This window comes from Stomoxys calcitrans, chromosome 3, assembly GCF_963082655.1.
Source record: "Stomoxys calcitrans chromosome 3, idStoCalc2.1, whole genome shotgun sequence".
NCBI lineage: Eukaryota > Metazoa > Arthropoda > Insecta > Diptera > Muscidae > Stomoxys > Stomoxys calcitrans.
In genome coordinates, this window is record NC_081554.1 from 104,509,873 (window position 1) to 104,581,961 (window position 72,089).

The window sequence follows — 72,089 nt, forward strand, 5'->3', positions numbered from 1 at the left end:
ATACTCTCTCTCGCACTCTGTTAACAAAGCGGTTTGTGTCTCTGCTAGTTAAATTCGGAATCTATCTTCACGCACATTGTCCTTAGCCGCCTGACCAAATAGAAAGTTCCCTAAGCCTCACATCAGTGGTCGCAGCAATTTGTATAGCCACAATATCCAGAAGCATTAGGTGGTTAGTCCAAGATGTATTTGTCAGTACACCAAGTGCTGCTGACAAGGGAGTTGAGAACGTTGTTTCTACTTTTGTGTACGGTCATGGCATGTAGTCCTATGCAGCCATGGAAATGCATGCTCGGCGAATAGAAAATTGTCCAACGGGAGGAGTAGTCCCTCATGCGTCGTAGCAAATGATGAGAGAAGGGAGATCGGCCTGTACGACTCGACCTTGTTCGCGTCCTTTCCAGGTTTCAGGCGATGTTCAGACTTGCTGACGACAGTTGTAAGGTACTCCACTTCAGGCTGATCCAGATTCTTCAGCATCAGTGTAGAGATTCCCTTTGGGAGCAGCGCCTTGCGCGACTTGGATCCACGGATGACATTCGTAGCTTCGTGCACGGTAAATTGAGATTCGTGCACGGAGATCGAGGATACGACAAATGGCTCCCCTTCTAGCCTTGCATTTTTTGTTTTTTTTTTTTGAACAATTGTTTTCCTAAGCAAGCAAATAAAAACCAACCAAAGCAAAAATCAGCTGTTGTTTTGCAAATTTTCAATGGAAGTCGTTCATGTACAATTGCTTGCAATTTTTTTAAAGAGACTAAAATGGCTCTTACTTTCCTGGAAATTTTTACTGGAAAAGTACGCGAAGTGATCTAATTTCATTGTCAGTTCAATGCAATGCACATCTACTAATATGATAATGACTCCATATTATAGCAGCGATCTTTATATAGTAAGAACTCTTGAATCAGGGTTTTTACCTCTTGGAGCCTTCTTATGTCTAGATAAGAATGGCTATACCCAAGATAAGAATGGTATCCCTACTCTATATCACCTTTATATACGTGCCAACACTAAAAGTATAAATAGAAATCTAGTTTCATAAACGAAATTTGATTCGATACAACCGTGCCAAATAGAGATTGCCTAGAAGGCAACAACATCAATAAGGATAAGTTTTGTTGGTTTTCAACCTAACGTTTTTTTACACATCCTAACCTTTTTTAACTACTCTATGTTTTAAAAATAATGTTTTTGTAATTTTTTCCTTATAAATCACATCATCAATTCATGTATTGTATATATTGTAATATACTTTAATATGTAGAATATTAATGATTGTTTGAGTAGAATTAAACTACAAATATTTAAAATTATTGAGATCCCGTTATTGGGCGTTATATTTTTATACCCTTCACCATAGGATAGGGGGTATACTAATTTCGTCATTCTGTTTGTAACTACTCGAAATATTCGTCTGAGACCCCATAAAGTATATATATTCTTGGTCGTCGCGACATTTTATGTCGATCTAGCTATGTCCGTCCGTCTGTCTGTCGAAAGTACGCTAACTTCCGAAGGAGTAAAGCTAGCCGAGTGAAATTTTGTACAAATACTGATTATTAGTGTAGGTCGGTTGGTCATGGTCATGGTAAATGGGCCATATCGGTCAATGTTTTGATATAGCTGCCATATAAACCGATCTTGGGTCTTGACTTCTTGAGCCTCTAGGCTGCGCAATTCTTATCCAATTGGAATGAAATTTTGCAAGGTGTGTTTTGTTATGATGTCCAACAACTGTGGTAAGTATGGTTCAAATCGGTCCATAACCTGATATAGCTGCCATATAAACCGATCATGGGTCTTGACTTCTTGAGCTTATAGAGGGCGCAATTCTTATCAGATTTGAATGAATTTGTGCACGAAGTATTTTGTTATGATATCCAACAACTGCGCCAAGTATGGTTGAAATCGGTTCATAACCTGATATAGCTGCCATATAAACCGATCTGGGATCTTGACTTCATGAGCCTCTAGAGGTCGCAATTATTATCCGATTTGACTAAAATTTTGTACGACGGATCCTCTCATGACCATCAACATACGTGTTGATCTGAATCGGTTTATAGCCCGATACAGCTCCCATATAAATCGATCTCTCTATTTTACTTCTTGAGCCCCCAAAGGGCGCAATTCTTATTCAAATTGGCTGACATTTTACACAGGTCTCCAACATATAATTTAATTGTGGTACAAACCGGACCATATCTTGATATCGCTCTAATACCAGAGCAAATCTTTATATCCTTTTTTGCCTAAGAAGAGATGCCGGGAAAAGAACTCGACAAATGCGATCCATGGTGGAGGGTATATAAGATTCGGCCCGGCCGAACTTAGCACGCTTTTACTTGTTTCTATTATATTTAAACTTAGGTTTATCATAGTTTTAATATTATACAAAATTTTGTTTCAATAAACGATTAAAAAAATAAAGCAGAGGTTTTTATGAGATTACGGCTTTATAAGGAACTTATTCAACATACTGATCAAAATTTCTGCGAAATCGTAATGCGCCTTCTATAGGCTGAAGACCTTTTAGCGGGAAATTGGTCTATATGTCATCTATATCCTAGTATGATCCGACCATACCCGGCGCTTTTCCACATTTCGGTGAAGTCGAAGAATCGGGAGATTGGTCTTAATGCCATATATATCCAAATATGACCCAATCTTGACAATACTCCACCCATGTATCGAATGCAAATTTCAGCAAAAGCGGATAAAAAATGCGCCTTCAATAGGTTTAAAACTCAAATCAGCAGAATGGTTTAAATGACAGCAATATTTTAATATAGTTCGATCTGAATATCTGAAGCCTATAGCAACTCATTGTTTCAAATTTAAGTGAAATGCAAATCAGGTGAAAAATGTGCCTTCAATAGGTTCCAAACCTCAAATCAACACATCGACTTATATGACAACTTTTCGATAGTTCGATATTGACCATATTCGGTACAAATATGTGAGGCCTATTGCAACTCATTGTTCGAAATTTAAACGAAATCGGACAATAAATGTGGTTGTTATAGGGTTAAATTGTGTAAGACGTTGACCACGATCAATATATATAAACGTAAGTATAGGAACAGAGATTGTCTAAAAATCTACCAAAATGGTCCATCCGATCAAACCCTGAAAGTAGAACGTAAATCCTACCAAATTTGGTAGAAAATCCCAAAACGGCAACGCTGATCTATGCTCAAGCTGCCCAGCATTGACACACAAACAAACAACAAACAAACACACATACATAACATCCCAGCTTACAATATCATCCGACTTTGTCTGACGAAATATACGAAAATTCTTACAAAATCCGGAAAGAAATCAGTTCAACAAGTCTGAGGATTTTTTTTTTTGTTTCTGTTCCGACACTTAGGAACGAAATCGTAACGATTTCTGTACGGTGTGTCGGGGGAATGTTGTGTTTGGTTTCTTTTAATTTTTGCAAGCAACATTTCGTTACCATGTGTGGAATGTACATAAGTGGTGGTATTTGTGTTTGTTTTTGGAATTGTTGCCGTTAACTGATGCCTTGGAATTTTTGTTTTGTTTGATCAGTTGTAACACGTCCGTCATGAAATCGGGCCGAATCGTCGGTAAATTCGTCCGCATTTTGTAAGACATTTGCCAGGAAATCGGACCGAAATCGTCTACGGTCATAATTCGGAAGGACGTAAAATTTTCCATCCGAATGTCCCTGGAATTATTAATTAAATATATCAGATTTCCCTCAACCGTGTCGTTCCGACAACATGGCAACCACTTCTCTCGTTTTGAGTTACGATGTCGGTAAGACATCAGAACAGATATCGGATGTTTCATCCGATTACCGGACCGAAATCGGAAAAATGTGTTAGCTGGGATCTTACGTTACCACTACCATTGTATGTAGCCACTTAACTAACAATATGATCCGACTTTGTCTGATGTCCGAAATGTCTACACATAGTCGGACGAAACAAAGGAAAATTCTTACCAAATCCGGAAAGAAGTCGGTTCGACAAGTTTGAGGGATTTTTTTGTTTCTGTTTCGACATTTAGGAACGAAACCAGAACGACTTCTGTAGCGGGTGTTTGCCTTATTCAAGTATCATATGATGCTTGAAAAAGGCAAACACATCATTTATTGAACAAGCATGGGGTGAAGCCAAACAAAATCAGACATTATTACGAAGAAGAAATTAGTAAGAAAGGACAATAAGGAAATTCTAGGTAATATTAGACACAATGGATGATGACGTAATAAGGAAACTGTTACAATTTGACATTTAAAATAACGGTAATTAAACTAAAAAGACCTTAAAACTAATAAAAACCCTATACAACTACACTACTTCGTGCTTAAGCTTGTTCGCCCCAAATAGGGCGACGTCATTTACTTTTTTGATTATTTTGGGGCTTTCTTTTCTTTTGTTGTGGGTTAAATTATAATACAAGTTGTCTCTCATGGAAGCCTTCAATATTCGCCACACGGTTGTATCTAGCCTTCATCCGATTGCTGGGCATTTTTATTCGATGGCGAACTGAATCTTGTACTTCACAAAAGGTGTCCTGAACATCTGTTTCGTAATCTTTAAAGCTATCTGGTTAAGCAGAGAATATCAAATCTCCTGGGAACTTTAACACACTTCCAAATAAAATGTTGGGCCGCGTCTGAGATGTGGAGTCTTGTATGGCAGATCTATATGGCAACAAAAATTTCGGCATGTGCACATCCCATTCTTTCTGGCCATTATCTACCCCTTTCCGTAGGTGTTCCTCCAGGGTGCGACAGAACCGTCGGATTGAGGATGTAGAGGCATTGTTCTGGCTTTCCTGACTCCATATGAGTCACACATTTCTTTAAAAATTGCAAATTCAAAATTTCTATCCTGGTCAGAATGAATTTTGGTACAGATACCTATTCATGAGAAACAGATTGTTCCATAGAACCCATTGTGATTTCAGGAGAGAGCTTTCCGGTGCGATTTCCTTTCGGGTTGGTCTTTTGTATTCATCCTTTGCCAGAATTATCTTGTCCAGCATAAGACTGCCAATTTTCTCCAGATTCAATCTTCAGCAGTCGGATATCCACGATATTTTCCTTAGATTCAGCCTTTAGGCAATCCCTGCATTCAATCTTGCATGGTCGACTTGAGTGGGCGTTGTAGGTCGGAAGCCGCTCTATTCAACGATAAGCAATCCGACGCTGAATGCATCCTTTAATATGCATTGCGCTTGTAGAGGCTGCAATTTTCATCCGATTAGGCTAACATGTTGAACAATGATTTCTCTCATGATTTCCAACTGACTTTATTAATCTTGGTTTTATTTGGTCTGTGCATTGATATTGCTTCTATACAAAATAGATCTCTTGATTTTAACTTCCCATTTTCATTTGAAATAAAGGTGATGGAAATTTACGATAGTATCGGTTTTATCGATATCGATCCATTATCGAAAATATCGAATGTTGCCATTATCGATAGTTTGCCAGCTCTACCTCTGAAATTTGGGACGAATCGTCTGTAATAAGTACAAAGACCAAGAAAGCTGTGTATGTAACGGTTACGCGAACAATCTCTCACAGGACACCATTTCGGACTTCGTTGTCATCCGTTGATATTCCCTCCACCGTAACACGATGCCCCAGATATTTTACTTAGCGCTGGAAAAAGTTTTTGCATTAAGTCTCAAGCAAGTAACTGATAGTTTCTGAAGAACATCATTCAATATCTTCAAATTCTCGCCAAAGGTTTTTCCCATGACTATGATGTCGTTCAGGTTTATCAAACATGACTTTCAGTGATGCCCGTCATTAGCGCCAAATGCCGTTTTCTCCTTGCTTTTCTCTGGGATCTCAACCTGCCAGTAACCACTCTGCAGATCAAGGGTGGAGAACCATTTTGTCCCGGCTAGGGTATTCAGCGTATCATCAATTCTTGGGAGTGGAGAGCTGTCCTTTTTATTAGTATCATTGAACTTTCTATAATTCACACTGAATCGAGTGCTTCCGTCTTTCTTTCTAACCAGCACCATGAACTTGATGATGGTTCTATAACTTTCTTCCATTTCACTTACAAGATCCTGGACTTTGTCCCTTTTTGTCACAGGAACACTTCTTGGAGCCTGCTTTAAGGGACTTGCTTCTGTGGTATTTATTTCATGCTTTACTGCTGATGTTCTTCCTCGACTTTCAGTTGTAAAGGCAAAAGCAGATACGTGTATAAATGTTCTTTTCCTTAAAGGCCGGTACTATATTCGGTTTTGCGTTGAAACTTCATATAAAAAAATAAACGAAAAAATGTTCCGAACTGTATTCGTTTCGTCATAACTTGTTTTTTCATCTAGGGAAAATTTACATTTCGGGATGCCCATTGAAAGCACAACCACAATGGCTGTGCAATAAGTAATTTTCTTACGCAAAATAAACGCGATCGTCAAACTTCTAATTATAACTTGGTTTTTGTTAGTGTTAGTGATGTTGCTCACATGAACTCTGGTTGGAAAAAATAAAGTGTTTGTGGATGCATAAATAAAAAATATTTTTTTCATTTAAGTAAAAATACTCGAAAGAAAAATAAATATTTCTTTCGCAACATGCACCTCAATCAATCCATATGAAATAATAAGGATTGTGAAAGAATGTGTTGCGCTTTTGATCGTGGAATTACAACAACAATATTTGGATAAAAGTGAAAGGGACTGACAAAGGATTTTGGAAGTATGCGCTTATTTAACTTATAACAGTGAAAATACTACAAAATCTAATTATTTTTACAAATAAACTCTTCATTTGTCTCTTTTTTAATTTTTTTTTCGTGTTTCATAATATCTTAATTACAAAGGGGGGGTTTTGGTTGAAATAACAAAAACATACATGAATTTCTGTACAACCCATACACCCACATTTGTGTGTACACGTTGTCGTGGACCCCGGAGGGTCCGAACTATCTCAGCGGAGAAAGGGGACATAGCGTGCTGGCGAGCGCTGGCTGTTGGCGTTAGAGCTCCGGCTGTGGCTCAGTCTGGGGCGCGGTTCTTGCCAACACACCATGTCCAGAGACAGGTGACAAAAAAAATTCAAATTTCAAACCAGCTCTGGATGGAAATGAAAAACACAGGGTCCCACTTATGTTAAGGCAGGCATGTCTTTCGCCTTCTTACTCGCACCTTCCGCTATGGATTCGCTCTTCAGGGGGCACTGAGACATCCTACAGTGCCCTGGACGGCCCACCCCAACCATGGTATCCGTTGTCCAACAGTTTTGGATACCCCAGAATCGGTCTCCCTTATCCCCCCTTACAGCTTGGTGCACTACCCCCTTCTTACCTTAGATAACTACTCCTCCATTGTGAAATGAAAACTAGGCAAAGGCGAATTTCATTTCAAACGTTATAAACGGTATGTATTTATTAAGCCGGATCAAAAATTCATTGCCAGACAAAGTTCAATCAAACAAAAAAAAAAAGCAAAGAAAACAAAACAAGGAATTGTATAGTGGCAATTAAAAAACTTCGTTTATATAAACTCCTCTCCTTCAAAGAGAAAAATAGTAATAAAATTCTCCTTCCTCCACAGGTGTATTGGGTCTTCTCATGGTGTCTGGCCTTCCTTCAGGGTCGTCTCTCCTAACTGGAGTCAGTGCTGGAGCGGCTGAGCAGTGCCCACGCTTTCCTCTTGTCTGTCCGTCCGTCTGGTTGTGGTAAGTATGTGTATTCCGGCTGTATTGTATTTCCCGTAAATAAAAGCTTTGGCTTTTTTTTTTATGTCTTACATGTTTATTCCTTTTTAAAGGCCTAAGTTCGCAAAGCGAACACCAACAGCAGTAAGGGCTCCTTTCCGCCCCAAAGGTCTAGAATCTTTACCCCCTGGCCCTAGGTTGAGCTCGACCTAACAGCTGAGGACAGCGCCTATTTATTCTAGCGCTGTGTTACTTATAGAAAGGTAAGTGTCTGGTGTTTGCCTGCCTAGCCGCTTTATTAACAATTAACCTTCTTTTTATTCGTAGGAAATATGTGTGTCAAGGTCCTGTCCGTCCGTCTGAGTTCACGTATACGTCCCGCAATAGTGTTCGTGAGGAAAAGGGTACCTGCAGCACTGTCGGCTGACCAGTGCTTTTGATATAGAGCTTCCCACGATGGACAGAGGAGGTGGAGGTGTAGCTTTATGTTTTCGCGTTTGGCTTTTTGTTATTTTGTGATCAACTTTAGTGGTGTCTATTGTCTTTGATTTTCAAGTTTAGGATTTTTAACTATTGGCTTTGATTTAGTTTTTAGTTTTTTTTTTTCTTTTTAGGTCTTTTATTATTACATTGGTATTTTCCTTTTTTTTTCAGGTTCTTTGGCTTTGTTTCGAAACTTTTCCCTTTTCAGGTTCCTTTTTATTTAATTTGATAACATTTCTTTTTTTTTTTCCAGAGTTTTCATAGATTTTCTTTTTCAGCTTTTAATAACTTTCAGTTCGATTTATTTTAATCACCTTTTTTTTCATAATCTTCTTTTTCAGCTCTTTAGTTTTTAATTTGTATTTATTTTTATTTATTTTGTTACAGCTTTTAAAACTTCTCAATAATTTATAGTTAATTTTTTTTCCTCTTTCAGCAAATGTGCTGAAAGTTCAATAAATCACTTTAAAACTTTGAATTTGGTCTTTTTCTTTGTTGTTGGGTAAAAGCCAGTTCCGCCTCCTTTTCTCTGCCGAATCCAAAACCAAAAAAAAGCCTTCTCTCTTTTTGAAAACACCACTTTCTACACTCCTGATGACACCACCTCTTACTGCTTGCACGGCTCCATCCAAAAAGAACTCGTCATCTTCCCTTTACTGTCCATCATGGTTCCCCCAAGCCATCATGTCCACCGAGGAACCATCATAAAATTTTGTTTTTTTCCAAAATAGCAAAAACAAACAACATATGGTTTCCTCGATTTTCATTGTAGTAGTTACCTTTGTATGTGGAGGTAACATATGCTGGTATCGCAGGGTTGCATTCACCAGCTGCCATAAAAAAAACAGACTGTTCAAACCCAGATGTCGCTCTTCTCTAATCAGACATAGGGTGACACGCTACAAACCCAATCATCCTTTAGACGTCACCGTCATAGGATGGGAGGGAAAAACAAATTTTTGTCATGTATATAATAACATAACGTGTGAACGTAGCATTAGTCAAACCTATCTCAGTGGGTGTAGCCTCCTTAAGAAAAAGTAATTCTTCTCCAATAAATGTACCTTGGGCTATAAGTATACCTTGAGTCGAGTAGTACCTATCCGGTACTCGACTAACCAGTTATACCTTCCTTAGACATACCTTGATCAAATTAATTATATCACTAAAGCGGACGGACGGAAAAAATATGCTGAATAAGCATTTAAATTAAAAGGTAAGTAAAAGTGGTAAAACTAAATATTGTGAAATAAAAACGAAAAAAAAAATAAAATAAAATAAGCATATAAAAATGCTTTGAATAAAAAAATTACAAGGCGCGTCCAAAAAAAGTGCGGTAAACTTTACGTGTGTGCGTGTGTGTGTGTGTATAGAAATGAATGGACGAGTAACTACGCCAAAAAAAACTTAATAAAAAAACTCTACTTGCCTAACAAAACGCAATAAAAATGAAATGTAAATAAACAAAAGTGTAATGTATAGAAAATTATATGCCGGCCGTGGAGGAATTCCCATGAAAAAGTGAATTATAAGATAAAAATTGTTATACGGTGCTGTGTGTGTGTGAATGGAACCAAACGGCAGTAAACTAAAATAACAGGCACCGGCCAGTAAATAATGCCGGACAAAGAATTAATAGGAAAAAAAAAAAGGTAAAAACCTAAATTTTTAATAACCAACAGTGAAAATTGGCAGAAAAATAAATTTAAGTGGTTATGTACAAATCATATGTGGTTTGCAAAACGTAACCTACAAAAAAAATTAACTAAAAAAATTCAACCAAAAAAAAAAACGGTTTAATTTGATGTGCAAGTGTGTGTGACTTTAAGTGCGTATTACTTTACGGTATCCCTACCATCATCTGTAAACCACTCAAATCATGAATGGAGGTGGGGGTGCTAAAACCAAACTGAGTGCCAAGACAAATTACTCCGCAAAAAGTGAAGTGTGAGAAACCAACAAAAACAATTGCGGAAAATGTGTGTGTGTCATGTGCCTAATGTAATGCAAACATAGAACAGGTGTTAACACTCTCTTCTTCTTGTGATTTAAACAGATCGAAAGAAACAGAACGATAATGAAATGCTGTGAATCATTTATAAGTTCAATGAACGCAAAGTGAAAGTGTTGTGAGAAAGTTAAAGTAAAATCAAGGTAAAATCTCAACTTGGAAAACGGGAAAAAAAATAAAAGAAAATTTATAAAAATTGTGTAAACACAAAAAAATTAAAGGAAATGGAAAATTAGAAATTTTCGAAATAAAAATAAAAAAACTCTACCAAAGAAAATTTTCGGAACCAAAGCTAAAATGTTTGAATGAAATTAATGTGAAACAAAAGAATTATTTCAGTGAAAATACATACACCAAAGTTAAAAATGTTAAAAAAAACAATATAAACAAAATTAAAGTCTATTTTCGTTTGGTCAAATAAGTGAAAATAACAAGCCGCTAATTTAAATCAGAAAAATTTTAAATGACAAAAAAAAACAAGAATCTAAAAAAACTACGAAGCTCCCAAAGATAAAAATACAATGAGATTCAAAAGCAAAAATTCCTCAAAATTCTAAATTTCAAAAAAAAATAAAAACAAAAATTCCTCTAAAAAATTAAAAATATCAAACCAAAGGAAAATCTTAAAATAATAAATAATTTTAGAAAAAAAAAATGCATTTTGACTAAACAAACTTTCTTCTTGGTTCTCTTTCCAGATGCTGCAACGATACCAAACTCGCATCGGCCGCTTCGCTTAAGAGCACGGACCATACCAGACGTGGACCAGCGACATAATGTGTCCAGGGCAGATGAACTGGTAAGTGTCAAATAAATAATACGCCACGGCGTATTCTTTATTACTCCTCTCAGCCCCCTACTTGCACTCACCACGGCATCCCTCGCTCCATGTCCAAGATGCCATAGCGATAGAAAGACGGGTCGGCCCGACATACACCGAGGTCGTCAAGAGGCTCTACCGTGGTTGAGTGATCTCCTGGGGCCGGCATCGAAAGATGACAATCTCTCGTCCGGACAAAACGCCTTCCGCCGCAACTCGCGCTCCATGTCCAAGATGCCATAGTGATAGAAAGACGGGTCACCCACTGCGAGGTTGACAGCGAGCTCTCCGGCGGTCGAGGCACCCCAGATAGGCAGAGAGAAATGACACTACCTCGTTCTAACCCCTGTGCACATTACACTACTGGAACACTCCTGGCGGCCCCGCACTCGCGACTGCGTAAGACCACGAGTTTCGTCGCTCTCAGTCCCCGACGGATAATTCAGGTAAGTATAAGGTAAGTATAAAGTTCCAATTCTCTAGGTCCATTTACTCATCGTACCCACACACACGTCCTTCACCGCCTGTTGACCATGGGATGTAACTTGCAAGGAATTTTATGGAAGCAATTCAAATGACCATCTATAGACGGTTCCGCCTAAACTGCCGCCCAAGGCGAACAAAAAAAATCTAGGTTTAATCCAGAAACTGCGTGCCTGCCAAAACTAAAGCTAAGTATCCTTAAATCTAAAATTAAAAGATAATTCAAATTCTAATTCATTTTTCGTTTATCCTATAGCTTCCTACACTAATGGCTTAAACCTATTGACCTTGGACCCATGTGATGGAATCCAACTTATAACTAAAACGGTAAGTCACTGATTTCAATTTTTATTAACTTTTTATCGGAGCGCCGCGGCCTACATTTGTAAGGTACTATGCTATGTTAAACTTCTCTTTAAAGGGGTGTCGCACTGCGGCACGCCGTTCAGACTCGACTATACAAAAAAGGCCTCTTATCATCGAGTTTTAAACTTGAAACGGACTACACTCACTGATATGTGAGAAGTCTGCCCCCGTTCCTTAGTTCATTACTAAACCTAACCTTATTCTCTAAAATAGTTATTCTAGTGGAATCCTGCTCCACCTGATCGGCCTCTACTGGGGGTGCATTGGTTTCGGGCGCGTTTCCCCCTCTGTCGGGCCCGCTTGTCGGTTTCCCTGACATCGCGGACATTTTGGTTTCACCACGTTCTCCCTTCCGCAGCCATAGCAAAACAGCTTCCTCGTGGTAGATGGGCAGTCCATAAAACCATGGCCTTTTTCGCGACAGTTCCAGCAGACGCAACTGGACTGTCTACTGATGGCTTCTACATCTAGTTCCGGCTCTTCTTGTTCATACTCAAGCTCATTTACCCTAGGAGCAAATTGCTGACGGTGTGCTTGAGCGAACTGCCGTTGGTTAACCAGCAATAACTCGGCTTTCTTGCACTCTTCCCTGAAGTGCTGCAGCCCATACATCTTTATTGGGAAGACTAAGGCTGCCATTGCCTGTTTTAAATTGCCCTTCATCATCTCAACCATCATCTGCTCGTTCATGGGCTCGCGTTGCTGATGCCGAAGGCGCAGCATGGCATTGCAAAAGTCCTCGAATGACTCATGTGACCCTTGTCTTCGGTCCATCATCTTCCTTTGGATGTCGAAGTCACTCTCGAACTTGCGAAACTGGGCCAGGAATGCCTGCTTCAACTCTGGATAGCTGCGCGTGTACCCCAATCTTCTCTGCATCCAATACCACTCCTCCGCCGGTCCCTCTAAGAGCTGTGGGAACTTCACCAGAACTTCATCCCACTCACACTGGTAATCCTCCCGAAGCTGTTCTAAGCGAAAAATGAAGTCTTCGGCGCTTATCGACCTGGATGTGCCATCGAACTTAACCCGCCACTTCTCCACGTCTATCTTCCTCATATACTGGCGATTTGGAGTTAGCCTCGCCTGCGGGTACATTGGCTGATAAGGCGGTGCTGATGCGTTTGTAGCGTTCGGGAGATTGGTGTACTGGTTGCCTAGATGGTGGTACTGTTCCGTCGGTTGGTGAGGGGATGGCAACCCATTCTGTGGTCTCTGCGGTGCTTCTTCGGCTGAAAAGTTTGAGTCCTGATTCATTGCTGGCTCTCGGTATTCGTGGCCTCTCGGATATGGACCAGATGGCGGCATCAGCTGGCTTCCTGCCGTGGGCGGTGGAGCTGGTTGTGTGTTTGCTGTCTCTGGGACTGTTGGGTTCTTTGCAATATTTAAGTTGTTCAAGCTCTGTTGCACAAGCTGGGGTACCAGTTGCCTCAACTTCTCATCGAGCAACCTGATTAGCTCCAACTGTCCCACACCAATCGCCGAATCTATTACCGCATTTAGGGAACCTCCTTCTCGTGGAGCTTGGTAAAGCGCTTGGCGTATATTATTCGCCTCCCGGTTCTCCCTTCGCTCTCTCTGTACCGTCTGAGCTGTCAAACTGCTGAATTCCGGCGTGTCTGGGGTTATACGTACGTCCGACATGTCCGATACGGACAAAGCCGGACTGGAAACCGCCGACGTGACCATCATAGGTGTGACTGTTGCCGTTGTTGTGGCCATAGATATTGCTGTGGTTGCTGTTGTGGTGACGATGGCTGTCGCCAGGCTAGTTACTGTGGTTGTTGTTGTCGTTGCCATAGCCGATGTGGTTGGACCAGAAACTTCACTAGAGTAACTATTTGCCCTTGTATTAACCATTAAATCTAACTATAACCTATAATCCTTACTAATCTATTGAAAATTCAAAAATAAGAAGAACAAAATACTTCAGCCCAACAAATCTTCAAAATATATTAACTCTACGTTTTTTCTTCTTTCTTGCAGGTATGAAATCCAAAATTCACAAACCAGGTAGAAAGGGTAGTGCATATATCCTAACATAAGGTGGGGAACAAGTGAGAGAAGAGCAAATCCAAGCGGATAAGCGAAGCATTCTAAGTTTCCAAATAGGACTTCTCCAAACGTATCCGGAAACTGCCTTCTCTGCCGTAATGTATTGTATGACCCTGAGATGCTGTAGTATATTGGTATTACGTTTGCTACCTACGGACATAACCACACGGCTGTTGTTGAACACATAAAGATAAACCCAACAACGTCTCATGTGCTTTGGCTCATGGGTATGATTGTATTAAGCGGACGGACAGGTAAGCAAAAGTAATTTGGGCTATTGCAGTTAACTATTGTATATAATGGCATCTCCTTCTCTCCTCAGGCCCGTCGCAAACGAAATGCGAATACCAAAATCCTTAAGCTTCGTGACTTACGGGAGTTAAAGATTAGTAAAACACCGTGCCACATCCTGCATCTAACCAGCTTCCAGTCACCACCAGTTTGGCACGCGATCCAAGCTTTTGAAAACTTACGATCGGGACTCAATCCGGTAACCGAAATCCGATCAGTTGCTGGCTGTGGCGATAAAATGATGCGGTCAACCCGATAACTCGGGCCCCACGTTGGGCGCCATTCTTGTCGTGGACCCCGGAGGGTCCGAACTATCTCAGCGGAGAAAGGGGACATAGCGTGCTGGCGAGCGCTGGCTGTTGGCGTTAGAGCTCCGGCTGTGGCTCAGTCTGGGGCGCGGTTCTTGCCAACACACCATGTCCAGAGACAGGTGACAAAAAAAATTCAAATTTCAAACCAGCTCTGGATGGAAATGAAAAACACAGGGTCCCACTTATGTTAAGGCAGGCATGTCTTTCGCCTTCTTACTCGCACCTTCCGCTATGGATTCGCTCTTCAGGGGGCACTGAGACATCCTACAGTGCCCTGGACGGCCCACCCCAACCATGGTATCCGTTGTCCAACAGTTTTGGATACCCCAGAATCGGTCTCCCTTATCCCCCCTTACAGCTTGGTGCACTACCCCCTTCTTACCTTAGATAACTACTCCTCCATTGTGAAATGAAAACTAGGCAAAGGCGAATTTCATTTCAAACGTTATAAACGGTATGTATTTATTAAGCCGGATCAAAAATTCATTGCCAGACAAAGTTCAATCAAACAAAAAAAAAAAGCAAAGAAAACAAAACAAGGAATTGTATAGTGGCAATTAAAAAACTTCGTTTATATAAACTCCTCTCCTTCAAAGAGAAAAATAGTAATAAAATTCTCCTTCCTCCACAGGTGTATTGGGTCTTCTCATGGTGTCTGGCCTTCCTTCAGGGTCGTCTCTCCTAACTGGAGTCAGTGCTGGAGCGGCTGAGCAGTGCCCACGCTTTCCTCTTGTCTGTCCGTCCGTCTGGTTGTGGTAAGTATGTGTATTCCGGCTGTATTGTATTTCCCGTAAATAAAAGCTTTGGCTTTTTTTTTTATGTCTTACATGTTTATTCCTTTTTAAAGGCCTAAGTTCGCAAAGCGAACACCAACAGCAGTAAGGGCTCCTTTCCGCCCCAAAGGTCTAGAATCTTTACCCCCTGGCCCTAGGTTGAGCTCGACCTAACAGCTGAGGACAGCGCCTATTTATTCTAGCGCTGTGTTACTTATAGAAAGGTAAGTGTCTGGTGTTTGCCTGCCTAGCCGCTTTATTAACAATTAACCTTCTTTTTATTCGTAGGAAATATGTGTGTCAAGGTCCTGTCCGTCCGTCTGAGTTCACGTATACGTCCCGCAATAGTGTTCGTGAGGAAAAGGGTACCTGCAGCACTGTCGGCTGACCAGTGCTTTTGATATAGAGCTTCCCACGATGGACAGAGGAGGTGGAGGTGTAGCTTTATGTTTTCGCGTTTGGCTTTTTGTTATTTTGTGATCAACTTTAGTGGTGTCTATTGTCTTTGATTTTCAAGTTTAGGATTTTTAACTATTGGCTTTGATTTAGTTTTTAGTTTTTTTTTTTCTTTTTAGGTCTTTTATTATTACATTGGTATTTTCCTTTTTTTTTTCAGGTTCTTTGGCTTTGTTTCGAAACTTTTCCCTTTTCAGGTTCCTTTTTATTTAATTTGATAACATTTCTTTTTTTTTTTCCAGAGTTTTCATAGATTTTCTTTTTCAGCTTTTAATAACTTTCAGTTCGATTTATTTTAATCACCTTTTTTTTTCATAATCTTCTTTTTCAGCTCTTTAGTTTTTAATTTGTATTTATTTTTATTTATTTTGTTACAGCTTTTAAAACTTCTCAATAATTTATAGTTAATTTTTTTTCCTCTTTCAGCAAATGTGCTGAAAGTTCAATAAATCACTTTAAAACTTTGAATTTGGTCTTTTTCTTTGTTGTTGGGTAAAAGCCAGTTCCGCCTCCTTTTCTCTGCCGAATCCAAAACCAAAAAAAAGCCTTCTCTCTTTTTGAAAACACCACTTTCTACACTCCTGATGACACCACCTCTTACTGCTTGCACGGCTCCATCCAAAAAGAACTCGTCATCTTCCCTTTACTGTCCATCATGGTTCCCCCAAGCCATCATGTCCACCGAGGAACCATCATAAAATTTTGTTTTTTTCCAAAATAGCAAAAACAAACAACATATGGTTTCCTCGATTTTCATTGTAGTAGTTACCTTTGTATGTGGAGGTAACATATGCTGGTATCGCAGGGTTGCATTCACCAGCTGCCATAAAAAAAACAGACTGTTCAAACCCAGATGTCGCTCTTCTCTAATCAGACATAGGGTGACACGCTACAACGTGCTCGTAAGCATCTGATAAATTGTTTGATGGCATATATGTAAATAGCAACATTTTGGCCAAAGAAACCCAAAAAAATTAACCCTGTCAAACCACCGAAAGAACGATTTTCGGAAATTATTTTTTGTAAAAGAGAACGTAGTACCAGCCTTAAAGGAGGAATTAGATGGGCTGCTTTTTAAATTTACCATTGCTTCGGCTTGTGTACATTGCCCAACAAGAATTCATCAATGCTTCGTTGAAAAGTTCAGGACTCGTACTGGGATAAGTCCCTCATCGTTGGTCATTACCCAGGCATTTGCTATTAAGATGTTGTCGTTCTTCGTTTCTGCTGCTTCAATCACTCATATATTAACGGCTCCACGTTCTCCATTTTGAAATTATACAGCCGAGGTCCTTTAAACAGCAATTCGATTTTTAATAGAATAAAAAAATTTTTCACATTGAACGTCAATCCAACACTCCTCCTCGTTCATTTTATATTGCATTTTGAACGCAGAAATTCGTGTTTTAATATTGGTAAAGGCTTTGTCAAAATATCCGCTATCATTTGCTCAGTTGAACAATATTCGCATCTTATTATATCCTTCTTTACCAATTCCTTTGTAAATTTGTATTTTATGTCCATATGTTTTGTTCGAAATGAAAATTTATCATCTGTAAGTATTCTAAGGCAACTTTGGTTATCATTAAAAATTGTTGTTGGTTGGTGGTTCGTCAAAATCTTGCAACAGTTATCTTAACCATTTTGATTCTTTTCCAGCCTCAGACATCGAAATGTATTCTGCTTCACAGGTAGATGTTGCGACAACTGACTGTTTTTGACAAGTCCATGATATTGTTCCTCCGTTTTAAAAAAATATACGTCCACTAGTTGATTTCCTTTCTAATTGATCTTCTGCCCAAGAAGCATCCGCGTAACCAATTAAATCCAAATTTGTATTTTGAATATTACTCAAATTTAATTTGAAATCAACAGTATGCATCAAGTACTTTATTACTCGTTTTCCTTGTTTCCAATCTTCTGGGTTTGACACTTTCTGAGCGAGAATACACACTGCAGCTGATATATCTGGTCTGGTATTAACTGATACATAGAGTAAATGACCTATAAGTTTTCGATATTTGCTATTTTTTTCTAAATAACTTGTATGGCTTTTCTTTCCCTAACTGATATCCAAAGGTGATTGTGAAATTTTACAGTTTGCAAGACCAAATTCTTCTGCTATCTTTTTAATATATTGAGATTGACAAATTTCAAAATTTCCAAATGAGTCCCATGTTATTTGTATTCCCAAATAGCTTTTTATATTTCCTAAGTTAGTCAATACGAAGCTTTTTGATAATAACTTACATATATGTTGAATCTGTTCATTGGTTTCACATGCCAGAATTATGTCATCCACATATATAATAACATAACATCTTCCTTTTAATAGATTACCAGAATAAAGACACGGGTCACTTGTGCTTTGCTTTAAGTTTGATTGTATCAAGGTTTCATTCAACAAATTATTCCAAGATCTTGATGCTTGCTTTAATCCATATATTGCCTTCTTGAATAAACAAACATTTTGATTATTACCATCATAAAATATCTTAGGTTGCTTCATGTAGATTGTTTCTTCTAGTTATCCGTTGAGAAATGCTTTTTTTGCATCTATATGTTGAACTATGAGCTTTCGATTTGCAGCAATAGAAAGTAGCATTCGAAATGTAGTATGCATAACCACTGGAGAGAAGACTTCATTATAGTCTATTCCATACGTTTGCGAATAACCTTGAGCAACTACTCTTGCTTTATATCGCACAAACTCTCCATCTGCATTTTTTTCAGTTTGAATATCCACTTACTGCCTACGGCTTTTCTCCCTTCAGGTAGTGACTCTAAATCCCACGTTTGATTCATATGCATTGATTTTATTTCATCCTTCATAGCATCAATTCATTTATCTCTATCTTCACTTTTTATAGCCTCCTCATAAGTTCTAGTCTCGAGCTGTTGATCCACCATCCAAATTTCATCTATAAGGCGCCTAGCAGCAAATCCTTTATTGGATCTACTTGAGACTCTTACATGTTGCTCCTCCTCAGTCTCCTCCTGAAGCTGAACATTACTGATTGTTTCTTAACCTTCTTCGCTGTTTACCATGGATTCCGAAACTAATAAATTCTCCTCCTCAATCTGTAATGTGTCTTGTTTGTTTTGAGAAATATCAATTGAGCAATCTTTGAATTTAATTTCAGTGAAACGTTCATCTCGACTTATGACCACTTTATTATTAGATATATCGTAACATCGGTAACCTTTTGAGTGAGCTTCAAACCCAAGAAAAGTCATCTCAATTGCTATAGAATCTATCTTGCGTCGTTTTTCTGAAGGTGTGTGTACGAAACACTTTGAACCAAATATATGAAGGTTTGACATATCTGATTTTTTACCATACCATAATTCATAAGGAGTTTTCTTAATTTTTCTCATTAAAACACGATACGAATATAAAATTTTGGCAAATCTGCATAAGAAGTAAACATCGGCTCATTTCAATGAGTGTGCGATTTTTCCTTTCAGCCTCTCCATTCTGCTGTGGAGTGTAAGGACTCATAAGTTGACCTTGAATACCTTCCGATCTTAAGTCTGAAGACTTTTTCCGGTATATTCACCACCTCTGTCAGACCGAATGATGGTTTGTCATACCATTTTTGGATTTCTACCAAACATGGTATGACAAAACTTGATGAACTCTTTTATGGTTCCTTCCACTTCCGATTTTTCTTTTATTAAACGTATTAATGTAAAACTGGAGTAATCATCTATGAAAGTAACTATGTACCTCTTTCCACTAGCTGTTACTGTTTGCATTGGGCCACAAACATCGGTGTGAATTAGATCCAAAGGAGCTTTAGATAATGTTTGTGACTCTTTGGGAAAAGGTAGACGACTCATTTTTCCTTTTAAACATATTTCGCATGCTTCTTTCATATGACAATCCACAATTTTCATGCCCTCAACTAATCCTTCGGCACACATTTTCCGAATTGCTACGGGATTTCGGTGACCTAGTTTTCTATGCCACTGGTGAATACAGTTCTCATTGTGTTGTGCCAAAGAACAAACAGTATCTGGTGTTCTCATTAAGTACATTTCTCCACTTATATCCGCATTTGCAATAGTTTTGTCCTTTAGAGTAATTTCACAAATTTCGCCTTTAAATTTGACTTGGTAACCCTCTTTTGACAATTGTCTTACTGAAATTATGTTTCCAACGAGACTAGGTACGTATAGAACTTCTTTAATTCTAATTTCAGCTGATTACTATTTCCATCCAGTACTTTTAGTTCGCCTGATCCTATACCTTGAACGGAAATATTATCTCCATTTGCTAATTGCAAAGAGCTTTTGTATGATTCATTTAGGGATCCAAAGAATTGTTTATTGTTGACAACATGTCTTGTTGCACGTGAGTCAATCAACCAAGACTCTTTATTTCGATTTCCAAAAGTGAATAGAAAATCTTGCACAGAACTTGGGGAATCTGGCCTTTCTTCTACGGCATGAACCTTATTCTTGACTTTACTGTTGTCTTGTTTGCTTTTCCAATTTTTGTACTTTGCACATCTTTTCTTTTGATGACCAGGTTTCTTACAAAAATAGCACGTTTTATTGGGATTGGCGACTGCTTTCATAACCATTAACATGCAATCGTCTTTCATACTCGGCAATGACCCTTTGCTGGACAAAAGCAAACGTAATTTCCTCTTCTTTGCGGGATTCAAGTGAAGTTATTAACGTATCATAACTCTGTGGAAGGCTACTTAATAACATTACTTTATTGGTTAGAGTATTCCTTTCATGGTATTCTTTCAAAGCATTCCAGGTCTCTTTAGCGCTTTTGAGATGCCTTATGTGACATAATTGATCATCCATAACTAGTAGTCCGATTGTTGCCCTAGCTTCGTCATCCTTATCATCCCATTCTCTTATTTCCGCTTGATTTGTACAAATACCTGATTCTCCGCGTATTATTCTTGGTCTTGACCCTTCAATAACTGTTTTCTACAAATTTTGTTTTCTTAGTAACAGTTCCATTCTGAATTTCCAATTTGCATAATTGGAATTACTCAATTTTGCAAATCTTGGTTTTGCTTCAGCCATTGCAAATTCCTTGCGTTGTATCCTTTATTTGAATATGTCCTTAATTGACCCTAGTATCGAATTCTTGAAGCTCTTTAGTGGCCCATAACCTTTTGAAATTATACAGCCGAGGTCTTTCAAACTTTTTTATAGAATAAAAAAAAATTTTCACATAATTCAATGTACATGTAAATTCAAAGATAACAAGATAAAATTAATACAAAGTACAAATTAACAAAGTATAAAATTGAACGTCAATCCAACACTCCATTCATTGGCACCAATATAATAGCTTCGCCATTTAGAGGTATTATCTCTGGATGGTTCGTAGTTAGACGTCTAATATGGGCATATTCGTCATAAGCCAAATTCAGCGGTACGATCCAGGTTAAGACCAAAGGCAATCATAAAATCGCCATTAATTGTAACTTCAACTATGATCTCGGCCACTATTAACTCATAGTTTACGGATATACCAGCGATAGTCAGCTACAAAACAGCATTGCATTTGACTGTTGCGGGCACCTTCATGCCTGAGAGCAATCTCCCTCCATTTAACGGGGATATCCCTCCTTTTACCAAATCTACCCTAATGAGATATGTTGATGCGCCCGTATCGAAGATACGGTTGTCGCCATTGATGGAAATTGTGGGGCCATAATCTATGACCGCCAGCTCATGTCTCGTTGGAAAAGCTCGATTTAGTTTAAAGGAGACTCATATGATGAATTTTGATTCACTCTTTTGCTACCCTGTGCTGGAGGTGGCGATGTCCATATTTTTCTCGATATCATTCTCGGGCAAAGTGTCAAACTTTATCACAATTGTAGCATTTTATTTTGGACTTGGTTGATTTTCGATTAAATTCGTCCATTGCATGCTTCATTGCTTCTTTGACTGAATCAATTAGAAAGTTTAAATCATCGCACTCGTTATCTATCTTACGCACCTTGTGAATCTGGGGCTTTACAATTATTCTTGCCGTCTTTTGTGCAAGCGCAAATATCACAGTTTCGGCGAACGTAGCATTTTTCGACGGAGATGTAAGGTTAGGATTAAGCGGCAATCTGTCATCAGACTCACTTAGACGTTTTCGTCCAGGAACAGAAAGGGGAAGATGCTTTCTAGTTCCTACCGTTGAACCAACCAGATCGATTTAAAAAGCCCAATAACTTAGGAATGTTCAAATCCGCTAAATCAGACAGGTTCTCAAAGAAATAAGAACCTAATGGGAACTCCATCTGACTGCTAGTGCGGGAAACACACACAGAAGGTGTTTTATAGTCTCTTCTTCTCCAAAATCCTCACAGTTTCTGCAAAAGTCGTTGCTGGCAACCTTCAGTCTCTCAGCATGTTTTCCGATTAGACAGTGACCTGTCATGACGGAGACATCTGTTCTAGCCAATGACAAAAAGCGGTAGACCTCTTCAAATCTAGATAAGGCCACATCGTTTTGGAATGCTCACAGCCCCCTCTTTGTGACCATCTACCATTCGTTGTCCTTCGGGCCTGGTCCTGAAGACTTAGCTAAGATTTCCCTGGAATGTGTAAGGTAGTTCCTAGTCTCACAAGCTCGTCCGCTCGTTCCAGAACAGGTAAATTTTGAACTGTTCAGCCATCTCGTTGAGAGATCTGCGACAGTCGAGGACGGTTTTTGTGTTCAGAAATGCGTTCTCTAGGGATTTATTGGCTGCCTGGCTGTCTGTGAAGATATTGATGCCAATCGTCGTAATGACATTATATCTTAGCCATTCAACCTCTTCCTTAATTGTAATGATTTCCGCTTGATACACACCGCAGTGGTCGGGTAACCATTTCGATATGACCAATTCTAGATCTTTAGAGTACACCCCAAAGCCCACCTGGCCGTTTAGTTTGGAACCATCCGTACATAAATCTATGTAACTTCTATTACCAGGTATATCGTAGTTCCAATCGGTTCTATCAGGAATACAGAACAGTACTTTTTATCAAAGAGCGGCTCAGACAGGGTGTAATCCACACTGCCCGGAATATCGCATATTATACAATATAAAGATCACACAGTCTAGGGCCTCAGATGTGTCCTCCACGGAGCTTCAGAATTCTACCCAGCTTTATAGATAAGCCAATATTCTGGTGCTCTTGCGGCTTTTGCTCTGTTGAAGAGTTTTCTGCAGTTCTTCCTTAGACCAACCAGCTCTGGGGTAAACCATGGCGGTCGCTGTTGCCTCTTGGCTTGGCACTAGGCTACGCTGTTCCGATAAAGGTCGGTTTATCCCCTTTATTACAAATCGCCAGATTGCAACTTATAATATATTCGATAAGCAGCTCACCCCTTTCGTTGACATCCGAACTTCCCCATATCTGTGCATTGATGTGCATTAGCATCACTTGCTACAATGAGGCTCTTCTTCCCTACATAAGCGGCTTCGACCAGCGACTTAGGGTTTGAAGGCGGCATCTCGGAATCGTGTGCCATATATAGGGAAGGCAGCCAGTAATGAGACTTTTTTATTTCAAGACTGGCTGCTACTCAATCTTCAGTGCTTAGCAACGGAAGAAGAAAAACATTTAGACTACTCTTTGCAAGAGTGCTGGCTCTGTGTTCCCCATTCCCCGTACCCTTGAGAAGTGTAAATCCTGGAATTCTTAGTCCACGAACCACTCCTACATGCACCCATGATTCCTGGATAAGTACCACCTCAAATCCCCCGCCATTAGGAGGACTTTTAGTGCGCCGAAGCGGCCTTACAATGGTGGAGATTTATCTGTAGAAACCGAACCATAGTCAGAATTCAGAACTTGCACCACTATTGTGTTAGCTACGTCACCTGATTCCACCAGGAATTCATCCACACAAAATTCGATATATTTTGTCATGATGATCTCTTTTACTCAGGACACTGGACACTTGCGATGTGGACGATTCCTCTTTAGATGATTCGGTAGCTGCTGCTGTCGAAGTACTTTCTAAGTTCCGTGCTTTCCCGCTGACGCCTACCTTAAGCCCAGTCAAACTGGATGACCCATCCACACAGGGCTTGTCGGGCCCCGTTTCGATGTCATCCTCTCCTGTCTCGATTGTGGCAGTAGGATTTTCAGTCTCCTGCAATCCGCCAGACTTTAGTAATGTGGTCGATAGTTCCTCAGGCAAATGTTGAGCAACAACTGCTGAGCCGTCTCCTGATTCCCAACCCCACCGCTTCTATAGACCTTCACTTTCAACTTGTTGAATCCAAAGGACACAACCCCCTCAGACATTTTGAGGGGGTTTAGTACGAATATGTCACCATAGCCTCATCCAATCTTCCAGTCGGTGGTTGAAAGAATGAGATTGCATTCCCTTAGTCTTGCAAGTATCGATTCAGGATCTGAGGGAATCCTTGGTATCCACGTATGCGCCATTAATCGAGAAGGAATATCTTCCTTGTCACCAATCTCGTTGTGCGCTAACAATGATACGTTTTAATTGAGCGTTGATCCCCGAAGGCAATTAGTCTGTATCGGCCTCTATACAAACCTGAATCGTCACAAACTGGAGGAGACCCAGGAAATTTCGGAAGGCCTGATAACTATCCTACTCCAATTATTCCAATTTATGCATCCCTGTTCTTCTCGCTTGTCGACAACTGCCATCACAAAACTGTCCCTAGCGACATTAGCAAAGGTTCTTGAAGCCATCTTACTGTTGTTCGCTCTAGTTCTTTTAGGCATGGGTTGTCCTCCAGGTGACCCCAGCGTTTTGGCTGACTGCGGTGCAGTTTCCGAATCTAGACATGTAGTCTTTGTGGTAGCCTATGCAGCGAATTCCCGAGCCCAATTAAGGGAGTCACTCTCCCTATTGGTGAGAGTCTTAGGATCATTCGCACCAAGCCTCTTAATAAACCTGAGAGCGATGCGTCTTCTATTATTCCAACCTCTTAAAGAGCGTATTGGGTTGCCGGAGAAGGCCGATGGCATAAGCAAATTGTAGGCATGCGAAGAAAGAATAGTTTCGGCCTTTTCCTTAAGACTCGAACCAGGTGTCTTCGTCAAAGACCCCTGCTGACCAGTCGTCTGTCCTGTAGCAGCCGCTCTACCAGTCGAGGTTTCAGTAGCAGACAACATGCTACGGCCTGATACCACCACTGCAGCACTTGGGTCTTTGGAGTCCATTCTAAGCCTACTCCTGGGCTTTATATCTGCCGCTCCACTCAAAATAATGACCTATTACAATTTACAGGAAAATTCTTGCGGAGCGAAACAGCAAAACGTCCACTCCACTCAACGGTTCAAAGAAGAATCGTAAGTTAGGTTAGTTTAAAAAGATGGTGTCGATGTTTGTCCGCCCCATGCTATTATGGGCATACACCTAAGGCAGTAATCGGCTTATTGTGCGCTTTAAAAACTATAAAGTAACCTCTAAAAAGAAAATTTTAAGTTAGGAATTCCCTGCTACTTACAAAATCCTTAATTTTTTTCCATGCTACGCCACTAACTTATGTCCCCACCTAAGTACCGGTAAGTTGAAGACTAACTGGACAAAATTCGGAAGGCTACTCAGAAGAAGATTCGGGTAGGATAATTTAGATTGTCCAAGCATAGAAGACATTGACGAAAATGTCAACAGGATTACGACTGCACTGGTGGGTTCCTTCGAAGATAGTTGTCTTCTTCGGGAAAGGACATTAGCCCAAGAAAAATCCTGGATGACCGGGGAGATTCACAATATTGGAAAACAGGTCCGCATACTTTTTTTAACAGATCACGTCGTAAAAAGGCGATTGTTTATTGGGATGTGTATAACACAAGGCTCAAGGAATACAATAAGATTACCAGAGCAGCGAAACGTGCTCCTGGAAGCTTTTCTGCGAACAGGTCGATAGCGCTAATGTCCAAACTGAAACTTTAGAAGACGACATGGGCGTGAGAGCAGAGACAACGGGGGACATGTTGAGGCTTTTGATGAAAACCCATCTTCCACAGGATATGAAGGGACTCACGGAAACATCGGAATCTTGAATCTTGGAATTTATGGCGAAGGAATTCTTGGGGAACTTCAAACCATTAAAGTCACTCTGACCTGATGAAATATTTCCGGCGTTTCTACTACCAATACTGGCGCCTTTTCTGACCGATATTTTCAAATTGTGCCTAGGACTTGCATATACTTCGAAAGCCTGGCAGGAGGCAAGTTATGCGACACCAAAGGCCTACAGACCCATAAGTACCGGTATCTGTTAGACGCGAAAACGGGGCAATGACAAAGGAAATGCTCCTACGTCTCATCATCTTCCTCCCATGCTATCACTTGCCGCACCAATTTTGCATGAGCGAGCTCGTAGTCCTTAATAGCCTCCTACAAAGGAGGCTATTAAGAATTGACGGCGTCACATTTGTATTCTTGTCATCGCGACAGATGTGTTGTAGACCTTTGTACTTAAAATATTTGTACCATTATAAAATATTTCTTAAACAAATAAATAAATTGTTTTAATACAATTTGAGTCCGTAAAAACCTGTTCAAATGGAAAAAGCACATACTATAAGGACATTCTACATCAAAAATATTATAGTCTCTTGTGTTGAAAACTATGCTGTATTGGTACAATATAATCATATGAAAACCACTTCTGGAAATCAATGGATATTGTGCAGCTCGGGAATTGCTTCCTGGGAGTGGTGGACTGTAGCTTTGGAAATGGTTAGGACTTTGGGTGATGTAACCGCTTGTCTATAAGGAGAACAACCTGGATAATTGAGGCTCGGAATTTAACCACAATTTCGTAACATGAAAAGAAATGAACGGCAGAAGAAACCAAGGGAGTTAGCCACAAATATATAGGAATATTTTGAACTGATGGAAATAGTGCCAATCCTTGTTCTGCTTACCGTTGTTGTTTTAGAGGAATTGTGTAGTAAATAAAAACGCAAGTAATTCACTTCAGAGTTCAGATGTTTATTTGTTTGTAGTTGAAGTCGAACAGAGCAAGTCAGTGGACTTGTCGCATTACTTAGGGCTAACCATTTTGGATTTTCATTGGAAAAAGATATTCAACATAGTGTAGCAGATACAATATTTGAGATACAGAGGGCATCTTAAGTATTATTGGATATTAGGTCGGTTCGACCTTAACATTACCGGCCCGTGTTGCAGGAATGCAATATAAAGCAGGTAAAAAAAAACTTATGCTAATTTAAAACAAAAATATTCAATCCTGTCATGGTAGGATATATAAAGGGTGTTTGCATATATAAAGAAATTTCAAAGTTCAATGCGTTTTAATTCTGAAAATTGTTTAGTTCGTAATTTTTAATTAAATGGCGCACGACCCAGCAAGAACCCATCCGAAGATGGTATTCATGGCAACCGGAAGGCCATTATTGCTTGGAATTAATCCATTTAGAATAAGTTTCGAATAGAGATCTGCACCTAAAACCATGGCTATAGATCTGGATTTAAAAAATTGAGGATCGGCGAGATTTAGGTTGGAAAATCTGGTAGCAATGATGGAGTCAATCGATTTTGTCGGAGTGTTCATGGAAATTTTGTTGTTGACCTTCATTGTCGCTTGTATTGTTGGCTGGGAGGGCTGGCGAGATTGTAAAGTAACTGAGCATATCGACTCATCACCCAGTCTAGCTATTGACAGGTCCAATTCGTTTACAAGTTTGCTTGATATTTTGCTAAAGGATGAGCATGTATCTATAACTGCTCTTACATGGTGCTGCTTCATTCCATGCTGAACCAATAGAACCGCAGTGGGGAAAAGGTGAAAGTGATGTTGGGATGTGATTGATGATAAGGTAACCGATTTATTAAGAGAGGAAATGGATGAGCTCTTCTTCAGTTTCGGATGCTTGACGTTTACTTTTCCTGGTTTATGGTCATCTGGAATGTGTAAAAGGGTATGATGGTTGCCTCCACAGCGTTTGCAACCAGATTTCGTAAAGCACGATCCAGCTGAATGAAGATGGGCTAAGCAGTTAGTGCAGTAGCCATGGATCATAACCGCTCTTATCCTTTCATCAACAGCCAAACGGTGAAAATCTTTACAATCCTTTAGAGCATGCCGTCCCTTGCAAACTTTGCATATGAACTTTTTTGATGAGATTCGTAATTGGTTCTTGCTAAGACGTTGATGAATAGGTGCCATTCTGAAAAAAGTGGCGTTGTAAGAGGAATATATATATTTACTCGACTGGATTTTTAGCAAGGAGGAAGAAGCACAAGCTTAACTATAGGACGTGTGACAACGCCCCTACTTGTGTTAATATCGGCCACACGAACGAGTTTATCTTTGCCATAATGTAATTTGATGACCCTACCTAGTCTCCATTCAGTGGGTGGCAAACATTCATCCTTTATCACCACCATGGCTCCGATTTCGATGTTTTTCTGTGGCCTTTGCCACTTCACCCTCTTGTGGAGTTCCTTTAAGTATTCGTGCTTCCAACGAATACTAAACTGTTGCGAAAGTGCTTTGACCCTTCGCCAACGATTCAAAATTGAGAGATTCGACTCGATCTCTGCCGGTTCCGCAATAGAAAGGATTGGTCCACCTACTAAAAAATGGCCAGGAGTGAGAGCTATAAGATCATCTTGATTTTCCGACATGGGCGAGATTGGCCTGGAATTTAGGCAAGCCTCAATCCTGGAGAGAATAGTGGAGAACTCCTCAAACGTGAATCTATGGTTGCCAGCTATTTTTAGGAAATGAGCTTTAAAGCTTTTCACGCCAGCTTCCCATAGACCCCCCATATGAGGAGCTCCTGGCGGAATGAAATGCCATTTAATATTCTGGAACGAAAACTGAGACAGAATGTGGTCTCGCGAGGTCTTCAAAAAATCCATGGCTAGTTCCCGAGAAGCACCTACAAATGTTTTTCCATTGTCCGAATACATATTAATGGGACATCCCCTTCGCGAGATAAACCGATGAAAGGCGGCGAGGAACGCTGGAGTGGAAAGCGAACTTGTAACCTCCAAATGAATTGCCCGAGTGCAAAAACATATGAAAATACAAACGTATCCTTTTGTAAAGGCACAATTCCTGGCCGTATATGTTTTTAATTCAAATGGTCCCGCAAAATCGAGACCCGTATTCGTGAAAGCTTTTGAAAAACTGGACCTAACTGGAGGTAGGGTGCCCATTAGTTGCTTTTGTAATTTGTGTTTGGATATAACACAGATTTTACATTGATGGATTACGTTCTTTATGAGATTTTTCGCCTTGGGTATCCAAAATTGCATTCGTAGTAGGCGTAACATTAAACTATTGCCACCATGCAGCGAAATTTGATGAATAAAACGAATAAGAAGCCGAGAGAAATGACAATCATACGGAAGAATGATCGGATACCGTTCGTCATAAGTAAGGCCATTGGAATTGGAAATACGACCGCATACCCTTAGTACTCCATTAGCATCCAAGAATGGATTTAGATTCGAAATTGAACTTGAAGATGGGATCATCACCTTAGTGGACAGATTTCGATATTCATTGGGATAAGCCGATTTCTGGGTGACTACGACAAGCTGATTACGTGTATATGTCATCTCCGCCGATGTAAGTCGTTGTGAATTAAACGCTACGTTCGGGAGGCGTCGAGTTCTGATCACAAAGCGATAAACATATGTCATTACCCTTAGAGCACTTCCTAATGAGGAAAACCGATCTAATAAATCCGAAAATTTTTCAAAGTAGGAGAAATTGCATGAAATGGTTTTAGCCTCTAACAGATTCTCCTCGACTCCGACTGGAGCCGTAATTGGCCAAATACTGGCGGGATTCTGAAGCCAGGAAGGACCTAACCACCACAAACCATTACCAACAAGATCTTTAGGATATTGGCCACGCGATGCAATATCCGCTGGATTAGATTTCGAATCTACGTGGGACCAGTTTTCAACTGGTACGATCTCGGAAATTCTTGACACTCTGTTTGCAACGAATGTCTTCCAATGGAAAGCAGGTTTTCTTAACCATGCAAGCACTATCATGGAGTCAGTCCAACAGAATATTTTAAAGTCGTCAATAGGGAGCTCACGGATCAAAGACTCGAGAGTCTCGGCAAGAAGCACAGCACCGCACAGTTCTAATCTCGGAATGGAGAGCGTCTTAATTGGAGCTACTCTTGACTTTGCAGTCAAAAGCTTCGTTCTTACAGTACCGTCTGGAGTCTCCACTCGGATATAAATAACAGCAGCGTAAGCCTGCTCAGATGCGTCACAGAATCCGTGCAAATGCACGTTGCAACCAGGAAAATAATGAAGCCATCGATGGACTTCAATATCCTTAATGAATTCATAGTTATCAACAAAATCGAGCCATGTTCGCTCGAGGTGTACAGGCAGTCGATCATCCCAACCAATTCTCGAAATCCATATATTGCGCATTAATAACTTCGCGAGCATTATGAACGGACATAACCAACCCGCTGGGTCAAATAGTCTGGATATCTCGGAAAGGACCTGCCGTTTGGAAGGATGTGGAAGAAGTGGCAGCTTGGGCAGTTCAAAATAGAACACGTCCTTCTTGGCGTTCCATCTGACCCCCAGCGTCTTCGTAGAGCTATGGTCGTCAAAGTTAAGAAATTCACCGTCAAGAAGGTGCTCTTTCGGAAGGGTCTCAATGAAATCCTTGGAATTAGAAGTCCATTTGCGTAAAATAAAACCCGCCGACTCTAGAGCCCTAATCAGTTGAGCCTTAGCCCTCACTGCTGATTCAACATCGTAACTCCCTCCCAAGACGTCGTCGACGTACATCTGGGAATTAAGAATTCGACTGGCTATGGGATAAATGGCTTTCACGTCCTCAGCCAACTGCTGAAGGGTGCGGATTGCCAGATAGGGAGCACAATTTAAGCCGAATGTCACGGTCTTAAGCTCGTACTCATGAATATCATCCTGCGGAGACTTTCGATGCAATACCCTTTGGAACGGTGTATGCTTTTCATCGACAAGGATCTGTCGATACATTTTCTCGATGTCACTATTGAATACCACACGATAAAAACGCCATTGGAGAAGGAGGAGAGTCAAATCACTCTGTAAAGGTGGGCCACAGTAAAGGACGTCGTTCAGACTAACCCCGTTGGAAGTTGGGTTCGAAGCGTTAAAGACCACACGGACCTTGGTCGTAACGCTATGAGGTCGAACCACAGCGTGGTGTGGCAAATAGTAGTGACAGGAAAATTTCTCGAAATTCGAAGAGGTAATAGGACGCATATGATTTAAGTGGAGATATTCCAAAAGAACACTATCATATTGCTCCTTAAAGCTTGGAGTCCTCATGAGACGGGATTCATTTCGTATGAACTGGGCTGTTGCAATACTCTTGGACTGACCCAGCTGAACTGTGGTAGGAAATTCAGCTTTAAAGGGAAGAGTAACTATATACCGACCGTTTGGATCTCGCCTTGTGGTCAATTTATAATTCTCTTCGCAAAATCTATCGCCGTCGGACATTGACTTCCGTCGAGGAAGATCTTCCATCTCCCAAAATTTGGTGATTCGACTCTCCAATGACATCTCGTCGGAATAGGAAACGCCAGTACGAAATGATGATAACGACTGTGGCTGGACAGGGCCCGTTAGGATCCACCCGAAAATGGTCTCCTGGGCCATGAGTGAATGACACACATTCGTCCGAATGCCCCCCAACATAACCAGTGGAAGCAAGTCCGATCCGATTAAAAGATCTACATAATTCGTTCGATAGAACTCAGGATCTGCTAAACAAATGTCAGGGAGATTTCGAAACATGTCACGGGACGCCGTAAAGGTGGGCAGGCATGAAGTCAAAGTGGGAAGAACTATCGCCGTCATTCTCAAGGAAACCTGATCATCAATGGGAGATGAAATGACAAACGAACATATCTTCTGAGATTTGGCCGATACTGCCCCGTTTAACCCAGAAATCTGTGCAGAAGTGGGACTACATGGCAACTTAAGGAGATTGAACAAATGTTCGGAAATAAATGAAGCTTCCGACCCGGAATCGAAAAGCGCCCGTGCCCTAAAATGCTCTCCGTGGTGAACAATGTCCACCATGGCAGTTCCAAGCAGAACCATCTTGGAAGTAGTTGCCGTACAAGAGTGAATTGTATCGGGAGGTACCTGTACGGATGTCGGTTGTGAAACCTCAGCACCATCCGTGCTAACCGACTGGGTGCTTGAAGATCCAGACTGAGCCCCCGAATCCCCAGTTGGAGGAGGGTTGGCCTCATTCCGATGGAGCAATGTGTTGTGCCTTTTCTGGCACTTTAAACAATTGAATGCACTCTTGCAAGCCTTCACATTATGACCTTTTCCAAAACAGTTAAGGCATAAATTGTACTTCCTGATGTGTGAAACCTTGTCCTGGTAACCTAAATTTAAAAATTTAGGACATAATCGAATTGTGTGGACCTGTTCCGGGCATAGTTTACAGTGTGGAGCAGCCAAACTATTTTGGTAGGAATTGACACGCCTAAGATTCGGTAGTTTCGGTACCGCCTTGGACTTCTCAGACGTCTGAGAATGGCCGGAATTCAAACCTGAAGGCTGGTTGAAATCGCCCACAGTTTCAAGAGTCTGGAAGCGATTAGTGAGGAAGGCATCCATTTCCTTCCATGTTGGACTCTCAGTCTTATTGGTAAGCGATTGTTCCCAAATGGACAACGTGGTCTCCGATAATCGGGTGCAGCACAAATAAACGAAAATTGGGTCCCAGCTTGAAATCTCAACTTTATAAAGACTGAGGGCCGAAATAGCGCCATTAATGGTGCTTTGAATGTCCTTTATCGAAGACCCCGATTCATCATTGCTCTTTGGAATATTAAAAAGAGATCTGAGCTGACTGTTTATCAAGAGCCTTTTATTTTCAAATCGATGTTGAAGTGCCTTCCAAGCAACTTCAAAACCCTCATTCGTAAGAGGAGCCTTCCTTACTACCTCCTTGGCCTCTCCCCGTGTCTTAGAATTTAAGTGAAAAAGTTTCTCAACTGGGGACAATCGGGGGTTATTGATATAGATGGCTGTGAATAGATCACGAAATGTTGGCCAAGATAAATAGTCTCCACCGAATGGATCCGTGTCACAAGGAGGAAGATGGACACTTGGCATGTATGATGCCCCAGGGGAAACATGACTCGAACTCGGGGCAGGAGGAGCTCTTTTAGACTCGATATATTCGCTTATCCTTGCTATGCTGTTGACGTAGGTCTGATATGTGGACTGATATCTAGACTTTAATGTCTCAACATCAAGCCTAGTGTTATCGTCCGGAGAGTCCAGTAATTCCTTAAGACTGGCTTCATAACAAGGTTTAACGCGACTCCAAATCGCTCTAAGTTCCTCCTTATGAACCTCAAGTGAGTGTACGGAGGAGTTCGCTAGGGATTCTCCGCATATCTCCGCATTGAATTCAATGAGAGCGTCGGATATTTGAATAAAGCTGGAAAGTGCGGTCATATTGAAGATCTCAAAAGGAAATCAAGAAACAAGAAAAATCCAATCTGGGTTGGGAAACGAATAGTCTGTGACAGCTAACCAAATAAGCACATAGGGTGGACAGATCAAGTGAGGAATGGCAATCTAACTAAAAGAATTGATTTTGTAGCAGATGTACTAGACCAGGGACACCATCAAATATCCCCAGGCACAAATAATAGTTCCGCGTATCTGTACTATATGCCTAGAAAATTTTGTGCCTCTTCTTCCTTAAAAAATTACACTTGGATTCAAATTTATTCTTATGGCAGTAGATGGCCTCGATTGCCTCTGAAAGTGCTGGAAGGAATTTGATCTATCGACAAACAAGTGCACTTTAATTTGAATTACTTGGAATAACTCTTCGCCTTGCCCTTCTATACAATACATTGGTCTTAACAAATATCTATATAACGAATAGGTATTCTGGTATTTGCATAAACGTAATATAAGAACAGCATAGAATAAAAAATTATAGACTAAATATCCATTTACCAAGCTTATTCAAGGTTCCTGATTGCCTATGGCCGATTCTTCCGATGGAGGTGTTGGCGTTTTTCCTTGCCCAACGCTACCCTTGTCCCCGCTGGAGCAGCCTTAATCCATCAATGTATGTCCGCCCGTTTCTTATGGCTCGGTTGTGACATCAAAAATCAATTTCTTCCTTTTCAAAACTTATATTGTTTCACCTCTGGTAATTCTTATAATGTTCTTCAAAAACTCTTCCCTTTCTATATTATTTAACTTTTGATAATTCTTATAATGGTTTTTCAAAACCACGTCTTTTCAAAAATGTTTCTTCATCAGAATTCTATTAAACTTTCTTCGATTCTCACTTCTTCTGCTTGGTGACCACCCGTCGTACTTTTTTGCTTATTTCTTTCACTGAATGCGAAAACCTCGTGTTAGAGGGATTTTTTCTAAACAGATGAGTGCGAGGAGAAACGCGGGGAAAGAATCAAAAAATTCTTCTCCTTTTAACTTGATGTCTGTACTGCGGACTGCTAAGGAAACAACAACGCTCGACTTACCCTTCTTCCCAACACAAGATTAGAACAACAAGATGAAAGAGTAGACAAAAACGCACGGAGCTTAAAAGGCATAAATAGTTGTTGTGAATTGTTTCTCTAGAGTGTAACAGTCCAACAGTGAAGTGGGGAAATGGTAATGGTGGGGATAGGGTTAAATCTGATCACACTGAGAAATTGTTTTAGCAAGAGAAGAGAATAGAGTGTTGCTGATAAAAAAGGGATATTATAAGAGAGTTTGGTTGGGAAATTAAATAAAGGTGAGCGGAATTATAACCAACAAGGGCAGAATACTCTTATAATATTTTAGAGGGGGAATATTAAACCCATGTGGATTAAGTCATGCGAATGGAAATTATCATAATAGTTGACTAATGGGATATTTCTCCTCTTCTTTCAACTTTTTCGTTTTTCTATAACTCTTTCAATTGCCCTAAGGCTGCAAGTGAACTCGTTTTTACAAAACTGAGAAAAATAACCACGAAATGAGGAGAAGTGGGATAATTAACCAGAAAGGTAAAAATGTATTCCGTATAAAGTGTTTTATGGAAGTATAAACTCGTCGTTGGCCTTTAAAAACAACTTAACTACAATTTGAGTGAAATCAAATTTACGATTGTTGTTTTGTTGAATTTTTAAACTTTTTCTTTAGTTTTATATAATGTATTTCAAACGCATTTACTTTGAACTTTGAACACACAATTTATATATGCAACGCACCTGTTTGATTTTTCTATTGATGGGGATGTCTTCTTTGGTGGAAATAAATCTTGGATCTCCTTATGCCTGCGGTATCCGGTTCGAAGGACCAATGTGCAGCTCGGGAATTGCTTCCTGGGAGTGGTGGACTGTAGCTTTGGAAATGGTTAGGACTTTGGGTGATGTAACCGCTTGTCTATAAGGAGAACAACCTGGATAATTGAGGCTCGGAATTTAACCACAATTTCGTAACATGAAAAGAAATGAACGGCAGAAGAAACCAAGGGAGTTAGCCACAAATATATAGGAATATTTTGAACTGATGGAAATAGTGCCAATCCTTGTTCTGCTTACCGTTGTTGTTTTAGAGGAATTGTGTAGTAAATAAAAACGCAAGTAATTCACTTCAGAGTTCAGATGTTTATTTGTTTGTAGTTGAAGTCGAACAGAGCAAGTCAGTGGACTTGTCGCATTACTTAGGGCTAACCATTTTGGATTTTCATTGGAAAAAGATATTCAACATAGTGTAGCAGATACAATATTTGAGATACAGAGGGCATCTTAAGTATTATTGGATATTAGGTCGGTTCGACCTTAACAGATATGGAATCAATTGCTGAATACAAAGAATTGAGGTTGGTCACCGTGTAACAAAACTTTTTGTAATTATTAACATAAATAGTCGAAATAAAATAAGATTACAATTTTTTCCATATTTTTTTTTTTTTTGGTTCATAAGGTGATGGAACAATCAGTAGTGATTTGGTACTAAAACCTAAATATAACAGTAGTAACAAAAGGTACTAATTATTTTATGTTTCATCCAAACCATCCGGTATTGTTTTGCGGTGTTGCTTTATTATCAATACCGTATGGTAATGAAAGGCCAGAGGACTCTCTGAGTGTACTTCCTTTCAGTAATAGCCTCGTCTTCTCACAATCTGGATCCCCCCATAGGATTTTCGCCGTCCTACCGACCGTTCCACGCTGTTCCACAATGTTGCATGCGCATTCGTCGTCCACACCCTTAACTCGGATTGCGTCGACCCGAAAGCTTCGAGTTAACCAAATTAAATGACGGCCGTCCTCTGGCATTCACCGCCAAATTGTCTGTATTATGGTCAGGCAGTCTAAAATAAATTTCAGACCCTGGGTTCTCAATGTAAACCCCTAGGCCCATTCTGTTCCCTAGCTTTGATCCATCCGTGTAACATGATCTTCCCGATGGCAATACTATGGTTTCGTCAATCCAAGAGTGTGCCGCTAGCAGCAGTGCCTCGCCCTCGACCTTAAGGTTCATCTTAGGTATCCGATCGAAAACCTCTTTCCTTCCTTCCTATCCGCCTCGATTATACCGCGATGGGATGAGCTGCTCCCATCCTCAAACCATTCTTCTATTTAATCTGAATGCCAATGGATCGGATATCTAGAATAATCTCTAGTGCCCTAGTGGGCGTGGTCGTAATTGCTCCGCCTATGATAAGGCAACATGTTCTCTGAACCTGTTGTATAGTGCTTATGTTGCACTTTATCCATATCAGTCCACCAAACTACTGAGTCGTAAGTAAGTATTGATCTAATCACCATCCTGTAGAGCCAGTGTACCATCCTCGGATTCAAGCCCCCATTCGAGCCTACGGCCCGCCTACATAGTGCGAAACATCTGGGAGCCCTCGATGTCAATGCATACTACCAGTGTGTACGTTTTGGCAGAGATGGCAACTGGTACGAAAGGTACACTATTCCTGCAGGCACTGGCCAATATCTTTAGGACTGCTTTGGAGACGGCGATGTCGAACGTATCGGCTACGAATGCGAATGCTGATTCTACGGCTGCAGTGTCCAAGCCTGCACCATTTGCAGCAAAGGAGTTTTAATACGGAACATCAACATTGGAAGAATATTTTCGTCATTTTGACCTGGCACTTCAGCTCAGCAAGATATCGGGGGAACTTCATTGCAGCTATGCAATTTGCATATGGGAAATGAGTTGACCAGTGCCCTCAAATTTTTGGTGAGTCCTTTGAGGGTTGAGGATCTGGCATATGACGTCATCTAAACAACAATCATTAAACATAAATCGAAAAATAAATATGCCGAGAATATAAAATTTAGATAAGTTTTGCAGGATAATGAGGAAAATGTGGCAAATTTTTCTTTGCGCTTGAGGAAAGCTGCAACATATTGTGAATACGGCACATTTCTCGATCGAATGTTGTTGGGGCAGTTTTTGTTTGGCTTGAGGGCCAGGGAGATGTGCAACGTTATAATAGCAACGAAACCAGACATCTTTGTGGTAGCGTACGAACTAGTACAGTCATTGGAAGTTGCCGACTGCGCCGTGGCAGAAATGAAAACAGCGCCGCTGGAGCCGAAAGTGGAAGAGGCGCATAAATTGGGATACGCCACCAGTGCGGCGAAGAGGCAGTCAGCAGGAACTTATAAATCGGGGCGGAAAGAGCTTCCACATCATCGATGTAGCGGCTGCGGCAGAGACCATCCTCGTAGTCAATGCCGTTTTCGGAATACCATCGCCACAGTTGCAAAAGAAAAGGGCCCATTGCTAGAGCCTGCAAAGCACAAACAGCTCATGTAGCTGAGGACGAAGCGTCACCATCAGAAGGAGAATCGATTGATTAGTTAAACAACGTAAACTGTATTCAGAAGAGGAAGTCACCTAATAAAGTAAGGGTGGATGTGAAGATCGATGGAAAGTATGTGCAGATGGAACTTGACACAGGCGTCACGAGCTCCGTGCAATTAAATCGATTTTTAAACTGAAACAGTCTGATCGGCAGTTCACTACCTATACGAAGAATAAAATTTATTGTCTAGGGCGGTTGCCCGTCAACGTTACAATAGGAGACGTACAGATTGGGTTTGTGACAGCCAGTTCGTAGGACTATATAACATTTTTTAAAGCAATACCTATATTCATATTTTCTTTGGTTTGTGTTGGCCACGGTTATTGCTTTTGTCGACGATGATACGTTGACAGATGACATACGCCAAATTAGTAGGGCCATTCACAATGGTTAAGCAGGGATGATCTTTCGACGGCCAAAGATTGGCAAATATTTTACATGACAGAGACAGGGATGTTTCACTGGAATCGAGGCGTGGGTACGAACGCGTGGTTAATGTTCTTTGCCAATGAATTCACGTAGGGACAACTTATCGAACAAGTGGTGTTTGAGTCTACCTTGGTCCGTGCGAGAATTATTAAAAAGAAAAAAAATGGGAAAAAGGAGAACTAATTTTTTATTAGCTTTGTGATTTTTTTTGTTTTGTGTGGTAAAGGTAAGAGAAGAAATCAAGTAAGAAGCAATACAGTTACAAAGAAAAATCAAATGATTAAAATGTTTGATTAAATTAATTCAACGTGATTGTAGCCAATCACGTTCAACTAATTGTTACTTCACCATCCTTTTTGATTATTCTTTGTTCAGTTTATGAAATCGAATTCTTATTAAATTAGAGAACATATATGCTGTCTACGAAAAGATTTAATAAGATTAAAAAAAAGGAAACAAAAAAAAACTAAATGTCAAAATTTTTAAACGAAAATATGATTAGAAAATCAGTATAAATAGTTAATCAAGATAGGTCCATTTAGGCTACATTCGTTTTCATATAAGAGCATATGGTTTTCTTATTTTTTTTTGAGAATCTAGTATTTTTCAATTAATTGGGAAATAAGACAGACGGTAATATATTGTTTATTGAAATAGGCTCTTTAGATATATACATGCGCCACCTGAGACTGTGACCCACGTGTTGTCCTCGTTGTATGCTACCAACCGAAAGGTGAGGTTAGGTGTAAATAAAAAATCACACAAATAGTTATCGAAACCTCAGAAAAAATAACACATGTTGTCTCTGTTGGGAAAGGAGAATCTGTAAAAAGATAAAAGGAGTTGAAACCTAGCATAACCGTAGGCGCATTCAAAGTCCTTTACAATAGCGTCAAAAACTATTCAATATTAAATTGTATGTCTAATTTGGTCCGGAATTTGTTTCTTGTGTAGTCCATAGTTTTTTGTTTCAACAATTGCCAGAAAATTGGGTACCTTCGAGTATAAGATTTCACTTTAAATACTTCGAAGGTACCACATAAATTGTAGTTGTATTAAGATGTCTGCATACAAAAATGTAAATCAGGCTAAAAAAAAGACAAAAAAAAAAACAAAAAAATAAACCTAGAAGTATATCACAGACTGTTATTATTTATTGCACTGAAAAAAAAATATTGTAAAAAAAAGAAAGAAAGGCAAGAAAATATTATATTAAGTGTCATAATTTAATCTCATGTTAAATAAATGGACAAATATATATAAATTGTTATGAAACCATAAAAAATATATACGTACAGTACAGTTTTCAACATGTTTGTCGCGTGCGCCTTAATGTCGCTCGAAGCGCCACCTGGCGGACAATAGCGAACTGCTTAGGCATGAGCCACGACCCCTGCCTGATTGACAGTAGGACAGTTGGTGTTGTGTTGTCATTTGGCCCATCAGAGGAAGTTCTGGCTGGGAAGAGCGCCATGATGGACCAAATGACAGCATATGCCTCTGCCCTAAGAAGGAAAAATCTTTCTTTTGGATTTTGACTGTGCAGCAAGCCGGAGGTGAGCCGAGAAGACAACTGGAAGTGAGCCTAACGAACATAAAAAGTATAGAAAAGTGCAGCTGCCGCCGTGTAGTGTTGGTGTTGTTGTGTTGTATTGCTACAATGACTGCATAGCAAGTGCATGATAACCCATAAGAAAAATACCATAGTGGGATAAAACCTCTAGAAGCCCAAAATTGAAAAGGGCACTTTTATTTTAAATTACAAACAAGAAAAATTAACTGAATTCCAAAAAAAAGGAGAAACAAAAAAAAATAATAAAAAAAAAAAACAAAGAGGAAAACCAATTTAGAAAATTTCGAATCCTTTATTACTGAAGAAAAAAGAAATTGCAACAGCTAAAAAAAAAAAGCATCTTACAAACTGAATTACCAAATAACCTTAAAATTACCATAAAAACTATTCTTAAAACTACATTAATACCTAACTCTAAAGAGTGAAAAAAGAGGAACTGAATTAAAAACACTTATTGGAAAATAAATTTCAAACTAAAGAAAGAAACTTAATTATAAACTTAACAAAAAAAAGGAAAAAAAAGACTGAATAAATAACTAAAGCTTAAACTAAAATTTTGAATTAAAAGTAAATAAAAAAAAACGCTGCTCGCCAACGGCTCATCTCCTCTGCACCAGCGTGGGACCTCCTTCAAAAGCGCTCGCAGACCGCAGTGCTCCAGGTGACGGCTTACATAGACCCTTAACTCGTTATACTTAACACTAAACATTCGGACGGACGGACGTACAGATTATCTAAAAATAAAAAGAGAAAAAAAAGAAATTAGTTTTTGAAAAGGAAGGCATTTTTTTTTTCATCTAGGATACTTATTTTTTTTTTGTTATACCATCCACAGTATTATATGGTATTTACCCTTCCCCAATAGATAGAGCTCTCTCTAGGCAGGTAGGAAGTCTCCATAGGGATCTTTGTTCCAAGCTAGTACTTTGAAGATGCCGTCCTTTCGGGCGTGGTAAAGGCCTAAAAGAAGAAAAGAAAAAAAAATCAGATATGAAATAAGAAAACTAATTCCAAATACCCCTTTTATTTTTTTATAATACCCCTTTTACTTACCTTGAACTTTACAATATTCGGACGGACATAGACGGACAGACGGAGTAAGCTGCCATTGTGGGCACGGCCTAACTTACTCAGCGGCAGGAGCCCCGAAAGAAGAGATGGGATGCCATTAGATCTGTTTGAAGCTAGCCATACCCACCTAATGTTTCGAGTTTCCTTTTTTATTATGATTTTTGGATGATGCCTCTTGTTTTTCTGAATTTTTCATGTGGTCATCATAAATTAACCATCTTTTATAAATAAAGGAACTACCTGAAATGTTTGTAACGTTTACGAAAAGACGATGAATTTTATTGAAATCATGTAGATCTTGAGAAGAGGGAGATGGGAAGGGGGTGATAAGGTGAAGAGGTAGGTACGGGGCAACTGACTTGAAAGTTGCTATGGTGGAGCTCCGACTCCAGAGGGAGGGCATTATCCTCGCCAGAACACCAGGCGAGAAGGCTTCCAAAAGGTAGGTGTGGTGCTTCCTCATTTTTATTTAGACATCTTAGGTTAGTAGTTTCTTTTTCGGGCCAAACATCCCTTTTCTTTTTCATAGTAAGCCTGGCATGTAAAACTTTTTTGTTCCTGCTCATGTGACACGCTTGCGCAAAGAACCACCCCATCCGGCGGGCACTAGCCGCGCATACGCCACCATGCCAGCACAGCGACAAGCGGTCAGGAAATTCTTGCATTTATTGGACCAGGACAGGACAAAATGGCGCCCAACGTGGGGCCCGAAAAAGAAACATAGCATTTACTTTAGCAGTACGATTTAGTTTTAGGTCACGTAGGGTTACGTTTAAGAGTCCTCTACGTTTGCCAAAGATCTGGATTGTGCCCCGAGAAGGCAAACAGATTCGGGACTAATCTGGGACTCAGTCAAGAATCTATAGATTAGGATTGATAGCCATAGGTTAGTTTAGAATTAATGTTTGTTACAATAGTTTATGTTAGATGAAATAGAGAGGGTTTGCTAGGAGAATTCCAGGCGAAGCATCAGGAGTTTTCGGTCCCGGCAAAGGTTCCAAGGAATTGGTCCGCGTAGCCGTCAACTTTCTTGGTATTTGAGCGGGAGACTCCTAGCTAACATTCCTTTTGTTAGTCTGCCCTAATTTATGATCTTAGTTTAGTTAGTAGCATACTATGTAACTAATAGCTTAGATTTAGGGTTAGTTAGCAAAACCATCCATCAGATTAGTTAGCAATAGACCAAGAATATCTTACCTAGGTGCGACTGAGGGGGTTGTGGGTGACCCTAGTCACCGGTCCCAGACCCCGGCTAGTGTCCACAGTCATCTCTTCGGTCAGGGTCTGCGTGAGATATTCCTTTCCATTAGTTTAGATTTCACACGAAGCACCCACAAACCTGTAAGGAAGCGAAAATACGTTCAATAGGGCTAACATAGTTAGTTTTATGGCAATATCTTCTCTTCATCTTATCGTCCCCTGAAAACCCTATCTCTAAATAGTTACACATTTCAAGGACGTTCTTATATCACGCTTTATACGATACGATTAAGTTCGATTTTAGCGTAATTACTTCTAGGATTAGGTGAATAGTTTGGGACCTGGATTTTGAATTTAGTTTACCGTCTGTTTCTCAGGGAGAGAGTTAGGTGACTGGTTTATTACAATTGGGTCTGAATTTATTCATTTACACACGCTTGAATTTATTTACCATTTTATTTAGATTTGTTTTTTTGAATTTTTATTTTTTTTATTTTTTTTTGTTTTATATTGAATTCTATACGCTTTATATATATACCTTGTTGTCACATTGTGTGCGACATATTTTATGGTGAGTGTTGTGTGTGTTAATTTACGGTATTATGGTATTAACCAGGTATTTATGGTATTAACCAGGCAAGGAAGTAGGCAACAGTCCGAAATGGAGAACGACATTCCAGTTTCCGCATCGGGAGCAGACACTCGTCCGATGGCAGAAAACACCGCTGTGACCACTTCGACCGCGATCCATAGCAGCGCCGCTCTAACCACCACGACAACATCGTCTGTAGCACCACATGTTTCAAGTGACGTATCATTTAATTCTGATGTTCTAAACAATACAGTGATTTCACCCGCCTTCGCTAGCCAGACAGCGCAAGACATACGCAGAGACTTCCGAAGAGAGAACATGGAGTTCCGGACGGAATCAGGATATGTTGATGGCATACACGAAATGGTCGCATCCGTTGGCTTAGCTCAAGCGCAATTAATGAGGAGCGTGGAGGAAATTAGGCAATTGGGGAGTGCATTAAACCAGCGAATTGATAATGTAAGGCACAGTATTCCACCCATAGCTGCACTTCAGCCTCCTCCGAGTATGCCTGGACTAGATGCTCACTCCAGAGCAGAGCACCAAGGTATGCCGCCACCACCAAGATTTGACCAAGCTAGGGAGTCCGGCCAATGGCCAGGTTTCCGCAATCCGCCACCTTTGACGGGGCCAGGAACAGCGAATAGGCCACCACCCAACAACAATGCTTATACACATGAGCGCTTCAATCGCTATGTAACGCAACCACCAGAAGGCTTTTGGCAGTCTTCACTAAATACGCCTTATTACCAGATGTCATCCCAAGGTCCAAGACTGGATCTGCAGAAATGGGGAATAAAGTTTGACGGCAGCGACAAGACGATGGATGCCGAAGACTTCGTGTTCCGAGTAGAATCAATGAGGCAAGATTATGCATATCCTTTCGAAGCATTGATTAAAAATTTTCCACAACTGCTAGATGGACCCGCTTTAGATTGGTACTGGCAGCAGCGAAGAATTGCGCCTTTCCAAAGCTGGGATGATCTGAAAAATGCCTTTTTGTGCCAATTTAGACGATTCGAGAGCGAATTTCAGATTCAGAAGAGAATTATGGACCGTCGTCAACAACCACATGAGTCTTTTGAAGATTTCTTCAATGCTGTGTTGAAACTTAGGAATCAGCAGAGGTTTCCGTATTCGGAACGTGACCTAGTGGAGATAATGAAGGGCAATTTGAAATCTAACTTGGCAGCTCTGATTTTTCCCATAAAACTCCAGGGCTTGAACCACTTCAGACAGGAAGTAAAGCGTGCAGAAAGCATGTTGGCTAACCAGCGGCAAGCCTACCAACAAAGACCATTCCAAGCTCCAAGAGTACATGAGCTCTACCTTGAAGAAGCAGATATGGAGACGGTGCATGAAGCGGTGGACCTAGAGGTGGACGCCTTGAAAGACACTACCAAGTACACCTGCTGGAATTGTCGGAAGTCGGGTCACAGCTACATAGAGTGTCCTGTTCCCATAGGTCGAGTTTTCTGTTTTCGATGTGGTAAAGAGGGAGTCGTAACGCCCAAGTGTCCGAAGTGTCAGGGAAACTTGACACGGAGCGCGTCTCGTACTGCGGAGGCGCGTTCGACACAAACGGAGACCCCACAGCAGTAGAGGATTCCAAGCAGATGACCAATATTTCGAATTCCACACCTGTCAAGATTCTGACCAATCCGTCGCCGAAACCTTCTAATCCTGAGGGTCGTATTAGGGAGATAAAGCCATTACATGTGCGTAAGAAGGAGTACGAGGAGGCGAGAGTTAGGATTTTTGGTCAGGTTTCTACGAAGGTGAAGAGAGCGCGAGAGCGTTACAAGCGCAGGAAGCAGATTCGCCATGCGATTGCTTCCGCGTCTTTATATGAAGGTGATGATGCGAGGCTCTATACGAAGATTCAAATCCAGGGCGCTGACATAGAAGGTTTGCTCGACAGTGGAGCCACGGTGTGCTGTCTAGGTGAGGATTGCATCGAATTTACGAAGAGAGTTGGCATTAAAGTCCAGAATTTCTATTCTCTCATTAGCACCGCTGATGCGACCCCGCACAAAATGGTTGGCAAATTCAAGGTTCCAATTGCCTTCAATAACAGAACCCGGGAAGTGACCTTCTACCTAGTACCCACTTTAAAGAAGAAGCTATTCCTCGGAGTAGACTTTATGAAGGCCTTCGGCTTGTTTGCATCGGTGGAAAGCCTCACCACCAATAATGTTAGCTTGTGTGATGAAGCCGATGATGGGGCTAGTGATGACAGAACTGCTCATAGCCTATCTGGTCTACAACGGCAACGTTTGGAGATGATAGTGGCAAAATTCCCTTGCTATACAAAAAAAGGCTTGGGACAGACTAAGTCTGAAGTCCATTCCATCGATACCGGCGACGCAGTACCAGTGAAAAGTAAACATTACCCAGTCTCACCAGCAGTGCAAAAGTTGATGTACGCGGAGCTGGATAGAATGTTGGGCATGGGAGTTATTGAGCCTAGCGAGAGCGCTTGGAGCCACCCGGTAACTCTTGTTCGCAAGGGCGAGAAGAACCGGCTGTGTCTAGACGCGCGGAAGCTCAATGCGCTGACAGTCAAAGATGCCTATCCGCTCCCGCACATCGAAGGTTTGCTTAGTCGACTGGGTGATACATACTTCATTTCGAGTGTCGACCTGAAGGACGCATTCTGGCAGATACCTTTAGATCATGCAAGTAGAGAGAAGACAGCGTTTACAGTGCCGGGGAGACCACTTTACCATTTTACGGTCATGCCTTTCGGGCTGTGTAATGCGGCTCAAAGGTTGTGCCGTTTAATGGACAAGGTGATCCCCTCAGCGATACGTGACCGTGTCTTTGTCTACTTGGATGATCTGCTGATAGTATCACCAGACTTCGACACCCACCTGGTACTGCTGGAACGTGTGGCGGAATTGTTGGACGAAGCTGGGTTGACTATCAATGTAGCCAAGTCCAAATTCTGCTTCAAAGAGCTTCGTTATTTAGGCTACATTGTTGGTGGAGGAGAGCTCAAACCGGATCCGAGCAAAGTGGATACTATAACCCGGTTCTGTTACCCGAAGACGGCCAAGCAGGTGCGTAGTTTTACGGGCGCAACTGGGTGGTATAGGAGGTTTATACCAAATTATGCTACCATCGCCGCTCCTATTTTTGAGACCCTAAAGAAGGGCAGGCAGTTTGTTTTCACTAATGAGGCGAAAGTGGCTTTCGACAACCTGAAGAATGCCTTGGTTACCAGCCCTATCTTGACACATCCTGATTTCGATAGACACTTCTATGTGCAGTGTGATGCCTCAGACCTTGGAATTGGAGCGGTCCTTTTCCAAAAGGATGAAGAAGGCGGAGAGCATCCCATAGCTTATTTTTCCCAGAAGCTGACATCAGCCCAAAAGAATTATTCCGTGACGGAAAGGGAATGCTTGGCCGTGGTAATGGCGGTGAAGAAGTTTCGCCCCTATATTGAACTGATGCCGTTCACCATTATCACGGACCATGCCAGCTTGAAGTGGCTGATGTCGCACAGGGACCTGACCGGACGTTTGGCTAGGTGGAGTTTACATCTCCAGTCCTTTTCTTTTGAGGTGGAGCATAGGCAGGGGTCGAAGAACGTCGTACCAGACACGTTGTCCAGGTATAATATGGAGGAATTGTCCACGGACTTGGAGGCTTTAATTGATTTAGACTCGGACGCCTTTAGGTCAGGTGATTATATCGAGCTTATCACAATTATTTCGGCTAATGCGGAGAATTTGCCAGATGTGAAGGTTGTGGACGGGTATGTTTACAAGAGGACCCGACATTATGATGGCATACCCATCAACGAGGACTTTTCCTGGAAGCTATGGGTTCCCCAAGAGTTGACGGCGGACATAATTAGGAGATCTCACTGTCCACCGCAAGCTTCACATGGCGGTTTTCACAAAACCCTGAGAAGAGTGAGGGAATATTGCTATTGGCCGAACATGACCACTCAGGTTAGGGAATTTGTGCAGAGCTGCGAAGTGTGTAAGTCCACGAAACCAGCCAATACTACCCTTCGTCCTCCAATGGGAAGGGAGAGCCTGACAGAAAGACCATTCCAGAGAATCTATATAGATTTCCTAGGCCCATACCCTCGATCTAGGAATGGGAATGCTTTCATCTTTATCGTTCTAGACCATCTAAGCAAGTTTGTACTTTTGAAGGCGATGGCCAAGGCCAGTGCCAAAAATGTTATAAAATTTTTGATTTCTGAAGTCTTTCACAAATTTGGTACGCCCGAGACCGTTGTGTCAGACAATGGGCAACAGTTTGCCGCCAAAGAGTTCCAGGAGTTGATGAAGAACTTCGGGATCAGCCACCTAAGAACGGCTACGCACTCTCCTCAGGCTAATGCCTCGGAGAGGGTGAATCAGTCCATCCTGGCGGCTATACGTTCGTACTTGAAGGAAAGCCATCAGGATTGGGACAAGCATTTGTCTGAGATAGAGTGCTCGTTGCGTTCCTCAGTGCACTCTTCAATAGGGGTGACACCTTATTTTGCCTTGTTTGGCATGAACATGATAAATCATGGCAGTGTGTACGTCCTGGCGAAGAGGTTGCAGTTGTTGAATGATCCCGAAAGTGAGGTCATTCCGAAGTCGGTTAGGCTGGAGCTAATAAGGAAGACCGTCAGAGATAACCTACATAAGGCATATTTGGGCAACGAGAAGAGGTACAACATCCGCAGTAGAGTCGTCAAATTTATACCCGGTCAGGAGGTGTACCGAAGAAGTTTTCAACAAAGCGACTTCAAGAACCAATTTAATGCGAAATTAGGGCTGAAATTCCACAAATGCCGGATAGTCAAACCGGTTGGTAACTGCCTCTATGAGATAGAGGATTTGAAAGGCAAGCCTTTGGGAGTATACCACATGAAGGACTTAAAGCAGTAGGAGGTCTTAAAGGAAAACTCGATTTCATAGTTCCACAGTTTTTCACACAATTTGTGGTTACATGATATGTAACCCAGACTTTTTTGTTTGGCGGCGTTTAAGAGAAGTATAACCTAGTTTCGACTATGTTTTGGTATTCCTCATGATAAGGGCAAAGACCGTATACGATAGAGAGGTACGGTCTGCTTAGTCTTTCTAATATCGTGGAAGTGGCACGGTTTAGGCGCATGCAAGATCGCATTTCGAATGCAGCGTTTTTTTTTACCAATTCCTCTTTTTGTCCATTCGCAAATAGAAAATCAATTTGCAAATTATTACGAAATTACCCTCAATTGTTTTTGAGAAAGTTTGTAAAATATACAAATAGAAATCGGCTTTGTCTTTTGACACCGGTTGTTGCAGGTGTGAGTGACTAGTTTTATTTGATGGAGAAATTGCAGAATGTAAACATCATACCACCAGAAGGAGATGGCAGCATCACGCAATTGTAAACCTAATCTGTGAGACCTACTAGGGGACGAGACCAGGCATTCTGATGATCTTGCATAAATTCCAGAAATCTTTGGATATGGGTCTTAACCTGACTATTTCCAGCTAATATTTTTTTCTTTTCTCTTTCGCGGTGATAGAGGAGAGTATGGTTCGATTATTGGTGCAGGAGTGCTTTTTATCACGATTAGTTGGCGGATTATCTGCAGCTATTCTCTGTGGTTTGGGTCAGACGATTCCAAACCCAGATTTTTCGGTGGTGATGGAGAGGAGATACCATATACTTATATAGTATTGGTGAAACGACTTGTCTGTTTTCTTTAACAGAAGATTGAAGACCTTATCAGCTTCAGACATAGGCCTCCGGGTACAATACACTGCTACGACAACGACAACAATAACATAGGCTGGGATTACCCTTGGTCATTGTTTTGAGTTTTTCTTAACCCCTCCCAGGACGAAAAGATATGAACCTATTTCCTACGCTATATCTACCATATACAGGGATGAAACACTTACCGTTTTTGCCTTAGTTATCCTTTTTCGATGCGAGACAGGAGATTATGGCATTTGTGGGTGAAGAGGCGGTCTGGATCCTTTGAAGATAGCCTGTAATTAAGAAGAGGAAATAAGGTATTAATGTTTGCGAATGGAAGTAGGAGAGGAAGTATTTCATACCTTACTTTAGGTGAACTTACAAGCGTCTAATGTCTGATGCTGAAAATATAAGAGACAATAGTGCAAATAGGATATGGTTTGTTTGGCCTGGGGTGAGACAGACGGCTTCACATAGGGTTTCGGATTACTCATGCGCAAACGAACGGGATGTAGGTCTACCTAAGTCTGATTATGTTCTATTTTTATGGTATTGCCACCAGATACAGAGGGCCCAGGCCAAACGTGACATTTTTCCTCCATATGTTACTTACAGACCAAGAGATCGGCGATGAACCATCTACACCAGGCATCGGAGATGAGCGCTAGAGCCTCGTAACCAGAGTACCGCAAAAGCTTTCCTCAAGTGGGGATTCCAACGTGGGCGGACGTTTCGGGGCTGCCAACTTGTGACTTGTCATAGACCTCCAGAGCCTGCCCCCTGTGCCCCACTGAAGCTATGACATTAGGCTGCACATCGTAGTAAGGGAGAAAGACGGTAAGGACTATGAGCTGCCCGAGGACGATTATGGCGGTTGGAATCCCAGTGTGAGGAAAGGCACGAGGCAAAGTCACCCAGGTGAATAGGCCGAAACCACAGTATCCGGTGACGATGACTCTGGCACACATTCCCGAAGTTGGTGGTCAAGAGCACCGCCAATGACTTTGAACTGGTAGACGATCTGGGAGAAGTTGTTGCCACAGGTGATTTGGGGCCCAGATATATATATACCGGTGGATAGTTGAATCAGGTTATGATTGCAAAGACCCAGGGGCTGGCGCTTTTCTTCTGGATATGCTTTTGGTTCTATGGCTCATTGATTTCGCGTAATAAACACGCGGCGGGTATAGTAGGTGTGACAACTTTCTGATCATGGCGGATTTTACACGATATTTAGGGCGGCACGGCCATATTCGCCAGACAAACAAACCAGTATGGAAAGGAGATAGAGAGGGGAAGCACTTACCTTATTGGTCAGATGGGGCTGGCAGGCGATTTTTGTTAGTACCTAGGGAATCAGAACGTTATCACTTTGTTAGACGATACATTTATTACCTACCTTGATCACCTGATTTCCAGTGGGAGTCTTCCAGCCTTTGGTGGTAAAGCCCTGGGTTTAGCTGTTGTTGTCCTCTAGTTTTTCCTTGGAATCTGGAAGGATAGAAGAAAAACGATAATTTTTGGCAAAGAAAAAAGAAGATCAAGCAAAATAGAAAGAGGCTTTTAAAGTGGCGTATGTTTTGCTAATAGAGTTAAAATTCTGAACCGATTTCGGTGTGGTTATTCACTTTGGTTGAAACTTTTTACGAAGGGAATTTTTGGAAATTTTGTAAAGTTTTTAATTTTAGTATTTTTTGTATTTCGTAGTTCCGTTGTGTTTGATTTGGACAATTAAATTGCGTTTGAATCCGTTTTTATCTAGTTGGTTACTGAGATCGGTATATTTATTTTAATTTTTTATTTTTCGGGTTTTTATTGATTGTTATTAATTTTCTTTGATTTTTAATAATTTATTTTGTTGTTTTACTCGGTTTGCAATATATTTTTCCTTTGTTTTTTTAAATTTTTGTTTTCACGAATTTTTAAACACTTACAATTTTGTTTCTAGTTTGGATTTTTAACTTTTGAGGAAATAATTTGAAAGATTTTTTTTTTCCAATTTTTACTTTTCGTTAAAATTTGTTCAGTTTTTAATTTAATTGTACATAGCTAAAACGTCATAAATGTTCATTTTTTTTTTGTTTTTGGCAAAATTTTGGTTCATTTTTACTTGTTTTTATTAATTTGTTGGAGTAATTACTTTATTTCACAAACATTTAGTACAATATTTTTGCTTTTCTTTGGTTTTTATTTTTCTTGTTCATTTACTTTTCTTAAAATTTCAAAGTTTTTATTAGTTTTGGCACAAATTGGGTTAAATTTTTGTTGGGTCTTGTTAGGATTTTTTTTTTTCTCTATTTCCAATTTAATTTTTCTTCAACACTTTCACCTTTAAGTTCATCGAACTTGCAGTCTATTCTATTCACAATAGCTCTTTCTCACATATTAATTTTTTTCGTTTATTTTGATCTTTTTGGGATCCACAGGAAGAAGAAGATTTTTGAGTTTTTCAATTTATTGTGCTCTTGATTCTACATTTGCTTTTACCATTCTCTCCACACACATAAATTCAGAATAATGGCGTTTCTTCTTTTTCTGTTCTCTTTTGACACTAGGTTCGTTTAGTACCCCCACCTCCATTCATAATGAGGTACCGCAACCTCACACGATAGTTCTTATACTATTACACTACGCACACTTATTGACACACAGTAACAGCCACCTACACATGTAATTGGAAGCTGGTTCTCATCATGAGGATGAGCATGTATCTATAACTGCTCTTACATGGTGCTGCTTCATTCCATGCTGAACCAATAGAACCGCAGTGGGGAAAAGGTGAAAGTGATGTTGGGATGTGATTGATGATAAGGTAACCGATTTATTAAGAGAGGAAATGGATGAGCTCTTCTTCAGTTTCGGATGCTTGACGTTTACTTTTCCTGGTTTATGGTCATCTGGAATGTGTAAAAGGGTATGATGGTTGCCTCCACAGCGTTTGCAACCAGATTTCGTAAAGCACGATCCAGCTGAATGAAGATGGGCTAAGCAGTTAGTGCAGTAGCCATGGATCATAACCGCTCTTATCCTTTCATCAACAGCCAAACGGTGAAAATCTTTACAATCCTTTAGAGCATGCCGTCCCTTGCAAACTTTGCATATGAACTTTTTTGATGAGATTCGTAATTGGTTCTTGCTAAGACGTTGATGAATAGGTGCCATTCTGAAAAAAGTGGCGTTGTAAGAGGAATATATATATTTACTCGACTGGATTTTTAGCAAGGAGGAAGAAGCACAAGCTTAACTATAGGACGTGTGACAACGCCCCTACTTGTGTTAATATCGGCCACACGAACGAGTTTATCTTTGCCATAATGTAATTTGATGACCCTACCTAGTCTCCATTCAGTGGGTGGCAAACATTCATCCTTTATCACCACCATGGCTCCGATTTCGATGTTTTTCTGTGGCCTTTGCCACTTCACCCTCTTGTGGAGTTCCTTTAAGTATTCGTGCTTCCAACGAATACTAAACTGTTGCGAAAGTGCTTTGACCCTTCGCCAACGATTCAAAATTGAGAGATTCGACTCGATCTCTGCCGGTTCCGCAATAGAAAGGATTGGTCCACCTACTAAAAAATGGCCAGGAGTGAGAGCTATAAGATCATCTTGATTTTCCGACATGGGCGAGATTGGCCTGGAATTTAGGCAAGCCTCAATCCTGGAGAGAATAGTGGAGAACTCCTCAAACGTGAATCTATGGTTGCCAGCTATTTTTAGGAAATGAGCTTTAAAGCTTTTCACGCCAGCTTCCCATAGACCCCCCATATGAGGAGCTCCTGGCGGAATGAAATGCCATTTAATATTCTGGAACGAAAACTGAGACAGAATGTGGTCTCGCGAGGTCTTCAAAAAATCCATGGCTAGTTCCCGAGAAGCACCTACAAATGTTTTTCCATTGTCCGAATACATATTAATGGGACATCCCCTTCGCGAGATAAACCGATGAAAGGCGGCGAGGAACGCTGGAGTGGAAAGCGAACTTGTAACCTCCAAATGAATTGCCCGAGTGCAAAAACATATGAAAATACAAACGTATCCTTTTGTAAAGGCACAATTCCTGGCCGTATATGTTTTTAATTCAAATGGTCCCGCAAAATCGAGACCCGTATTCGTGAAAGCTTTTGAAAAACTGGACCTAACTGGAGGTAGGGTGCCCATTAGTTGCTTTTGTAATTTGTGTTTGGATATAACACAGATTTTACATTGATGGATTACGTTCTTTATGAGATTTTTCGCCTTGGGTATCCAAAATTGCATTCGTAGTAGGCGTAACATTAAACTATTGCCACCATGCAGCGAAATTTGATGAATAAAACGAATAAGAAGCCGAGAGAAATGACAATCATACGGAAGAATGATCGGATACCGTTCGTCATAAGTAAGGCCATTGGAATTGGAAATACGACCGCATACCCTTAGTACTCCATTAGCATCCAAGAATGGATTTAGATTCGAAATTGAACTTGAAGATGGGATCATCACCTTAGTGGACAGATTTCGATATTCATTGGGATAAGCCGATTTCTGGGTGACTACGACAAGCTGATTACGTGTATATGTCATCTCCGCCGATGTAAGTCGTTGTGAATTAAACGCTACGTTCGGGAGGCGTCGAGTTCTGATCACAAAGCGATAAACATATGTCATTACCCTTAGAGCACTTCCTAATGAGGAAAACCGATCTAATAAATCCGAAAATTTTTCAAAGTAGGAGAAATTGCATGAAATGGTTTTAGCCTCTAACAGATTCTCCTCGACTCCGACTGGAGCCGTAATTGGCCAAATACTGGCGGGATTCTGAAGCCAGGAAGGACCTAACCACCACAAACCATTACCAACAAGATCTTTAGGATATTGGCCACGCGATGCAATATCCGCTGGATTAGATTTCGAATCTACGTGGGACCAGTTTTCAACTGGTACGATCTCGGAAATTCTTGACACTCTGTTTGCAACGAATGTCTTCCAATGGAAAGCAGGTTTTCTTAACCATGCAAGCACTATCATGGAGTCAGTCCAACAGAATATTTTAAAGTCGTCAATAGGGAGCTCACGGATCAAAGACTCGAGAGTCTCGGCAAGAAGCACAGCACCGCACAGTTCTAATCTCGGAATGGAGAGCGTCTTAATTGGAGCAACTCTTGACTTTGCAGTCAAAAGCTTCGTTCTTACAGTACCGTCTGGAGTCTCCACTCGGATATAAATAACAGCAGCGTAAGCCTGCTCAGATGCGTCACAGAATCCGTGCAAATGCACGTTGCAACCAGGAAAATAATGAAGCCATCGATGGACTTCAATATCCTTAATGAATTCATAGTTATCAACAAAATCGAGCCATGTTCGCTCGAGGTGTACAGGCAGTCGATCATCCCAACCAATTCTCGAAATCCATATATTGCGCATTAATAACTTCGCGAGCATTATGAACGGACATAACCAACCCGCTGGGTCAAATAGTCTGGATATCTCGGAAAGGACCTGCCGTTTGGAAGGATGTGGAAGAAGTGGCAGCTTGGGCAGTTCAAAATAGAACACGTCCTTCTTGGCGTTCCATCTGACCCCCAGCGTCTTCGTAGAGCTATGGTCGTCAAAGTTAAGAAATTCACCGTCAAGAAGGTGCTCTTTCGGAAGGGTCTCAATGAAATCCTTGGAATTAGAAGTCCATTTGCGTAAAATAAAACCCGCCGACTCTAGAGCCCTAATCAGTTGAGCCTTAGCCCTCACTGCTGATTCAACATCGTAACTCCCTCCCAAGACGTCGTCGACGTACATCTGGGAATTAAGAATTCGACTGGCTATGGGATAAATGGCTTTCACGTCCTCAGCCAACTGCTGAAGGGTGCGGATTGCCAGATAGGGAGCACAATTTAAGCCGAATGTCACGGTCTTAAGCTCGTACTCATGAATATCATCCTGCGGAGACTTTCGATGCAATACCCTTTGGAACGGTGTATGCTTTTCATCGACAAGGATCTGTCGATACATTTTCTCGATGTCACTATTGAATACCACACGATAAAAACGCCATTGGAGAAGGAGGAGAGTCAAATCACTCTGTAAAGGTGGGCCACAGTAAAGGACGTCGTTCAGACTAACCCCGTTGGAAGTTGGGTTCGAAGCGTTAAAGACCACACGGACCTTGGTCGTAACGCTATGAGGTCGAACCACAGCGTGGTGTGGCAAATAGTAGTGACAGGAAAATTTCTCGAAATTCGAAGAGGTAATAGGACGCATATGATTTAAGTGGAGATATTCCAAAAGAACACTATCATATTGCTCCTTAAAGCTTGGAGTCCTCATGAGACGGGATTCATTTCGTATGAACTGGGCTGTTGCAATACTCTTGGACTGACCCAGCTGAACTGTGGTAGGAAATTCAGCTTTAAAGGGAAGAGTAACTATATACCGACCGTTTGGATCTCGCCTTGTGGTCAATTTATAATTCTCTTCGCAAAATCTATCGCCGTCGGACATTGACTTCCGTCGAGGAAGATCTTCCATCTCCCAAAATTTGGTGATTCGACTCTCCAATGACATCTCGTCGGAATAGGAAACGCCAGTACGAAATGATGATAACGACTGTGGCTGGACAGGGCCCGTTAGGATCCACCCGAAAATGGTCTCCTGGGCCATGAGTGAATGACACACATTCGTCCGAATGCCCCCCAACATAACCAGTGGAAGCAAGTCCGATCCGATTAAAAGATCTACATAATTCGTTCGATAGAACTCAGGATCTGCTAAACAAATGTCAGGGAGATTTCGAAACATGTCACGGGACGCCGTAAAGGTGGGCAGGCATGAAGTCAAAGTGGGAAGAACTATCGCCGTCATTCTCAAGGAAACCTGATCATCAATGGGAGATGAAATGACAAACGAACATATCTTCTGAGATTTGGCCGATACTGCCCCGTTTAACCCAGAAATCTGTGCAGAAGTGGGACTACATGGCAACTTAAGGAGATTGAACAAATGTTCGGAAATAAATGAAGCTTCCGACCCGGAATCGAAAAGCGCCCGTGCCCTAAAATGCTCTCCGTGGTGAACAATGTCCACCATGGCAGTTCCAAGCAGAACCATCTTGGAAGTAGTTGCCGTACAAGAGTGAATTGTATCGGGAGGTACCTGTACGGATGTCGGTTGTGAAACCTCAGCACCATCCGTGCTAACCGACTGGGTGCTTGAAGATCCAGACTGAGCCCCCGAATCCCCAGTTGGAGGAGGGTTGGCCTCATTCCGATGGAGCAATGTGTTGTGCCTTTTCTGGCACTTTAAACAATTGAATGCACTCTTGCAAGCCTTCACATTATGACCTTTTCCAAAACAGTTAAGGCATAAATTGTACTTCCTGATGTGTGAAACCTTGTCCTGGTAACCTAAATTTAAAAATTTAGGACATAATCGAATTGTGTGGACCTGTTCCGGGCATAGTTTACAGTGTGGAGCAGCCAAACTATTTTGGTAGGAATTGACACGCCTAAGATTCGGTAGTTTCGGTACCGCCTTGGACTTCTCAGACGTCTGAGAATGGCCGGAATTCAAACCTGAAGGCTGGTTGAAATCGCCCACAGTTTCAAGAGTCTGGAAGCGATTAGTGAGGAAGGCATCCATTTCCTTCCATGTTGGACTCTCAGTCTTATTGGTAAGCGATTGTTCCCAAATGGACAACGTGGTCTCCGATAATCGGGTGCAGCACAAATAAACGAAAATTGGGTCCCAGCTTGAAATCTCAACTTTATAAAGACTGAGGGCCGAAATAGCGCCATTAATGGTGCTTTGAATGTCCTTTATCGAAGACCCCGATTCATCATTGCTCTTTGGAATATTAAAAAGAGATCTGAGCTGACTGTTTATCAAGAGCCTTTTATTTTCAAATCGATGTTGAAGTGCCTTCCAAGCAACTTCAAAACCCTCATTCGTAAGAGGAGCCTTCCTTACTACCTCCTTGGCCTCTCCCCGTGTCTTAGAATTTAAGTGAAAAAGTTTCTCAACTGGGGACAATCGGGGGTTATTGATATAGATGGCTGTGAATAGATCACGAAATGTTGGCCAAGATAAATAGTCTCCACCGAATGGATCCGTGTCACAAGGAGGAAGATGGACACTTGGCATGTATGATGCCCCAGGGGAAACATGACTCGAACTCGGGGCAGGAGGAGCTCTTTTAGACTCGATATATTCGCTTATCCTTGCTATGCTGTTGACGTAGGTCTGATATGTGGACTGATATCTAGACTTTAATGTCTCAACATCAAGCCTAGTGTTATCGTCCGGAGAGTCCAGTAATTCCTTAAGACTGGCTTCATAACAAGGTTTAACGCGACTCCAAATCGCTCTAAGTTCCTCCTTATGAACCTCAAGTGAGTGTACGGAGGAGTTCGCTAGGGATTCTCCGCATATCTCCGCATTGAATTCAATGAGAGCGTCGGATATTTGAATAAAGCTGGAAAGTGCGGTCATATTGAAGATCTCAAAAGGAAATCAAGAAACAAGAAAAATCCAATCTGGGTTGGGAAACGAATAGTCTGTGACAGCTAACCAAATAAGCACATAGGGTGGACAGATCAAGTGAGGAATGGCAATCTAACTAAAAGAATTGATTTTGTAGCAGATGTACTAGACCAGGGACACCATCAAATATCCCCAGGCACAAATAATAGTTCCGCGTATCTGTACTATATGCCTAGAAAATTTTGTGCCTCTTCTTCCTTAAAAAATTACACTTGGATTCAAATTTATTCTTATGGCAGTAGATGGCCTCGATTGCCTCTGAAAGTGCTGGAAGGAATTTGATCTATCGACAAACAAGTGCACTTTAATTTGAATTACTTGGAATAACTCTTCGCCTTGCCCTTCTATACAATACATTGGTCTTAACAAATATCTATATAACGAATAGGTATTCTGGTATTTGCATAAACGTAATATAAGAACAGCATAGAATAAAAAATTATAGACTAAATATCCATTTACCAAGCTTATTCAAGGTTCCTGATTGCCTATGGCCGATTCTTCCGATGGAGGTGTTGGCGTTTTTCCTTGCCCAACGCTACCCTTGTCCCCGCTGGAGCAGCCTTAATCCATCAATGTATGTCCGCCCGTTTCTTATGGCTCGGTTGTGACATCAAAAATCAATTTCTTCCTTTTCAAAACTTATATTGTTTCACCTCTGGTAATTCTTATAATGTTCTTCAAAAACTCTTCCCTTTCTATATTATTTAACTTTTGATAATTCTTATAATGGTTTTTCAAAACCACGTCTTTTCAAAAATGTTTCTTCATCAGAATTCTATTAAACTTTCTTCGATTCTCACTTCTTCTGCTTGGTGACCACCCGTCGTACTTTTTTGCTTATTTCTTTCACTGAATGCGAAAACCTCGTGTTAGAGGGATTTTTTCTAAACAGATGAGTGCGAGGAGAAACGCGGGGAAAGAATCAAAAAATTCTTCTCCTTTTAACTTGATGTCTGTACTGCGGACTGCTAAGGAAACAACAACGCTCGACTTACCCTTCTTCCCAACACAAGATTAGAACAACAAGATGAAAGAGTAGACAAAAACGCACGGAGCTTAAAAGGCATAAATAGTTGTTGTGAATTGTTTCTCTAGAGTGTAACAGTCCAACAGTGAAGTGGGGAAATGGTAATGGTGGGGATAGGGTTAAATCTGATCACACTGAGAAATTGTTTTAGCAAGAGAAGAGAATAGAGTGTTGCTGATAAAAAAGGGATATTATAAGAGAGTTTGGTTGGGAAATTAAATAAAGGTGAGCGGAATTATAACCAACAAGGGCAGAATACTCTTATAATATTTTAGAGGGGGAATATTAAACCCATGTGGATTAAGTCATGCGAATGGAAATTATCATAATAGTTGACTAATGGGATATTTCTCCTCTTCTTTCAACTTTTTCGTTTTTCTATAACTCTTTCAATTGCCCTAAGGCTGCAAGTGAACTCGTTTTTACAAAACTGAGAAAAATAACCACGAAATGAGGAGAAGTGGGATAATTAACCAGAAAGGTAAAAATGTATTCCGTATAAAGTGTTTTATGGAAGTATAAACTCGTCGTTGGCCTTTAAAAACAACTTAACTACAATTTGAGTGAAATCAAATTTACGATTGTTGTTTTGTTGAATTTTTAAACTTTTTCTTTAGTTTTATATAATGTATTTCAAACGCATTTACTTTGAACTTTGAACACACAATTTATATATGCAACGCACCTGTTTGATTTTTCTATTGATGGGGATGTCTTCTTTGGTGGAAATAAATCTTGGATCTCCTTATGCCTGCGGTATCCGGTTCGAAGGACCAATGTGCAGCTCGGGAATTGCTTCCTGGGAGTGGTGGACTGTAGCTTTGGAAATGGTTAGGACTTTGGGTGATGTAACCGCTTGTCTATAAGGAGAACAACCTGGATAATTGAGGCTCGGAATTTAACCACAATTTCGTAACATGAAAAGAAATGAACGGCAGAAGAAACCAAGGGAGTTAGCCACAAATATATAGGAATATTTTGAACTGATGGAAATAGTGCCAATCCTTGTTCTGCTTACCGTTGTTGTTTTAGAGGAATTGTGTAGTAAATAAAAACGCAAGTAATTCACTTCAGAGTTCAGATGTTTATTTGTTTGTAGTTGAAGTCGAACAGAGCAAGTCAGTGGACTTGTCGCATTACTTAGGGCTAACCATTTTGGATTTTCATTGGAAAAAGATATTCAACATAGTGTAGCAGATACAATATTTGAGATACAGAGGGCATCTTAAGTATTATTGGATATTAGGTCGGTTCGACCTTAACAGATATGGAATCAATTGCTGAATACAAAGAATTGAGGTTGGTCACCGTGTAACAAAACTTTTTGTAATTATTAACATAAATAGTCGAAATAAAATAAGATTACAATTTTTTCCATATTTTTTTTTTTTTTGGTTCATAAGGTGATGGAACAATCAGTAGTGATTTGGTACTAAAACCTAAATATAACAGTAGTAACAAAAGGTACTAATTATTTTATGTTTCATCCAAACCATCCGGTATTGTTTTGCGGTGTTGCTTTATTATCAATACCGTATGGTAATGAAAGGCCAGAGGACTCTCTGAGTGTACTTCCTTTCAGTAATAGCCTCGTCTTCTCACAATCTGGATCCCCCCATAGGATTTTCGCCGTCCTACCGACCGTTCCACGCTGTTCCACAATGTTGCATGCGCATTCGTCGTCCACACCCTTAACTCGGATTGCGTCGACCCGAAAGCTTCGAGTTAACCAAATTAAATGACGGCCGTCCTCTGGCATTCACCGCCAAATTGTCTGTATTATGGTCAGGCAGTCTAAAATAAATTTCAGACCCTGGGTTCTCAATGTAAACCCCTAGGCCCATTCTGTTCCCTAGCTTTGATCCATCCGTGTAACATGATCTTCCCGATGGCAATACTATGGTTTCGTCAATCCAAGAGTGTGCCGCTAGCAGCAGTGCCTCGCCCTCGACCTTAAGGTTCATCTTAGGTATCCGATCGAAAACCTCTTTCCTTCCTTCCTATCCGCCTCGATTATACCGCGATGGGATGAGCTGCTCCCATCCTCAAACCATTCTTCTATTTAATCTGAATGCCAATGGATCGGATATCTAGAATAATCTCTAGTGCCCTAGTGGGCGTGGTCGTAATTGCTCCGCCTATGATAAGGCAACATGTTCTCTGAACCTGTTGTATAGTGCTTATGTTGCACTTTATCCATATCAGTCCACCAAACTACTGAGTCGTAAGTAAGTATTGATCTAATCACCATCCTGTAGAGCCAGTGTACCATCCTCGGATTCAAGCCCCCATTCGAGCCTACGGCCCGCCTACATAGTGCGAAACATCTGGGAGCCCTCGATGTCAATGCATACTACCAGTGTGTACGTTTTGGCAGAGATGGCAACTGGTACGAAAGGTACACTATTCCTGCAGGCACTGGCCAATATCTTTAGGACTGCTTTGGAGACGGCGATGTCGAACGTATCGGCTACGAATGCGAATGCTGATTCTACGGCTGCAGTGTCCAAGCCTGCACCATTTGCAGCAAAGGAGTTTTAATACGGAACATCAACATTGGAAGAATATTTTCGTCATTTTGACCTGGCACTTCAGCTCAGCAAGATATCGGGGGAACTTCATTGCAGCTATGCAATTTGCATATGGGAAATGAGTTGACCAGTGCCCTCAAATTTTTGGTGAGTCCTTTGAGGGTTGAGGATCTGGCATATGACGTCATCTAAACAACAATCATTAAACATAAATCGAAAAATAAATATGCCGAGAATATAAAATTTAGATAAGTTTTGCAGGATAATGAGGAAAATGTGGCAAATTTTTCTTTGCGCTTGAGGAAAGCTGCAACATATTGTGAATACGGCACATTTCTCGATCGAATGTTGTTGGGGCAGTTTTTGTTTGGCTTGAGGGCCAGGGAGATGTGCAACGTTATAATAGCAACGAAACCAGACATCTTTGTGGTAGCGTACGAACTAGTACAGTCATTGGAAGTTGCCGACTGCGCCGTGGCAGAAATGAAAACAGCGCCGCTGGAGCCGAAAGTGGAAGAGGCGCATAAATTGGGATACGCCACCAGTGCGGCGAAGAGGCAGTCAGCAGGAACTTATAAATCGGGGCGGAAAGAGCTTCCACATCATCGATGTAGCGGCTGCGGCAGAGACCATCCTCGTAGTCAATGCCGTTTTCGGAATACCATCGCCACAGTTGCAAAAGAAAAGGGCCCATTGCTAGAGCCTGCAAAGCACAAACAGCTCATGTAGCTGAGGACGAAGCGTCACCATCAGAAGGAGAATCGATTGATTAGTTAAACAACGTAAACTGTATTCAGAAGAGGAAGTCACCTAATAAAGTAAGGGTGGATGTGAAGATCGATGGAAAGTATGTGCAGATGGAACTTGACACAGGCGTCACGAGCTCCGTGCAATTAAATCGATTTTTAAACTGAAACAGTCTGATCGGCAGTTCACTACCTATACGAAGAATAAAATTTATTGTCTAGGGCGGTTGCCCGTCAACGTTACAATAGGAGACGTACAGATTGGGTTTGTGACAGCCAGTTCGTAGGACTATATAACATTTTTTAAAGCAATACCTATATTCATATTTTCTTTGGTTTGTGTTGGCCACGGTTATTGCTTTTGTCGACGATGATACGTTGACAGATGACATACGCCAAATTAGTAGGGCCATTCACAATGGTTAAGCAGGGATGATCTTTCGACGGCCAAAGATTGGCAAATATTTTACATGACAGAGACAGGGATGTTTCACTGGAATCGAGGCGTGGGTACGAACGCGTGGTTAATGTTCTTTGCCAATGAATTCACGTAGGGACAACTTATCGAACAAGTGGTGTTTGAGTCTACCTTGGTCCGTGCGAGAATTATTAAAAAGAAAAAAAATGGGAAAAAGGAGAACTAATTTTTTATTAGCTTTGTGATTTTTTTTGTTTTGTGTGGTAAAGGTAAGAGAAGAAATCAAGTAAGAAGCAATACAGTTACAAAGAAAAATCAAATGATTAAAATGTTTGATTAAATTAATTCAACGTGATTGTAGCCAATCACGTTCAACTAATTGTTACTTCACCATCCTTTTTGATTATTCTTTGTTCAGTTTATGAAATCGAATTCTTATTAAATTAGAGAACATATATGCTGTCTACGAAAAGATTTAATAAGATTAAAAAAAAGGAAACAAAAAAAAACTAAATGTCAAAATTTTTAAACGAAAATATGATTAGAAAATCAGTATAAATAGTTAATCAAGATAGGTCCATTTAGGCTACATTCGTTTTCATATAAGAGCATATGGTTTTCTTATTTTTTTTTGAGAATCTAGTATTTTTCAATTAATTGGGAAATAAGACAGACGGTAATATATTGTTTATTGAAATAGGCTCTTTAGATATATACATGCGCCACCTGAGACTGTGACCCACGTGTTGTCCTCGTTGTATGCTACCAACCGAAAGGTGAGGTTAGGTGTAAATAAAAAATCACACAAATAGTTATCGAAACCTCAGAAAAAATAACACATGTTGTCTCTGTTGGGAAAGGAGAATCTGTAAAAAGATAAAAGGAGTTGAAACCTAGCATAACCGTAGGCGCATTCAAAGTCCTTTACAATAGCGTCAAAAACTATTCAATATTAAATTGTATGTCTAATTTGGTCCGGAATTTGTTTCTTGTGTAGTCCATAGTTTTTTGTTTCAACAATTGCCAGAAAATTGGGTACCTTCGAGTATAAGATTTCACTTTAAATACTTCGAAGGTACCACATAAATTGTAGTTGTATTAAGATGTCTGCATACAAAAATGTAAATCAGGCTAAAAAAAAGACAAAAAAAAAAACAAAAAAATAAACCTAGAAGTATATCACAGACTGTTATTATTTATTGCACTGAAAAAAAAATATTGTAAAAAAAAGAAAGAAAGGCAAGAAAATATTATATTAAGTGTCATAATTTAATCTCATGTTAAATAAATGGACAAATATATATAAATTGTTATGAAACCATAAAAAATATATACGTACAGTACAGTTTTCAACATGTTTAATGTGGTTTTCTATAGTTAAAAATTAATAAAAAAAAGAAAAACTAGTTGGTTAATATATACATTTCTTAAAGAATATAATTATTAAAAAAAATATGTATATATATATATATATATATATATATGTATATTTTTTTTTTTTTTTTAATAATATTTTTAATAAAAAAAGAGAAAATATTATCAAGAACCCATTACTCAAATTTTGCATCCCCAGAAGGCATTACCCCAGCTCTGCATAAGTCGAATGGCAAACTATGCCGATTTTCTGGTAAACTTTGATTTTGAGATAATTTTTAAACGGTCCAAATAGAATATTAACACTGATTATTGTTCACGTATATCACAGATGAAAAATAATTTACACATTAACGTGATGGATGAAGAAACGACCAACGAGATTAATTACGATCAATTAGACTGGTTCGTAACGCATCAAATTTTGCAGCTTCCAGTTAGAGCCGAAACAGTCGCGCGTGAAGCAAGAAAAGACATCGATATGGGAGATATTCTGAAAGTGTTAGAAGCTGGTCAAGATCTTCCACGCGTTGGTTATACAGCGCCAGAAATGAACTCTACAGTAGCTGCCGGTTGTCTTATGTTCGAATATGTGTTGTTATTCCATCTACGTTACGCGCTCGAGTGTTGGAAGACTTGCACAAAGGCCACATTGGTATAGTGAAAATGAAAGGGCTAGCGCGGTCGTTCGTTTATTGGCCTGGCATTGGTGCTGATATAGAAAGGGTGGATAGAGACTGCGACGGGTGTAACAGTAACAGCAGCACAATTTACATCACATCATTGGGAGAACCACAGGGCATCGTGGGAAAGGGTACACATAGATTTTGCGGGCCCCATATATGGTACACATCTCCTTATTATTACGGACGCTTATAGCAAGTGGCTGGAGGTCAAAGTGAAGAGTTCAACTACATCAGCAGTCACTGTGGCAATTTTTGATGAACTGTTTGCAGCGTATGGTGCACCGATCATTGTAGTAACGGATAACGGGCCAAATTTCACCTCAACAGAATTTAAAACATTTTTAAAGTAAAAGGGAGTAAAATATAACAAGAGAACCACCCCTTATACTCCCGCGACAAATGATCAAGCCGAGCGGTTTGTACAGACGGTAAAGAGTGCGGTAAAAGCTATGGGAACAGGAAATACGTCAGTACACCGAAACATCAACGAGTTTTTAATACGTACTAGCATCCATTGGGTTATACCTGAAACGGTAGACAAGAAGGTTATGCAGAGGCTGAAGTCAGAATTTGAACCACCCTTCCGATCCTGTTTTCCAGGCGAGTATGTGTACTTTAGGGCGCAACGCTTATGGTGAAAAATGGATAAGAGGCCGAATACTTGAACGATTGGACGATTTACATTATAAAATTGAGCACGACGTTAAGGAGTTCAAGCGGCATATAAATCAAATTCGGAAGGGAGGAGGAAAGGGTTAGGGGAAACACCAGCTTGCGAATTTGCGGACAACGCCAGAGAATGCAACAACTAGGATGGCTCAATAGAAGCCTTGAAGATCCGGAAGAATTCGTAGAGCCCCATTGATATACTCGCCCGAGACGGAAGTGAAGGAGTGTTATGTATTTGGATCTATTGGCAGCTCTACTCACGAATTGTTTTGTCACAATATGGCGTTTCTTATTTTATTATTGTATTCTTTGTCTCAGTTGTGACACATTTCATCATCTAACCAAATTAAACTGCATTAAAGTAGAAACAAGTATGTTTCATTTACTAAGAATGAAGACATAATACACACTGTTTGTATTCGAGCAGTTCGCTGGATGTCATACTCTTTATCATGATGTTCACAATACGTTCCATGGTTTTGAGTTGAAAGGACGTAAGACTTATAGGTCTGTAGACATTTGATGTCGCATAACTTGTCTTGACGGTCTTGGGTACAAATACCACACTTACCTCCTGCCAGGCTTTCGGAGTATATGCAAGTTCTAGGCACGCTGTGAATATTTTTGGCCAGGTGGGGCGCGAGATATTTGGCCTCCTTCTGTAGTAATGCCGGAAATATTCCATTAGGTCCGATTGTCTTAAGTGGTTCGAAGCTCCTTAAGGTTTCCTCGACCATAAATTCCGTAATTATAAACCTTCGATCAGCATCATTATTCCAAGATCCCGCTGTCTCCGTGAGTCCCGTCGTATCCTGTGAAAAGTGGATTTTCTTCAAAAGCCTCAACATGTCCTCCATTGTCTCTGCTCTTACTCCCATATCGTCTACTAAAGTTTCAGTTTAGACATGGGTTTTTGAGAGAAACTTTTTTTATCTTGGTGGCGTCATTAACGCTATCGACCTGTTCGCAAAAAAGCTTCCAGGAGGCACGTTTTGCCGCTCATGTAATCTTATTTTATTCCTTGAGCAGTGCGCAATACACATTCCAATAAATATCCCCTTTTTTATGACGTGCTCTGTTAAAAAGTCTGCGGACCTCTTTCCCAATATTGCGAATCTCCCCGGTCATCCAGGGTTTTTCTTGGGCTGATTTCCTTTCCCGAAGAGGACAACTATCTTCGAAGGATCCCACCAGTGTTGACATTCTCATCAATCTCTTCTATGCTTGGACCATCTAAACTGTCTTGCCCAAGTCTTCTTCTGAGAAGCATTCCGAATTTTGTCCAGTTGGTCTTCAACATAGTCCAGAAGCTTATCGGCCTCGGCGCTGACCGTGCTATTCTAAAACTGTAGCGATGGTCAGAGAAAGAGTGTTCCATGAAGACCCTCCAATCCTCACACTCATTTTCCGAACATATCGTCACATCTCCCTAATCCTGTTAACAAAGGTGGCGGTGTTACCATTATTAAGTGTTATAATGTCTATACTATTCAAGAATTCTGCCAGAGTTTGGCCCCTTTCATTAATGTTGGTACTACACCTGTCTGTTTTGTTTTCCTCGTCAACCGTTGCAGCTCTGACGAAGATGGTGGCAGTTGAATGGCAGATAAATTAATCCCAGGTATGCTCCACCGTCTCCCTGTCCCATCACTGTTGCATCCGACGTTAACAAATCTGGGAAAAATATATAACTGAAATTTTTATGACAAATAACGCAGGTCCTCGGCTAGTACCAGTGATAGCATAGAATAATTGGTAGTTGATATGGATCAGTACAGAAACTTTGTCCGTGGCTTCTGAATTAGGTGATCTTGGGAGTAGGTGATGATCTCATCGTTTGCTCCCCGTTCTTTAGGTTGTATTTAGTTTCCATTCCCTGTACTGTCTGATGTTTCAATACTAGAATCTTTGCCTATCTTAGTCCTCCAAATTTTGATTTCGGTGATGGGTCTGTCGTCGGGTCCCCGTTTGTATGGCTATGTTGTGTCTTTCGCCACTGCATTTCCTGATATTTTAGTATTAGGATCATTGCTTATTTTAATATTTGCAATATTGAGAAAGGCGGTGATAATCTCATTGTCAGCCCCCTGTTCGTTGGGCGGTATTGAGTCACCTCCCATTTCACGGCCTGATGTCTCAATATGAGGATCTCTGTCTATACTAGTCTTCCCAATCTTGAAAAAGTCAGTCTTGCTCCCGTAGTGGCCTATTGTTTTAGTCTTAGACAAACTCGTCATTGAGACTTGATCAATGCCATCCACCAGGAGAGTTCCTTCCTCCTTCTCCACCCTGTGGAAAAACTCACACTTTTGTACGACCAAACCTTGGTTTTTCTTGCACAAAAATCCCAACATGCGTTCCGTCGCAAATGTAGTGCTTAATGAAAACCGTCGCCTTTTTGAGCTGGGGGATGTCCACTAGCTAGGGAGCGATGATACCTCTGACGAGCTGTTTCACGGTATCAATACATTCTGCCAAAGCAGAACGCAGCGTAAGGATGTCCCCTCTATACTCGCAGCTAATCATTTGTATGGGTGGACCCACTACAGAGTTCCATACATGTTCAAAAATCCGATCGTTAACCAGATCCTTCACTTGGGACCGATGATCTGGTGGAATCCTACCGGATGCACAGCCGATTTCGATGACTGCGTAAGTCAGCTCATCTCTCTTGTTCTTCCTTGCCACTCTGGCGTAAGAGGGTGGCTCCTTACCATTCTCAGCGACCATCCCTTCCGTGATAGCTGTGGCCTCTTTTTGGAAGTCACAGTCCTCCATGAAGAGTCAGGAGCCGTGCGCGCTTCCTTCGTTCCTGGGATGGCTGGTTTGGTTTTCCCAGAGTTCTTGAAAGCGGGGAGCTCTTTTTCTTTTCCAGCACTTTAGCAGTGTTATGCTCTTCGGGATATCTGATTCTTTTTCCAGCTTCCGAAGAAGTTCTTGGAATGTCAGTTCTATCCCTTCCAGCATCCTGCACGCTCGCCCGATTGCGTTGCGGGTACATACTCCTCTGTCTTCTTCGTCCTGCCCCAGAAAGCCATCGCTCCCTTCTGCTGTCATGCCCTCATCTCTCCATTCGACTGCGATGACTGTTTCGTTAACACCGTCGCTGTCTGAATTTAAGTCGGAAACACCATCTTTAAGGCTGGGGACGAACTGTGTATCCCTCTGGTTTATCCGTCTCTTCCTCATTAATTAGTCTGACGGCTAGTTGTGCGCTTGAAGCATTACTCTCTATAGGAGGGGAGAACAAAATGCTACGACCTGGCGCCACCACCGTAGCTGTTGGATCTTTGAAGTCCATTTCTAGCCTACTCCAAAAAGGCTTTTACATTTTCGTAATAGGTAGTACCTATTCAGAGATACGTATATTTTTTCTTTGAAGAGCGAAATAAAAACATTTCCGAACCACTCAACGGCTACTACACATCTATACATTTGCGACGCGTATGTCGCACATTTGATTTCTGGGTACTGGATACCGTTGACGAAAGTCTCGATCTTCAATCGGTCGACCAATTGATGGCTTTCTCTTAGGTATGACAGTAACACCAATCGCTCTATCTCTGTTGCGAAATCCTGCGGCGTCTCGTTTGATTTCTGAACTTGTCCTCTTAATTCAATTCTGTAGATGTCTTGCTTGCGTTCTCCACCGTATTTGTTTTGAAGTGCAGCTATAATTTCGCTATAGTTGTTTCTAGCGGAGGCTACTTTGTATTGCCTCGACAGCACTTTTCGTGAATGTCAGCAGGAGTTTTATTGCATGCCGTTGTCATTCAATGACATCTGAAATTTGAAGACTTCAAATGCTGGAGTTTTGATTTTAGTGGCGCTGTCGACAACGTGCAATGGACCACCTTTGATTTCCAGCTCCGAAATTTTCTTCACAATGTCTAGGAGCTTCTCTTCATGAGTAAAAATGTTTTTATATATTTCCTTAATTTGGCTTTCACGTTTTCCACTTTTCTGTCCATAAATTGAGAAATTTTCTGGAGTTTCTCGTTCACAGTTGCAGTGTTTTCTAAGAATCTTTCCTGCAATCTTCTAGTTTTTTTTCTACATCATTTTCTTAGAATTCATTTCCATCTTTCTATAATTGCCTTCCAAAATTTTACTAATGTCGGCTAGCATTAATTCGAAACTCACACTACTTGCAGCTATTTTCGAAAATTCCTCGCCACCAACATCACCTTTTTTCTATATATCGAGATCGTCTTTACTGTCGAACTCATATTCGTTATTGTCAATTTTACGGCGATCAAATTTCTTTAACAACCGCTTTTATAATTCCGCCTTCTTGCCGGTAGTTGCTGAAACCATTTTACCTAACTCCTTCTTCAAGACTTCCACACGTAAATCAGCGATTTTCATTTTAGAAGTTTATTTTGTAAATTCACTTCTGACACAAGTTATTACGTTTATACTGTTGACGTTTTACACAATACGTTTACAATTACTTTACTTAACAATGATTTATTGATATACTTATTTGCTTTACAACTCGTTTACTGCTGTTTGCTGGAGGTGTACAATACGCGTTCTAAGATCAGACTGACTCGTGTTGCATTGTGCCATTGTCTTGTATACCTCTTGCTAGTCACATCGATGCTTCGTGAATACCCAATCTGGTAACTTCGCGATAAGTCCTCTTTTGACTTCTGCTTAAGCTGACCAGCATTGACAAACACACATACATGTAGGAAGTGAGAAAAATAAGTCTGCACATGAGTCAATCAACCACAACAGTTCAGTGCTTCCGACGACACGAAACAGTAAAGACGTTCCAATACATTTCTCTACACTCTCAAACCAAAATAATAAATATAAATATTATAAAATAATATTGAAGGTTTTTTATTCTACGAAGGCGACGAACAATTCGAAAGTAAAGCAGAGAAAGTAAAGACGCGCATCGGCTGACGATGACGACGAGGCAGAAAATGACGTAGCAGATAAAGTTGAGCGGGAACAGGATAATGAAGTTAACTTGTGTGCCACCCGACATGCTATAAAAGATGAGTACATCTTGTCTGGACGAAGTAGCAAACACCAACGCAACGATGAGAGAGATGTCAAACCGAAAAGGCTTTTTACAAAAATAAAGACACAACAGACATTGCTCAACACAGTGGAACGTGGCAAGCGTTCAGATTTTCAATGAACTTTAGAGTCATCGAAGACTCAATACGGTCATTTGACGGAACTGGCACATTGTCAATCAAGTCGTGGCTCGAAGAATTTAGAAAAATGGCAACTGTCATGTATTGGGATTTGCATTGTATTTGCAAAGAAATTACTGATGGTTCATATTGAAAAAAGCTCTTTTAAGCGAATTCGGACCTTCCTTGGTCAGTACGCAATGGCATTGTCTTCTTAATATGAGAAAAATATTTGGAAATGAAAGTGTGCATGAATATTTTCTGCATATAAAAGAATTAGCATCGCGTGGTTCCATAGAGGACAGTGCTTTGATACAATACGTCATCGAATGTATTAAAGACTCTATATCAAATAAATTAATTTTATACCGCGCGCGTAATTTAATTGATATTAAAGAAAATCTTAAATGTTGTGAGATGATGTGGCTAAAATATAGAAACAATAGCGAAGGGAAGATTCCACTGACAAATCAAGTGTTAAAATTGATGAAATGATTTTGTTTTAACTGTGGCATGAAAGGACACTCCTCGAAATATTGTAAAGACAAACAGAGAGGACTCAAGTGTTTTAATTGAGAGAAATTTGGACATATATCGAGAGATTGCCCTATGAAATGGACAAAACCGATAAATGTTCGATTAATTTCTCACGACATTAAGAGAAAGAACAATAAATTCGGAGAAAATGATTTACTGGCGTTATTGGATACAGGAAGTAGATTTTATATTGTTTCCGAAACCGTTTACAATCGTTTTGGTAAACATAAATTGTCTCAATCAAACTTTAATTTGGTAGGCTTCGGTTATAACGGAAATGCAAATAAAGTTACATCATGAGGCAACTTTTATTTTGAAGTGGAGGCCGAAGACGATAAATATGATTAGCGTTACCAAATGTTCATGATATTATTGTTCCAGCCAAGACCGAAGAAAAAGCGTTATCAAATTTGGAAACAGTTCTGAACACCTATTTCCTAAAAGGAAATATTCCAGCTATGAACTTGAAGTGTTAGCAGTCATAGAAGCCTTGGAGATGGTAAGAGTTTATCTCATAGGAATTCGATTAAAGCTAGTCACTGATTGCAATGCTTTTACAAAGACACTAGACAACAAAGAGTTGCTCGTTTGATATTATTTCTACAAGAATACGATTATGTTATCGCCCCGGAACACAGATGAGACATGTAGACGCTTTTAGCAGACACCGAATTATGATAACCAACGAACAAAATTTGACGTCCAAAATAAGCCGTCTAAAAAAGACGCAGATCTCATCATAATTCGAGAAAGTTTAAAAGATAAGGGTTACTTCCTGGAAGGAAACTTGTTGAATTAGAAGAGAGAATGCAGAAGCAGATATCGAACTGTATCCCTTGTGTAGGTTCAAACCGGAAACGTGGTAAGCAAGAAGGTGAACTTAGGCCGATACCGAAAAACGACACTCCATTGCATACTTACCATATCGATTTTTTTGGACCCCTTCAATCAACCAGTAAATTTATAACCACATTTTTACAATCATCGACAAATTTACGAAAATATGCTATTTCCTGCTTACCGACTCAAAGTGCCATCTTTAGTAACTCTGCAGGGATGATTAATAACATCACTGCTAATAGTCAATTTGAAAGATTAAACTGTATCATCATATTCGTATTGTCGAAATTGTGTATCGACGATCCAGGAAAGTGGTATAAGCATATTGACGCTGTACAACAGCTATAACTCATCATACCAGCAAAGTGTAGATACAATGCCATTTCAAATACTAATTGGAACGAAAATGAAAATTGAAATAACTACTCGATCAAGAACTTATTGCTATATACGGCGAACAACGAGAAGCTACAATATAAGACAGCTATACTCCATCAAGAACTTATTGCTATTTACGACGAACAACGAGAAGCTTTACGACATTCTGCGAAGCAACAAATTTTTGGCCGTACAGGAGGAAAACCGACGAGTTTTTAATCGAGATCGTAAACCTGCAATTCAATACAACGAGACATCCTGGCAATCAAACGGCCTCAATTAGGAGGTAGAATCAACCCCAACAACACTTACGATGTATTCAAGAGCGCTGAATTCAAAAAACCATGACCCGTTTAACTGAGCGATGATGACACGTCAGGCTGCAGTATGGCCGAGTTGTAGAAAGAGAAAAAAATAGGTCTGCACATGCGTCGATGACGCGAAACAGTAAAGACGTGCCAATACAATTCTCTACACCCGCAAACCAACATATTTTATTCATTCATCCAACCATAAATTTTGTAAATCATTTAAATACCCCTCACATTTTTCGTTAAACTTATTCCTTAACTTTTGACTCATTAAATATCCCTGTTTTGATTAATTGAGCCAATCGGATAAGCATAATCCCACACACATAACATGGTACTTGAATACAGGCAAATACATACATCTATTGAACAAGTATGCGAGATATATTCATTTGCAGATAACGGCAGTTGCCCAACAACAAAATATTGAATCCACTTTCAAAATCAAAATCAGTGATAAGTGCAACACTGATTTTTTGTATGGTACTAGTTCGCGCCATTTTCGTTGTTTATGTTTTTAACTATAAAACAGACACAACCAAAACTCGTTGACAGATAGTGCACTTCGCGAGAAAAACTTGTATTCAGCTGTTTACGGTAATTATTTCATGCAAGCATGGGGTGGAACAAACGAAAGCAGGCATTATTACAGATAAGAGAATAACAACAAAGAACAATAAAGAAATTCTATGGGGTGCGTCAGCGGGGAACGACGGAACTCAAAAAGTACTTCGACAGCAGCAGCTACTAAAGCATCTAAGGAGGAATCATCCAC

General features: G+C 40.5%; 2 protein-coding genes and 3 long non-coding RNA genes across 7 annotated transcripts; 2 read left to right on the forward strand and 3 right to left on the reverse strand.

Moving 5' to 3' along the window:
- Positions 1–6,916: 6,916 nt before the first annotated feature.
- LOC131995762 (uncharacterized) lies at positions 6,917–8,853 on the forward strand. Of its 2 annotated transcripts, XR_009397610.1 has the most exons (4): positions 6,917–7,386; positions 7,564–7,687; positions 7,780–7,929; positions 7,994–8,853. It is a non-coding gene; the product is annotated as an uncharacterized LOC131995762 (long non-coding RNA). The 2 variants fall into 2 exon arrangements; XR_009397609.1 differs by lacking the exon at positions 6,917–7,386 and having other exon boundaries at positions 7,393–7,687.
- Positions 8,854–9,291: 438 nt separating this feature from the next.
- LOC131995761 (uncharacterized) lies at positions 9,292–16,409 on the forward strand. The gene is made up of 7 exons (XR_009397608.1): positions 9,292–9,365; positions 10,859–11,790; positions 13,816–14,138; positions 14,207–14,940; positions 15,118–15,241; positions 15,334–15,483; positions 15,548–16,409. It is a non-coding gene; the product is annotated as an uncharacterized LOC131995761 (long non-coding RNA).
- Positions 16,410–26,967: 10,558 nt separating this feature from the next.
- On the reverse strand, positions 26,968–35,313 carry LOC131996274 (uncharacterized). The gene is made up of 3 exons (XM_059365809.1): positions 35,264–35,313; positions 34,931–35,121; positions 26,968–27,865 (listed from the first exon to the last, which is right to left on the reverse strand). Exon 3 carries the CDS (start codon positions 27,862–27,864, stop codon positions 27,025–27,027), a length of 840 nt encoding a protein of 279 aa, XP_059221792.1. The 5' UTR covers position 27,865; positions 34,931–35,121; positions 35,264–35,313; the 3' UTR covers positions 26,968–27,024.
- Positions 28,903–33,164, reverse strand: LOC131996084 (uncharacterized). Its single transcript, XM_059365532.1, has 2 exons — positions 30,264–33,164; positions 28,903–28,983 (listed from the first exon to the last, which is right to left on the reverse strand). Exons 1-2 carry the CDS (start codon positions 33,162–33,164, stop codon positions 28,903–28,905), a joined length of 2,982 nt encoding a protein of 993 aa, XP_059221515.1.
- Positions 35,314–39,695: 4,382 nt separating the features above from the next.
- On the reverse strand, positions 39,696–41,141 carry LOC131995757 (uncharacterized). 2 transcript variants are annotated; one of them, XR_009397607.1, is made up of 3 exons: positions 40,868–41,141; positions 40,610–40,810; positions 39,696–40,516 (listed from the first exon to the last, which is right to left on the reverse strand). It is a non-coding gene; the product is annotated as an uncharacterized LOC131995757 (long non-coding RNA). The 2 variants fall into 2 exon arrangements; XR_009397606.1 differs by having other exon boundaries at positions 40,610–41,141.
- Positions 41,142–72,089: the final 30,948 nt, after the last annotated feature.

What these genes read in the sequence shown, in the direction of transcription:
- LOC131996274 (XM_059365809.1), bottom strand. Translation starts at nt 27,864, where the DNA reads ATGGCACCTATTCATCAACGTCTTAGCAAGAACCAATTACGAATCTCA.
- LOC131996084 (XM_059365532.1), bottom strand. Translation starts at nt 33,164, where the DNA reads ATGACCGCACTTTCCAGCTTTATTCAAATATCCGACGCTCTCATTGAA. An exon ending in GCTCTACGAAGACGCTGGGG is followed by an intron (nt 28,984 to 30,263) that starts GTCAGATGGAAC and finishes TGGTGGCAATAG; the next exon opens with TTTAATGTTACGCCTACTAC.